Source organism: Lissotriton vulgaris, chromosome 1_2 (assembly GCF_964263255.1).
Source record: "Lissotriton vulgaris chromosome 1_2, aLisVul1.2, whole genome shotgun sequence".
NCBI classification, from domain to species: Eukaryota; Metazoa; Chordata; class Amphibia; order Caudata; family Salamandridae; genus Lissotriton; species Lissotriton vulgaris.
Window position 1 is genome coordinate 262,698,714 of NC_141686.1, and position 72,089 is coordinate 262,770,802.

Genomic DNA, 72,089 nt, shown 5'->3' on the forward strand with positions numbered 1-72,089 from the left:
CCTTAGTGTCATAGGATGAAACAGAGCTTAGATGCGGTCTAGTGTTGGGGGAACTGGATGGTCCCCCAGTGATGTCACTTCCGGTTTGGGGAGGGGTCCGAGGGGGGTATATAACCAATGGGGCGAGGGTCAAGCACCCTCTTTGTTCCTGGCCGCTGGGACGCGCTGACCCTCGCACGCCCGGACCCCAAGCTGGTGACTGCTCATGCGCTGTTTTTTATAGGTAATGAGGCTCGTTGTTGTCATGTGAAGAGTTATGGGGGTTCGTTAGTGCTCTGGGCAGTATGGATGGGTGTGCAGGGGGGTCCATTCTGCCGTGCCGTGGGTTTTCAGGTGTTGGGGCCCGTGACATTCTCCCAGACAGCTTTTCTTGCCACGTGTCTCCTGCTGCTGTGCTGGGAGTGTGTGTTGAGCGAGGCGTGGTAGGCCGCCGGGGCGGAAGGTTGTACGGTCTCCGTGCGTGGTGAGGGGGCCTGGGATTCCGGGGGGCTGTGAGTGTGTGGCGGGTGGGCAGGAGGTTCGTCTTTGCCCTGGGTCAGAGCCATTCCCCCCCCTCCTCTTAGTCTTCGTGAGGGTTAGAGCATCGGTGCGTATTGTCAGCGCTTACTTCTGCGGGGCCTCCTTCGGCCTGTACAGCGATCTCGCGGCCTTGGAGCGCTTACATCTCTGTCCTCTTCCTTGGGGTGGCCAGAGGGCTGGCAGGATGCGGGGACGGCATGGGCCTGGGGCATCCTGCTCCCGGGCTGTTAAGGAGGGGGGGGGGGAGTGGGGGCGTGTGTGGTCAGGCCCGTGGGGCCTTTCTCCCTCCAGTCGGGTGTCCGTTTTTGCTTCGGTACCTTGAGGCTGCGACGGTCTTGCCATCCTCATTTTTGGGGCCCACGCTGGACTTGATTCGATAAGTAATCCACCCACCCTCCCTCAAGTGCCTGGAGACCCTCTGGGTGAGTAGTGCGCTATACAAATTCCTGAACTTGAACTTGACTTCCGTTAGAAGTCGCAATGGCCGGTAGCCCGGCCGTTTGCTCGCCCATGCGTGTGCAAGTTTAGCTCGAATTCCAAACGCCCTCCCTCCTCGCAGCTATCCGCAGCGGTGTGATGGCGATTCCGCCGGGATCACATTTTTAGTGTTTGCTTGTCATTTGCGCGATGCCTCTCGGGCGGGTATTTGTGGGAAGACGGACGGGCATTCCTCTTGTGCATGCCAGACGGGCACGCATGCGCGTTTTGTTCAACCGTGCCGCCCCTCCCCCCATCCCACCTCGCAGCTAGTCTCAGAGGCGGGGAGGGGATTGCTCATAAAAAGAAGGCGTTTGTTTTTCTTCCCCCCCCCCCCCCCCCCCTTGATTAGCACCGGGGCCTCTGCCCTAGTAGGAGCACATAGGTGGAATTCATTACACGTGAACATTTTACAAAAGCACACGTTAATTCACTTGAAGTAATCATTTAAAGGGGGACAGCGAATGTAATGCATTCATCATGGGCCTCATTTATGAAAGCCTTGCGCCACCGGTGCGTCACTTTTTCCCATGTTAAAAGTGGCGCACCGGCGGCGCAAGGCCTTCATAAATGAGGCCCCATGGATCTTGAGATGCATCAGGGCAACGATGGTGCAGGGGGGTGGGGTGTGGGGGGATGTGACGTTTTGTTTTGTCTTTCTGCAGGACAGCTGGATGAGAAGGGCGGCCCAGCTATGAGGAGACTCAAACTAGGGGTTTGATGCATTAATGATGCATACGTGGGGTCAAGAATATTATGGTGTTAGGAGGAGTGGGGGGGGGGGGGGGGGGGAGCCCTTGGCGGAATTTCAGTTGTTTTGTCTTACTGCAGGGCTGCTGCAACAGAGGAGGTCGACACACGCTATATAGCCCACACACGATGTGGCTCAGGAATTGCGATGCAATAATGAAAACAAGTTAGCGTTTAATTTAATTTAAACTTTAACTGGAATACGATTGACAACCAATATTGTACAAGATTTTAAGGGACAGATCTTGGGCCATAATTAACTGGGCAGGGTGAGTTGGGGTGGTGCAGGCATTAATTAGCAGCAGACTACTTAGGAGACTGTGTCGTGTGTGTGGTTAAGTCTTGCAGAACTTTAGCGATAGGACAGCATACAGCTAATGGATCACGTGCCATGCACTATTTATACTTGAAGCATGTCGCGAACTAGTGAGTGAGTCTGCTGCCTCCGCTCACTCCGGTCAATGACTCCTTGACGTGTGACCCGACATTATTGATTTCCTTGGGGGCGGATTTGGACGGCACGGCCGGGACAGCACAAGGGCAGTTCTGCGAGCACTTGCCCGCGGGGCCAGCTCCCGATAACCCTATCCCCTGGCTGCTTCCTTCAGATACACGATACAACAAGTAATGGCATGCCCACAGCAGTCAGGACTTAGGCTTGTCATTGGTTGCTAGTTGCAATTGACTTTCAGTGGTCCGGGGTCTCGCAAACTACTAGCGGCGGTGGCATTCCAGCACCCTTGGGATGCTGTGGCTCCGGGAGGACGGGCGAGTGAGCCAAGCCGACAGCTCCAGCCGTATTAGGCGGCAGTGCACTAGTGACCCTCTTACAGTTCCCCAATGTGCACGTATTGTCAGTTGATGTGGGAGACATAGGTTCGAGTCGTGTAGTGACTCTCCGCATCCCGCTGAAGTACGCAAGCATGTACTCACTCTTAATTTTGCCTTTCTATAGCGCAGACTTTACTCGAGGGTGGCAGAGCGCTTCACAATAGGAGCAGAACTGATACTTGAGAGCACTATTATTGAACACATTACTAAAGTAAACGCTAAAGTACTGAAGTTAGGTGACAATTGGGAGCATGCAATACATGAGTTACCTACTGCATCACAGGAGGAAAAAGTGACAGGGGTACAAGTATCTTAGCGTTTAATGTCAAGTAGAGGTAATATACAGCGATACATGGCAGACAGTCAAAGACATGAACGAATGCTACGTAGGCGACGGTGGCATTTGTGCAAGTACCGGAAGCAAACACATTGTAAAGGTGGCAAACAGTGTGTTACAAGAGAAATGTAATATGGGCATGTTACGAAAGAGACCAAGCACAGGTTGAAGAATAATACTGCAAGGAAGAACAGACTCTCAAACAACAAGAACACACTGGGCAGACACTTCCATAGTCAAGGCGACTACAATTTTCATTGATGAAAGGTCTGCCTTCAGATATTGGAGAGGGCATGAAGTAAAGTGGAAAGCGTCTTCATAGGAAGAAGAAATTTGAGGTCAGTTTGGAAGGACCGGGAGGAGGATATGTTTCTGGGAATAATTGAAAGAGGACGAGTTAAGAAGTGTCTCTATATCACACACATCAATTGCAATGTATATAGCATAACTTATGAATTTGATCTGTTAATAACTGATGGTTAGTATCATCATTGATCAGTTTAATAGCGAATTATTGGTGTTGTCGGAAATTGTGCCTTCATCCATCATTTCTGGCACGTGGTGCTGGGGCGATGGTAATCATGCTTTCAAGGAATCAAAAGTTTAACCGGAACAGTACGGGCCTACTAGGAGGTATTTGGCTTTGCATAAGGATATTAGTGCATGAACTAATAACAACTTGAGGCCGAACTCTTGGGGAGCGAGCAGGGGTTTAACCTATCAGTAAAGCGATAAATGACTGAACTAATTTTCAAGTCTAGAGGCTCACCGCCGATTAGACTGTTTAGTTTTGTTATGTGGAGGTGAAAGGAACCTGGTTTGCAGGTCTCTGCAGCTCAAGCCTCCTGGTGTTGGATAGCACGGGCTTTGCCCGATGGGGGCAGAACGCTTCACAGGGGGGAGAGAACTGATACTCCGATAGGGGATCTCAGTACAAAAGCAAACGCGAAGTTAAGCGAAGCTAGTGGCAACATGAGCGGACAGTAGAAGAGGTTTTAACTGGGCATTACAGGAGGAGAATGGGTCATGTGTGCTATTTACATTAGCGTATATAGTACAAGGAGGTACATTAGTACACTCATGGCAGACAGCCCAACGTAAGAACAAACGTTATGTAGGCATTGGTGAAATTCGGGCAAGCACCGGAACAAAACAGACTAAGAGGTAGCAAGCTGTGTGTTACCAGATATTGGTGACAGGTGCATGCGACTAAAGAGGACCATACTCAGTTACAGAACTAATACTGCAATGATGGGCAGACTCTCAAGGCATCAGAACACTTGGGAAGACACCTCCATAGTCAAGGAGATGAGTATTCATTTAATGAAAGGTCTTCCTTCAAATAATAGAGAGGACAACTTTAATTTTAGAAGTGTGCAGGTAATGCGGACAAATTAGTGCTCGTAACTACCAACTGGCCTGGGTAACGTGTGGGGCATTGAGGGCCATGTCTCATTGCAGAAAAAGCAGATTGGTGGATCGGGGGGGAAGCATTTAATGAATATTTTCTGTCGCTAATGCAGGAACCGTGCTGGAGAACAGCCCTACCCACATGGTGGGCCACATGAATTATCAACAGGTATAAGGATCATAGCACACTGGGGGCAGTGTGCTAGGGTCTGGGATCCCCATGTTCTCCTCAGTTGTAATGACTATCCGTGGTGTGGGACGCGCTGCTTACACTCATGAAAGTAATACATTCATAGTTAACTGGAACCCGGGAAATATTAGGTAGCCCTGTGCATTATTTGGATGTTCTCTCTTACTGTTGAGTCTGGACAATGTGTTGTTTTACTCTGCAATAATTGGGGTGTTCTCTCTGGATGCAGTGGCAGAACAAGGGCTAATCATGCACTTCATGCGATAGATAATTGAAATGTGTTTTCATCTAAACAACTGGTTGATTTGGGCTTATCATGCATCCCTTGTGCAATAAGGAAATGTGTTTGTTAGTCCAGCAACGAGTGCGAAACTAAGGGGCGCTGATTCTGGTGGTCGAATGAGCAATGACTTACTCGTCGTCGCTGGTTGGGGGCGGTTTTCACGGATATGTTCTTTCTTCCAGAAATGCACAAGTTTCGCGCCAGAATGGTCAGACCATGACTAGCTGGAAGGGCCAAGGCATGCACCGGGCTCAGAATTTGAATTCTGTTCCTGGTTAACTGCTCTTGGGGGGAAAGCTGACAACAAATTTCTGACTTCTGGTAGGGGAGAGTAGAAGCAGTGTTAGTGCAGTGTTTGCGCAAATTACCAGGACATCCATACAAGTCAGCCCCAGTTGTGCTCAATTACCTTATGCAACTACTGGCTTCAGCGCTTAGGGAGCCACAAGGGTAGACGGGCAGAAGACTGGTTTGGTAATGATTAGGGGGGCCACGGGTCTTTGGGGTATGCACAACTAGAGCCTGCCCACAGTCCAGATGGTGGTGGATAATGGCCCTCGGCCCAGGGCATCCTTTTTAGCCTTATGGGGGCAGGGTTAGCTTCTCCTGACACACTGCGAGTTATATTCGCATGGGTCATTTCTGTTGGGTAATGATCCATATTTGGAGAGCTCTTTAGGGTAAGGCGGGCGCAGCAGGGACCTGGGATAACCAGATCAGGCTTGCTCCGGGGCTTGTCAAGTTCTTTATGGGTCAATGGGTGCTGCACCATGAGTAAAGGCATGGTACAGCATCTATTTCACTGGTTCAGTGACAGGGTTCCATTTCAGACAACTCCAGAATGCAGTTTGCAGGCATAATTGAGAGGTTCAGGGACTTTACTCATAGGCTTACTCCTTTTTCCCTGATGAAAATGGATCGAAGGTTCCTGTCGCTTCAGTTAGGCAAAGCATTACGAGGAGATTGTCAGCTAACAGTAGGGTTGGATATGTGGGAGTGGCCCGGCTGGCTGGCCCTTTATAGGTGGGGTTTAACCCCGTTATGTCTAAGTAAGGGTTGAGAGGAAAGAAGCCAGACAGGGGACACAATTTCACAGGCAATAGACCGGCTGAACGGATAAGGGCTTTTGGTTGCTGGTCAGCACAGCTGTCCAGAGTAGGAAAGGACGGGGGGATGGAGCACTAAGAAAGATATCTCCAGAGCACAGTTTGCAGTTAGTTGAGAAGTTCAGGGACTTACCGTTACAGTTCTTAGCCCGGAGGAGCGGCAGAACTGATAAGGGAGTTTGGTTGCTGGGCAGCACTGCTGTCCAGAGGATGGGAGGACATGTCCTTGCTTGAGCCAGGGAGGCCTGGGAATGAACAGGCTGTAGGTCACTAGATCTATGGGCGACACGGATACGGTGGATAGTGTCACCTGACATACATTGGAGTAGCTCGAAGCAAAGGGGATTTGGTTTCATAAGACATGGTTTGCTACATACCAAATGCACTGGGTGATTTGATGAAGACTGTGTTTATTTATGCGAAGTAGGGATGGCAAGCTTTCTGCTTGATATAGCGGAAGCGCTGGTAGCAGCGGGTTGTAACTAAGAGGTAGCTAGTATGTGGGGGGACTCTGGGGCGGCGGCGGCCACACCCAGAGCCATGGCAGAGTTACAGGGCGATCCAATGCAGGAAGGTACAGAGGGGTACCCTGTACAGGAGCACCGGACGGGTGTGAGAGCAAATTATCCCCAGGGAGATCCACGCTGGGATGGATCCTGGAGGAGTGACGGCGCCCCGTTGTTCCTTCGGGCGGTTGTAAACCTGAGCAACCGGGGGTTGCCTACAACGCTACGCCCTCCGGAGGGGTGGGGGCATGAGAAAGGGGTGGAATAGAGGTCCACCGAGGGGAGGGGTTAGACCTTCCCCCAAAACTGACAACGCCCCCGCGGTTAACACCACGGAGGGTTATGGCTCATCAGGTGGGCGGGTCGCGAGAGGCAGCCTGCTCTTGGATCGCCTGTAAGATAACCCAACATGTTTGCATAATGTACATGCTAATAAAGCTGCAACAACTTTCTCCAACAAATCATAGTGTGGTGTCTGTTATTTGGGGAATGTTGGAGGAGGAGTGGTCCGGGGTATGGGCCGATATTGGCACTATGACTGGCTGCCCCGGGCCACCAAAGGTGGCAAGCTACGAGGGCGGCCACCCTTAGTGCCATAGGATGGCACAGACCTTAGATGCGGTCTAGTGTTGAGGGGACCGGATGGTCCCCCAGTGATGTCACTTCCGGTTTGGGGAGGGATCCGAGGGGGGTATATAACCAAGGGGGCGAGGGTCAAGCGCCCTCTTTGTTCCTGGCAGCTGCGACGCGCTGACCCTCGCCCGCCCGGACCTCGAGCTGGTGACTGCCCGTGCGCTGTTTTCCCTCCCATCCGCTTACCCTGCTTTCGGGCAGTAAGTGGGGGGGGTTTTGCTATTAATATTACTGTCTTTTGTGTTGCAGGCGGAGTTACAGGGTGATCCAATGCAGGAAGGTACAGAGGGGTACCCTCTACAGGAGCACAGAAAGGGTGCAAGAGCAAATTATCCCCAGGGAGATCCACGCTGGGATGGATCCTGGAGGAGTGACGGGGCCCCGTTAGTCCTTCGGGTGGTTGTAAATCTGAGCAACAACGCTACGCCCCCCGGAGGGGTAGGGGCGTGAGAAAGGGGTGGAATAGAGGTCCACCGAGGGGAGGGGTTAGACCTTCCCCCAAAACTGACAACGCCCCCGCGGTTAACACCACGGAGGGTTATGGCTCATCAGGTGGGCGGGTGGCGAGAGGCGGCCTGCTCTTGGATCGCCCGTAATATAACCCAACATGTTGGCATAATGTACATGTTAATAAAGCTGCAACAAATTTCTCCAACAAATCATAGTGTGGTGTCTGTTATTTGGGGAAAGTTGGAGGAGGAGCGGTCCGGGGTATGGGCCGATATTGGTACTATGGGCATTGGTCGTGCAGGGCAGGGTGTGGGTTGCAGGATGCTCTGCAATGCATGTGACTACCACAGCCGCCTATATGGGCTACTCTGGTCATGTGGCTCTGCACTTTGTAAGGGGTAGGCTAGCAGCTCTTAAAGGAGCACTAAGGCTTCAGACTCCTGAAATGCTAGAGACTCCAGCGTACTTCAGTTCCTGTTACCCCCTGCCTGCCTGCTTTTACAAATTACAAACTGCAACTTCAACTTTCCTTCCTTGTGTGGGTGGTAGCGGTGGCATCAGCAAGACCAGGGGGAGGATTTAACTGGACATTTGCTGGGCACCTACTATACTGTATTGCACTTCACAGTGACTTTTTGGTTCTGCTTTTCGGAGGTTCTTTTGGAGGTGAAGCATAGTCCCACAGCTCACTTCTTCAAGTGTCCAAACTGTCCCTCAGACCTTTCTCCTGCAAGGCGGGGCAGAGGGGAGATGACACACAGATTCCGTGCTAAAAAAACTTGAGTAAGCCCCTAATTCACCTTTGCTCATAGAGTCCAAGGCATCCAGCAGTGACGACTCCTCCTGGAGGGAACACTTACTAAAGCAAAGCCATCCAAGCAGAGGTATCCGACTTTTGTGTGACCTATCCTGTGTATAACAACCAGATTTATTTACTCTTTCGCTCTATTCATTTCTATGTTGTTATTGCATCATGCCTAAATCTCAAACAGGGAAACACAAACACCTAAGCCTCAATTGTGCCCCCAACTTAAACCTGGGCAGTGAATTCCACACCAGTAGCAGCAGTTGCAGAGATTTGATAATTACACATTTCTTTAAAAACACTGAAGTTATACAATAGAATGATATACTGTATCCACAACCCTTTGGTAAATCAACTTTACCTTTACTTGCTCAAAAACATATAACCACCTCACTAAAGTGAATATTCAAAAAACATCAGGCAATGAGAGAGGTGATGAACACAACAAGCATATCATGCTGAGCGATTCGGTGGTGGTCCCATCCTCCTAGGACCACCCCAAGCAAAGTTATGGGAAAAAATAAAATGCCAACCAAAGGCCCAGCAAAGCATTATGGGGCAAGATTCTGGGAGTATCTTAGCAAGGGCGATATCGCCGCTTTAGCAGGACTTTTTCCCGCTAAAGCGGCGATATTTTTATCTCACTATTAGCAAGCTGTTGCTAACCGCAGTTAGCAACAGCTTATAGGCGATAGCTACAGGTTTGGGGCCTGCTTTGCATTTCAGCGAAATGAGGATGGGATCACTGTTGAATAGGCAGATTTTCCCTAGTTATGCTCAAGCACTGCTTGGCGTTAGTCGCCTCTAATTCACTCGGTAATTATCAAATAAAGACGGGGGCGCTGGGAACTGAAAAGCAAGAAATGGGTTTATTTCTCCAGAGGAAAACACGTAGATCGGACAAGCAGAATGTCTTCTCGAGGTGCTCTAACTGCATCTCTGTGGCCTGGCCTTTTATACAGATTGGTAATGTTTTATTGCAGAGTAACACATTTATGACATTTCTTTAATGCATTGTAAAACATCTTTGGAATCCCAGCTTCAGGCCCGTTCCCACACATACCCAGCAGTAAATGTCCCCCACCCCAGTCTCCACAGGTGATTGCTATTGTGTAGCTGGGCATTCCGGCAGGAGCTGAAATATGCGTAATCAGTCGGATCTCATGGAGTCGTGGCATTTATTAATTCCGGCCCCTTTGATGGGAGGTGAGATCTTACTGTACTGGGGCAATAAACTGTATCCGCAGGGGTTGGTTATGGCCTGGGATCGGATCGAATAGCCAGGTGCAGGGTAGGAGGTTATCGAAGGGGCTTGTTAGTGCACGAGGGATGAAAGGGCATGTGGGTTTGGCACGGGAAGTGACTCTGGGGCAGGGCCGCGCTAAGGATGCTTTATGACTCTAGCATGTGTGCTTGGGGGCTGCCAGCGTGCGGGGAATGATAGCGAGGTCAGGGAGGCGTGTAGGTGATCGGCAATGTACGAAATGGCCAGGGTATCTTAAAATGGCTGCCGCTTACGCGCTCGTAGAAGCCTAAGTTGGACAAGATGTCGCCGGTAATGTTCACATCGTAATCTAATTTTTAACAGTACCACCAAATCATTTCAGCATGATTTGCTCTTTGTGTTCAAGGCATCTGCTTGGTCCTTTCCCTAGGTTAAGAAGGGCCCCAAAATCATCACCTCTCTCACTGCTGGCTATTTTTCATTTTGGTGAGATGATGATATGCATATTAGCATGTAAAGCTTGAATTATTTAATGTTTAATTAAAGGCACTGCTTGCTATATTTTCGTATATATGTGTATTAGCATCCAAAGACAATAATTTCTTTTTTCTATTAAATTTATGTGAGATTTCTGTTTATAACTTTTATTAATATAGGACAATGAAGTTTATGCAAAAATTCTAGAACGAGCTACTGCACCTACATTCCATGCTACAAAGCATGTAACCAATTCTCAACAAGCATTGGCATAGCCAACAGGTCTCGCCTTTGGGACCATATAAGTGTTTAGTTACCCAGCACAATATCCTTGGTGCAACAACATCAAGTGTTGCTTGGCTAAACACTTATAAGGTCCCAAAGGCGAGACCTATTGGCTATGCCAATGCTTGTTGATAATAAGGGGCAGGCTAAGGAGTAGTGCGGCATCTCATGTCTCTGACCTCTAGTTTACTCTTGAAAAGCTGAGGAGCACATTGTATTTTTGCTGCTAAAAAGCTGTAATGGTAGGGACGTCTTAAGATTTTGGGGGCCCTGGGCCAAAAGTATTTTGGGGGCAACTGTTCAGAATAGCTTTGAAATTATGATACAGTTTCAGCTGTTACAGGCCCTTTTTGACCAGGTCACCGAGAGTGCATAAACACACTGGTCCACATTCTAAATGTTTGCATCTAATATTCAGGGAAAGTGACTTGTATTTTTAATATTGTAAGAGCAGCTTACTAATATTTCTGCAAAGAATATCTCTAACACCCTCCCATTTCTCATATCTGAGGTCCTGTTTTAATCGGCAAGAAAGTTCTTTTTATGGATGTTGCATGAAATATAAACACATTTGTCTGCATAAAGTCTGTAATATACTCTCGCAGATTAGAACCAAATGAAAACTATATATACAGTAGTCTGTTGAAGAATTATTCAAAGACATCAGAGCAAGACTATCTGCAGAAGAAAGCTGGCTCTTTCAGCCCACCTCCCTTGAAAGGCTGGGGGTCCGGGCCAGAACCCACTTTGCCTATGGCTTAATACGTCTCTGAGTAGTGGAGAACGGGCTTTGGGAGAGCAGCTGTTCCAGCTGAGCAGGCTCACGAGTGAGTTGTGTTCAAACTTTGTGGGCCCGATTCACAGAACTAACTTAAGACAAAATCCTAAACTTACTACTTTTGGTATTCACAGAAGTTAGGATTTTGTCTTAAGACAGACTTAAGACAGACTTAAGACAAACCTAAGTTAGGATTCTGTCTTAAGACAAAATCCTAACTTCTGTGAATACCAAAAGTAGTAAGTTTAGGATTTTGTCTTAAATTAGTTCTGTGAATCAGCCCCTTTGTACTTTGTAAACAATGCCTCATTCCTGCAGGCTGAGCTAGTTCGTTCTTTCAGACGGCACAGTTTTTTCAGTGCGTTCTGCATTCCCCCGCACACCTATATCAGAAGCATGTTGGATTATGTTTATTCCGTTAAGCCACATTCCTCCCCTGTGATTTTGCGCCAATGTTGCATGCTGTTTACAAGCTTTCTGTCTACCATGATATCGACAACTGCTGCAATTACTTTCCGGCTGATATGCCAATAGGTAACAAAAATGGGAGCCTTTGTAGGGACAAGTGCTGAATTAATATTTCATTTTCCGGCTCAAACTCAGTACTGTAACTGGAAAGTTTACGCCCCATCATTTTCTAATTTCACCCGCAGCCACTGGCCACTGCTCTCCTTTATGTTTACCTCAAGGCTTTGTGTAACACAGATACCAACTTTGGAAACCTATATATCAATTGTTCTAATTATAAAACGATTATGTAATTCTTGCAATGAACAATTTGTAAACTTATTGGTCCACCTGTAAAACTGCATGCTGAAGGTAGGTCTTCTTCTGGCCCTTTATCTTGAAAAGTTGCAGGGAATAGGGCACCCATTTTAACATTAACAGCTGGAAAAGAACATATTAAAGGGATCATAAATAAGTTTGATCAAGGGTATCAGGAAACCTGAACTACTTTTTATGGATGCAATCAATGGAAAAGTCAGTGTTTGCAAGCGCAACAGTAAGAAAAACAGCAGCAGAGTCTCAAAACAAATCCAAAAGACAGGTTTAAATACCTTTTGTAGAACAAATCATTAATTAAATACTACGATGTTACAAAGCATAGGCTTTCAAAGTCCCTCAAGTTAAAAAACTAACTTAAAAAAATACTATAAAGCAGAAAAAACGAGTATTTCATCGATTAGATATGAAAATATAGGGAAAGGGCTAAGGGCTGTGTTTGCTTTTTAATTCGTAATACATTTGCAAGTCTTTATTAATTCAGGAGATGCATCCAGCATACATTTCACAGGTTTCGCAATCTGTAGAAATATAATGCAGCTGACACATTTACTTTTCAAACAAGGTGAAGGCGGCAAACCTCGAGAATTTATACAGTCTAACATGCGGTACCTCTCAATGAATTGTGATGGTGTAAGACACATGTCTGAAGTCCTGCAGTCCCCCCGGGGCACAAACAGGCATCAACTTCTGTCATTACAGCTGATTACAGCAAAGAAGTGGATGTCTGCTTGTGCCTTGGGGGGACTGACATAAAAAAACAAGTGTGCTGTTCCTCACGCTGGCAGCAGGGGGGAGGGAGAGAGGAGGGGGCCTGTGCCTGCTTCCCTTACGGGAACAAGCGCAAACACCATCAGGTACATGCATTAATCTCGGCATTTGCGATTCCTTAATTGCGATTTTTAAGGAATCGCAATTAAGGAATTGCAAATGCCTATGCATTAAGAAATCGCTAAATAAATTCCGATTTCTTAGAATTCCTTAATTGCGATTAGCATTTTGCGAATCGCAATTAAGGAATCCCTTCCCATTCATTCCTATGGGCCTAGAGGCCCATAGGAATGAATGGGAAGACAATCTCAATTTGCGATTCGCAATTAGCTAATCGCAAATTGAGATTGCGATTTCAAGGGTGCAGGGGTGTCCAAAGGACACCCTGTTGCACCCCTGAAATCAAACAATGCACATATGTTGTGTACACACATGCCCTACATGAAAGTTAAAAAAAATCACAAAATTGCATTTTTCTAACATTTCGCAAAATTACCATGAGGTCCAACCTCATGGTAATTTTTTCTCTCTAATTGCGAAATCGCAATTTTTTTCAGTTTCATGCATTGCTTTTAAGGAATCGAAAATTGCGATTCCTTAAAAGCAATCGCACTTTAAAAAATCGCAAAAATAGCGATTTCTTCACTTTTTGGATAATGCATCCCAAATAGTGATTTGGGAATCGCAAACGGCCGAATTTTGTGATTCGCACCGTTTGCGATTCCTAAATCGCTTGATGCATGTGCCTGCATATGTTTGCAAGTTAATTACAAACATATGGTGTCAATGCTTTCGCCCACAAGGAAATAGCCTCACATGCACGCGTTGCCATTGAAGGCAATAGAACGCATGCACTGTTGTGGCTTAAAAAGGGGACCGATGGCTAAAGGTCTCCTCCTAAGCAGCGCATGCACGCTGCGTAAGCGAGACCTAAAAATGAGCTTTGAAAAACAACAGTCAATGAAAGAGGTGATTATTTTGGGCCCCCCCTAACCTAGAGGAGGACCAGGCAGGTGCCTTGCACACAAAGAGCATATCATGCTCAATTATTGTGATGGTCAGATCCTCCTAGGACCACCCCAAGCAAAGTTATAGGCAAAAACACAATACCAACCAAAGGCCCAGCAAAGCATTATGGGGCAAGAGTCTATAGTTAAGTGAATATTACAGTATTAGCTCTCAGCTGAGCCCCAGAGCCTGCCTCTTGAGGAACGTTTTGATATTGGATACTGTAATATTCACTGCACTCTAGAATATTGTCCCATAATGCTTTGCAGGGCCTTTGGTTGGGATTGTATTTTTTTGCCCATAAATGTGCTTGGGGTGGTCCTAGGAGGATGGGACCACCACCAATCGTTCAGCATGATCTGCTGTTTGTGTTCAAGGCATCTCTAAGTTCTCTCCTTAGGTTAGTGAGGACACCAAATTCATCACCTCTCTCACTGCTTGCTGTAGTTTCATATTCATTTTTGTGAGATGATTGTATGCATTTTAGCATGTAATATTAGCGTTATTTGTGAAGGTTCTGTTTTATAATTAGTGGTTGAATGGAGTTCACCAAGTCTTAGATCTACTCTGCAGAATCCCGTGTAGTGATACTTTGCCAACTATGCCCACCTTTACCCCAAATATGAACACGGATTCTTTTTTGACATGTGCAGTTTGTATTATTAGAAAAGAAACTGAGTTGGTAGAATGATACCTTTCGCTGTCCTCCCACACATCATTCCTGACACATTGGGGAGAGGAGTTGGCATAACGGCTAGGGCGGTTGATCTCAAATCTGTTAGGGCAGTCAACCTCGAATCTGGGGAACTGGATTCGAGTCTCGGCAATGACGCTGATCATCCTGTGATTCTGGGTAAATCACTTAATCTCACCGTGCCTAATATAAAATATGAATGTGTCCTCGTGTAATGCAATTGGTGCTATGTAAAGCGCTCTGATACCCGATTCAGGTCAAGTTTGTGCTATATAAAACTCTGTAAAAAAAAAAAATCATCCCCGCCAGGCATGCTTGGAAGTCAGGCACCTAGGGCCCGATTCACAGAATGAACTTAAGACTCAATCCTAAACTTACTACTATTTTGGTATTCACAGAATGCACTTACTACTTTTGGCATTCACAGAATGAACTTACTACTTTTGGTATTCACAGAAGTTAGGATTTTGTCTTAAGTCTGTCTTAAGTTTGTCTTAAGACAAACTTAAGAAAAAATCCTATCTTCTGTGAATACCAAAAGTAGTAAGTACATTCTGTGAATGCCAAAAGTAGTAAGTGCATTCTGTGAATACCAAAATAGTAGTAAGTTTAGGATTGAGTCTTAAGTTCATTCTGTGAATCGGGCCCTCTGTCCTTCAATTATAAGCAAAGACTTAAGTGTCCCACCTGCACAGAAAATATATCAGGATGGACGAGTCTGTCCTTCAATTATAAGCAAAGACTTAAGTGTCCCACCTGCACGGAAAATATACCTCGTCTTTGCGTAGCAGCACTACGAGGTTCACGTATAGTATAGCTGACAAAACTGTGTACATGTATGCCCTGTGAGAAGATTACAAAATAATTGCAAATGCCAACCTGCACAGTGACAGTTATGATAACGCCAGTAGCTGCTCTCACTTTGAATGCCAAAGTGCATATAGTACTTTCATAGGAAGTGATACTGAAATATTAGCAAGCAGTGAGAGAGGTGATGATTTTGCGATCCTCTCTAACCTAGGTGGAGAACCTAACAGATGCCTTGAAAACAAAAAAGCACATCTTATTGAACGATTTGGTGGTGGTTCCATCCACTTAGGACCACCCCAAGCAAAGTTATTGGCAAAAAAACATTCCCAACCAAAGGCCCTGCAAAGCATTATGGAATGAGATTAGCAGTGGGCAGTGAATATTATATAGTATCCAATATCAAAATAATTCTACAAAGAGCTGCAGTTCATCTGGTGGACACTAGATGTCCCTCATGAGGACTAAAAACGAACGGAACCAATTCATTTAAAATGAAATGTGGCCCAAAAGTGTCGAAGACCAGAACGTTTTAACTTGGTGGCGAAGTGGATAAACCTCCCACTTCACATACTTAGGTGTCTCGATTGATACTGATTATAACTGGAACTTTTTACTGAATGCAAAAGTCTTGCAATTCCAAAGGGCAATTGATGTAGTTTTCAGATTGGCTAAAAGGCTATGACATAACACAACTGTTATGTATTTTTTAAAGTAAATGTCTATCTAGTGCTACATTTGGTGCGGGTATTTGGGGGTCACCCAAATTGTAAAGCTCCGTAGATTGTACAGAATATGTTTATACGAAGACTATGCACCATCCCCCACACTCCACTTCAATGTCATTTTGCCACTATGAGGAAGAGCTACACTATTTGGAAGATGACATTAAATTACAACCCCTCTTGCTGTGGCAGCGCATTTGTTGTTATATTGAATGAACCTGGATAACTGCCCAGCTATCCCCTGGCTTAAATGTGTCCAAGGAGCTTTGAATATCTGGGCACTCTAGCATGTTATCATAATCTGCCTATCTTATCCAGCCCCCCTCAGCTCATATAAAAGATCTTTTTTAACAACACGCACAAAGGGCCCGGCAAGAAAGTAGCTGGGAAGCAAGGGGAGTCAATTCCCGGGCTTTACCACCATGCCCAGAATTTTATTTACAGTTTATTGTAGATGAGAGAAAGAAGTGTTTACTGATACGGTTCTGATTCAAAACCCTACACAGTTCCTGGAAGCCTTTCCCACCAAAGTAACCTTGTTTTCATCCGTCCCCAACGTCGCTTTGAAGTCCAAGCCCAGCAAAGCACGTTGGGGCATATTATCAAGAACGGCGTTAAAAATTATTGCTGGTTTAGAGGCAGGAAACTGCCGCTAAAGCGGCGATAATGGGCTTGATAATATGCCCTTGAGAAATCCAATAGAAACCCATGTTCACACCAGAACCTGGGCTTCTATGGGTATTTACAAAGGCATATTATCAAGCCCATTATCGCCTCTTTAGCGTCAGTTTCCTGCCGATAAAGCGGCGATAATTTTAAAGCCGTTCTTGATAATATGGCCCTTTTTTTTTACGTGACTTTCATGGCTCAGGAGGAGAAGCACAGTCTGCGACACAAGTGACACACTGCACTATGCAGATGGTGAGTGAGAGAGAAGCACTGTCATGTGTCGACGTTCTGCGATATAAGTGAGGGACTGCACTATGGAGATGGTGAGTAAGAGAGAAGCACTGCCCTGTGCCGATATTCTGCGACACCAGTGACGTACTGCACTATGCAGATGGTGAGTGTGAGAGAAGCAATGCTGTGTGTCGACGTTCTGCGACACGAGTGATGGACTGCACTATGCAGATGGTGAGTGAGAGAGAGGCACTGCCCTGTGTCGACGTTCTGCGACACAAGTGACAGACTGTACTATGGATATGGTGAGAGAAGAACTGCCCTGTGTCGACGTTCTGCTACACGAGTGACAGACTGCACTATGCAGATGGTGAGTGAGAGAGAAGCACTGCCCTGTGTCGACGTTCTGTGAACGAGTGACAGACTGCACTATGGAGATGGTGAGTGAGAGAAGCACTGCCCTGTGTCGACGTTCTGCAACACCAGTGACAGACTGCACTATGGCGATGGTGAGTGAGAGAGAAGCACTACCCTGTGTCGACGTTCTGCGACACGATGGACGGACTGCACTATGGAGATGGTGAGTGAGAGAGAAGCATTGCCGTGTTTCGACGTTCTGCGACACGAATGACAAACTTCACTATCGAGATGGTGAGTGAGAAAGAAGCACTGCCCTGTGTCGACGTTCTGCCACACGAGTGACAGACTACGCTATGCAGATGGTGAGTAAGAGAGAAGCACTGCCCTGTGTTGACATTCTGGGAATCAGTGACAGACTCCACTATAGAGATGATGAGTGAGAAAGAGTGAGAAAGAAACACTGCCCTGTGTCGACATCCTGCGACACGAGTGAAGGACTGCACTATGCAGATGGTGAGAGAGAGAGAAGCACTGCCCTGTGTCGACGTTCTGCGATACGAGTGACAGACTGCGTTATGGAGATGGTGATTGAGAGAGAAGCATTGCCCTGTGTCGATGTTCTGTGAATGAGTGACAGACTGCACTATGGAGATGGTGAGTGAGAGAGAAGCACTGCCCTGTGTCGACGTTCTGTGACACGAGTGACGGACTGCACTCTGAAGATGGTGAGAGAGAGAGAAACACTGCCCTGTGTCGACGTTCTGCGAATGAGTGACCAACTGCACTATGGAGATGGTGAGAGAGAGAGAAGCACTGCCATGTGTCGACGTTCTGTGACACGAGTGACGGACGGCACTATGCAGATGGTGAGAGAGAGAGAAGCACTGCCCTGTGTCGACGTTCTGCGATACGAGTGACAGACTGCGCTATGGAGATGGTGAGTGAGAGAGAAGCATTGCCCTGTGTCGACGTTCTGCGAACGAGTGACAGACTGCACTATGGAGATGGTGAGTGAGAGAGAAGCACTGCCCTGTGTCGACTTCTGCGACACAAGTGACAGACTGCACTATGCAGATGGCAAGTGAGAGAGAAGCACTGCCCTGTGTCGACATTCTGCGATATAAGTGACAGACTGAGCTATGGAGATGGTGAGGGAGAGTGAAGCACTGTCCTGTGTCGACGTTCTGCGAAATGAGTGACATACTGCACTATGCAGATGGTAAGTGAGAGAAAAGCAATGCTCTGTGTCGACGTTCTGCGACACAAGTGACAGACTGCACTATGCAGAAGGTAAGTGACAGAGAAGCACAGTCCTGTGTCGACGTTCTGCGACACAAGTGACAGACTGCACTATGCAGATGGTAAGTGAGAGAGAAGCACAGTCCTGTGTCGACGTTCTGTGACACAAGTGACAGACTGCACTATGCAGAAGGTAAGTGACAGAGAAGCACAGTCCTGTGTCGACGTTCTGCGACACAAGTGACAGACTGCACTATGGAGATGGTAAGTGAGAGAGAAGCACAGTCCTGTGTCGACGTTCTGCGACACAAGTGACAGACTGCACTATGCAGAAGGTAAGTGACAGAGAAGCACAGTCCTGTGTCGACGTTCTGCGACACAAGTGACAGACTGCACTATGGAGATGGTAAGTGAGAGAGAAGCACAGTCCTGTGTCGACGTTCTGCGACACAAGTGACAGACTGCACTATGCAGAAGGGAAGTGACAGAGAAGCACAGTCCTGTGTCGACGTTCTGCAACACAAGTGACAGACTGCACTATGCAGATGGTGAGTGAGAGAGATGCACAGTCCTGTGTCGACGTTCTGTGACACAAGTGACAGACTGCACTATGCAGATGGTGAGTGAGAGAGAAGCACAGTCCTGTGTCGACGTTCTGCGACACAAGTGACAGACTGCACTATGCAGAAGGGAAGTGACAGAGAAGCACAGTCCTGTGTCGACGTTCTGCAACACAAGTGACAGACTGCACTATGCAGATGGTGAGTGAGAGAGATGCACAGTCCTGTGTCGACGTTCTGTGACACAAGTGACAGACTGCACTATGCAGATGGTGAGTGAGAGAGAAGCACAGTCCTATATAGATGGTTAGTGATATGAGTGAGTAACAGTACTATGCAGACTGTGAGTGGGATAGTGAATGGGTGGTCCCGTGTAGACCGTCAGTGACAGGACTGTGGGATAGCACTGTGGAAACAGTGACCCAGAGTGAAGGACTGCCTGAATGGAGTGTCTGTGACATGAGTGAGAGAGAACTATGCAGACATGATCCACTGTCCTATGCAGGTGTGAAGTGACGCTGGCTTGAGAGAAGCCCTGCGCAGGCAGTGAGCGGTCGATTCACAGTGCCGATAGTGAAAAGTGGAGAAAGAAGATATGGAAGGTGAGTCAGAAGGTTGGGTGCATTGTACAGAATTCAGAGCAAGTCACAGGGAGGGCTCTCAAGCACTCACTACCTTCAATCCGAAGAGGCTCTTGCCTGGACCCGTAGCCTAAACACCAAGCAACAAACTGCAAATTGATAACTCCATTTCGGATGCAGAATGGAAGGCCCTAAAATGTTTGCAAAATGTCTTCCATGTCTTAACAGGATGCGCCAGGTGCCACAGGGACAGTGCCTCCTATGACATATATGCACCCAGAGAACATGCAAACCTGCAGCTGTCCTGGGGAATATAGCATGTTACTACGCATGCTATCACATCTCGTTCCTTTACAACGCAGTCGTTATAACAATCGCGTTGTTAGTATACAACACCTTTACAACGCAATTCATTAGTCCAACTTGCTGTAGGGAGCGCGCTGGACTTAGGAATTGTGTAATTTACTATTCCAACTCCAGCCTGCGCAACAGTAGGGAAGGTGTAAAATATACTATTCCTGATGTTAGAGCTCCGCCTACATCAAGTCGATCTAATGACTTGCATTGTAAAATCATCGCGTTCTAACAACGCGGTTGTTGTAACAATCGCCTTGTAATAGAACTGCGATGTGATGACTGGGTTGTAAACTCTGTCTCCTGTCCTGGGGCAGGGCATTAGTGAAATGCAGAGTGGCAGTGATTGACTGCACCTGATTGCAAGGGGCTATGGTGGGGAGGTAGATTCATGCAACCTTCTGTCCACCTTTGCAAGCATCTCCCTCGGGGGCGCACTGACTGTGAGCCACCATAGTGTGCCTCCTGATGGATTCTTTGCCTTTGCATCCGACACTATAATTTGTAGAGGGAACAGAGGCAAAGGGGCAGATTTACAATAACTGGTGCATCCCTGAATATCAGCAGGGATGCGCCAGTTATTCTCCGCCACAATGGATGCGCTGCATTTACAATGCGGTGCACCATGGGGCAAAAACGGCTCAGATGCGTGACGCATCTGTGCCGTAAAAGCGGCGCATTGCGGGAGTTGCGTCGCAAGCGTGACGCAGCTCCAGCAATGCTCTGGGGGGGGGGGGGCTCTATTCTTACAATGCTGCATCAATCCTTACGCCTACTTCAAGCAGGCGCAGGGTTTTGACGCAGCATGGGCCCAAAAGTGACTGAGTAAAATCTGGTAGATTTCACTCAGCCACTTTTAGGAGGCGTTCCTGTGCCGGAACGCCCCTCCTGCGCAGGAACGCCTCCTTCTGGCGCAGGTCTTTACAACGTGACATATCTCCCAGATGCGTCACGTTGTAAGTACCCTGCACCATGGCGCATCTTTTGCAACGCCGCTGCATCTCAAAAGTGACGCAATAGCGGCGTAAAAGGGGCAAAAGGGGATTGTAAATCTGCCCCAAAGTGTTTCCCTCATTAGATTGGGACCACGCTTCCATGCTAAAAAGAAAACACCCCTTTAAGATAGCTCCAGCATTTTGTTGTGCACCAGTACTATATGTATTATAGGAGGCACCGCACACGTCTGTGGCCTCTTCTGCAATAGTACAGTGCCCGGGGGCACAGGAAACTGAAGCAAATGCCTGCAGCGCCCCCCAGGGCACTGTATGTAATTCAGCCCCTGCTGTCACAGAGCTTAGAAATGAACTGCTGAATGAAACAATGAATAAAGAGCACATCATTATGAGTTTATTGGGTTTCCTGATTATTCTAAATCTGTAAAAATGAGAGGCCTACAAAGGCCTTGTGCTGAACTTCCAGTGCGCATGCCCTTTCCCCTGCCTCAGCCACCCACACGCATGAGCTTGTCTGCATGATAATTCTTTTTGAACATCATTATCCTCTGTATATTTATTAATTGCTTCGGTGATTGATTCTCTGCAGGTGACTTACTCAGGCAATCCATTTACATTCTTTGTCTGTTTTTGAAGCCTCATAATCGACTGTAATTACCAGAAGGAAAGGCATTCTCACTGAAGATAGTAGCACTTCAGACTTAATTACTCTGAAATTGAACTAATCAATTAAAAACAGAAGGAAATTGTAAAATTGAAAATGTAGATGTGTTAACCCCTGGAGTGCTGCCACCTGCATTTTGAAAGCTCTTGTGTTTGTTGACTGGTACAGCTGGCACTAATAGTGGTTGTGCTTTGGGGCGTTAGCAGCGCAGCCCCGCACGCCACTCTGACCTGGTGCATAATGTATGATTCCTAGATAAGGAGAAGGAAAGTTTCAGTTCTGTTAAGGACACAGGGGCCAGGATTGTGCTTTAATTTCTTCACGTGGTCTAGGAATCCTTGCCTCCAGTCCTGACATAGGAGAGGGGTTGGCCTAAACGGCTAGGGCAATCGACCTCTAATCTGCGGAGCCGGGTTCGAGTCTCGGCAAAGACGCGTGACATCCTGTGATGCTGGGCAAATTACTTAGGGCCCGATTCACAGAATGAACTTAAGACTCAATCCTAAACTTACTACTACTTTGGTATTCACAGAATGCACCTATTACTTTTGGTATTCACAGAAGTTGGGATTTTGTCTTAAGACAGACTTAAGACAGACTTAAGACAAAATCCTAACTTAAGTCTGTCTTAAGTTTGTCTTAAGACAAACTTAAGACAAAATCCTAACTTCTGTGAATACCAAAAGTAGTAAGGGGCAGATTTACAATAACTGGCACATCCCCAGGGATGCACCAGTTATTGTGTGCCAGAGTTCCGCCACCCATGGTGCGCCGCATTTATAATGCGGCGCACCATAGGGCAAAAACGGCACAGATGCGTGACGCATCTGTGCCGTAAAGGCGGCGCATTGCTGGAGTTGCATCGCAAGCACGACTCAGCTCCAGCAATGCTCTGGGGGGCCCTATCTGTCCAATGCTCCGTCAAGCCTTACGCCTGCTTCAAGCAGGCGCAGGGTTTTGACGCAGCATTGGCCTAAAAGTGCCTGCGTGAAATCTTGTAGATTTCACGCAGGCACTTTTGCAAGGCGCACCTGCCTTGGAACGCCCACCCTGAGCCGGAACGCCCACATGTGGCGCAGGGCTTTACAACGTGACGCATCTGCCTAGATGCGTCACGTTGTAAATGGGTCGCAGGGATTCGCCACGTTTACGCCGCTGTTGCATGACGCAACGGCGGCTTAAACGTGGCGCAAGTTCAACATAAATCTGCCCCGTAGTTCATTCTGTGAATAGCAAAAGTAGTAAGTGCATTCTGTGAATACCAAAAGTAGTAAGTGCATTCATTGAATACCAAAAGTAGTAAGTGCATTCTGTGAATACCAAAATAGTAGTAAGTTTTGGATTGAGTCTTAAGTTCATTCTGTGAATCGGCCCTTAATCTCCCCGCGCCTTACAAAAATGAAGGTGTCCTCATGTAATGAAACTGGTGCTCATGTAAAGCGCTCTGATACCTTCGGTGTCAAGTTTGCTCTATATAAAACTCCGTAAAAAAAAAAAACATAGAATCGCTTTCGCCCCTGACTATGTTATAGCCGTTAAGAGGCCTCATGTTATATTTCACAATCCTTGCTTGTCAATCAACAGTGCTTTGCATGCACAGGGCTCTCTTCCCAAAGGTGTGAAAGTGGTATGCATGGCGATTATCATCAGCTGCTCTGGACATCTACTGTTAATGAGCCCAGGAGGGAACTCGGACAATGTATCTCTGTACAAAAGGAAGAATTGAGGAAACAGGTAGGCTTTGGCAGAGTTCTGAATGACTGCCAGTTCCTGCAGAGAGCTGTAGTGTTCCTGTATTGTAGACCCTACTGCAGACTCAGTCAGACCTGAAAAGTACCAGACATCAGCGGTAAACTAACCCATTTTTGCTATGTCAAATTAACTTTATGAAGCGCACTATTGCTCCAGGGAGCATCTTGGTGCTATACAAAATGGAGAAAACTGGGGACCTATGCAAGGTTCACAGAGAAAAGCATAGGGAGACCGTAGCTGCAAAGACCCAGGGCCCCTATTTATGAGGCCTTGCGTCAGTTTTGCGCCGCCGGTGCGTCACTTTTTGTGACGCACCAGCGGCGTAAAATATGCGCCTTGTTGCGCCATATTTAAAAAGTAACGCATCTAGGTAGATGCCTCACTTTTTAAACCCCTGCGCCACATTATACCTGCGTCAGGTATAATGTATGCAGAGGGGGCATTCCCCCGCAAAAAGCCTCGTAATAGTGACGCAGTGAAATCTATGGGATTTCACTGCGTCCCTTTTAGGACGCTGTTGCGTCAATATCTTGCGCCTGCCTCACAGCAGGCGTAAGACTGACGCAAGCCCTTTCACATGGGGCTTTCCCCATGTGAAAGGACGCATTGCTGCAGTTGCGTCACTTTTGTGACACACTCCAGCAATGCATCACTTTTGCGCTTACAGATACGTCAGAAATACTGACGTATCTGTAACTCCTTGCGACATGATGCGTCATATATTAAATATGACGCATCATTGGTGTCGCAAGGAGTGCGCAGTGAAAAGTGACGCAGCGCTGTTTTCACGCAGCGATGCGTCACTTTTCATAAATGAGGCCCCCAGTTTTCAGCAGTTTCCTAAAGGTGGGCTCTGAATACGAGTGTTTAAGATGGTCTGGGAGCAGGTTCCAGGCTTTAGCTTCAAGTACTGCAACCGATTTGCCACCCTAGGTTTTGCATCCAAAAAGGGGCGGTATGAGAAGATTTGCAGAAGATCTAAGCAGTCGAGACGTGACATATGAAGGAAATCTGGCCGCTAGATATTTAAGACCTGATGCCATTTTCGCTCTAAAGGTAATAAGCAAGATTTCGAATAACACTCTTTTATGAATAGGTAACCAGTGTAGTGGTTTGAGGGATGCCATCGCAGAAGATCGGTGAGGTAAATTCAACAACAAGCTAGCTGCAGCATCTTGTACCGTCTGTAATTTTTTCAGAGTTATCCTACTGGTCCCTGCATACATGCTATTGCAGGAGTCCAATCGCGAGGTGATAAGGGCAATGGCTACTGATTTTATTTCCGTAAGAGGAAGTAAGTTGAATTCTTTTAGGGGTTTTTAGCATCTGGAAACACTTCCCACCTACTGCTAGCAGTTGTGGATGAAAAGAAAGTAGGGTATAACATTTTACTCCTAAATTCTTTACCACCTCCACAGTATCTGGCGGAGCGGGGATATCTTTAGACCACCATAGACAGGGGATGAAATGGTTGGCCTTGCCTAACAGCATGATCTCAGTTTTCTCAGTGTTACATTTGAGGTGATTAGATTGCAGCCAGCGGATGACTTTTGTGAGACATAGTTGTAATTGCTCTTCTGTAACGGTAGAATTTTTGTCCACGCATGAGGTCTTTTAGCATACAATTAGACAAAAGCAACCAGAGCTGCTCGGCTTGCCCTGTGCTGCTGCTCCACCCAATCGTCTGGCCAATCACCACCAGGCCTGCCCAAGCACCTCAGTCAGCAACGCCTGCAGGCACAAAGTTGATATCGGGTCACGCCGGACATTCTTCACTATAAGTTAGGATTTTTCATTACAATTCCAAAGACACCAAACATGAACTGGTCATCTGATTCCATTTGGAAATTACAGCTTATTAAATATATTGTGTGGTGGTGTTCTCGCCTGTTAGAGCGAGACACCGGAAACTCCGGCATCTTGGTTAGCGGTCTAGTTGCCCATCGCACTCTTTACTATTTAAAAGACGTGATGAAAGAGCGCAGTGCACGTGCGCAAGGAGGCAGCATAAATATGCCATATCTTAATATACATTTATGCTGTCTCACTTTAAGCGCAACACAGAGTAGCAACTTTGCTTGCTGCCCTGCATTGTGTAAAATGTAAACAAATATGCCCCTAAATCTCTTTGCACATTTTACAGCAGCCTGTCTTATACTCTGTAATACAATTTTGCGCTAGTGCCAACACAGGCACCCTTACACCATGGTACAAGACTGTCTGCATTAGTGGCAGGATTGTTTTGTGCAGGAAGTTATAAATTCCTGCACAGTGAATCCACAGAAGTCACAATGAATGCCCGAGGGGTCAGGGGCCAGGTAGACTGAAGAATCTGGCTCTTCGAATGATCCTCCACACCCAGAAGGACCAGCAGCCCCTCCTCCCCCAGCACCTTGAGACCCTCAAGGTTGAGTTGTCGCGATTTACAAACCCCTGATTGATTGACTGAAGAGTCTAAAGATTTTAAACCGGACTTGCAGGCCGAACAGTTTAATAGATCACAAAAAAGTGTCTCAACAATAATTTCACCAGTGTTTTATCGCCTATCCGATGCAGCACCGGGAACAGCCATGAACTGCGGGCAGTATACTCAAACCCCAGTATCCTTTCTACTCTCGCCGCTAGCAGCAGGGTGATACAGGGCCGGCTTTAGGGCGGTGCGACCGGTGCAGCCGCACCTGGCGCTGACTTTGGTTGGGGGTGCTGTCTTTCAAAATAACTCTGGTGATTCATGTTACTACCGGTGAGAGGTCAGAATTATGTCTAGTGGCAGTTTTTACACATCATAAAGTAGCGCAGAGGGTTAATGTGTCTGCTGCAAAGAACGTGTACCATGCAGATCACAGAACTGAGTGTGAGTGAACTATGAGTAGCGCTCTAAAAAAATGAACTGTATGTCAGAGAGGGACAATAGAGAGGTAAGGGGCACTGTTGGACAGTGGTAGTGAGGGAATTAGTGGAAAGGGAGGTAATGGATTATGTGCAGTTCAGGAAACTACTTAAAACGTGGCTGGTAACCCTGGCGTATAACTAGCTGTTTCTTTGCTTGTTTTTTTTTCTTTATCTACTCTTCCTCCTCTGTGCCCCCATAGCGCCAAGAGACCTGTTGGTGAACGAGCACTCTATAAATCACCATGTAACATAACATAACATAACAAGTGGAGAGTGTCCAAACATTTTTTGTCACACCAGGCACCACAAGCGCTAAAGCCGTCCCTGGGGTAATAGCCTGACCCCTGTTTGGCTGCCCTCTAACTCAGCCTTCTCACCTAGAGCTGACCATCGGAGCTCTTCGAGATGAACGGTCCCATCCCGCTCCATGCTATGTTCTCACCGGGTTCTCAAAGTGGCCTCTCCGTCGTAATCTCAGGTTGATCGTGAAGCTCCTTGGCGTCCGGCACCACTCGAGCTCCTCCGTCGAGGCAGCTTGGAGCCGACCCGCATCATGATGAGCGGCCCAAATGCCACGCCATCTTGACGGGTCTTGGGCATGAAGGCTGTTGGAAACTCCTCCTCCCATCATCCTATCACTCATTTATGTTATGTAAAGTCAATCGATTAATGCAATCACAGCTGATGTTTGCTTGTGTGTAACCAGAGAGATTCAGAAATAAAATTCTGTTTGCACAGTGTGGAGTAGTAACTTGTGCATATACAGTGCTATGATGTCCCAACCTATGAGAGAAAGCAATGCAAATATGCAAATCATTATTTTAACATTGTATTACACACAGAGGAAGATACATGTCACTCAAAGTGTCACACATTTTGCAGTAGAACACCATTTATCAGTATCTAAAGCCATGTAAATATCACACATAAGCAATGTGAAAACTTGGCAGCTATGCTCAGTTAGCCAGTAGGGACAGAGTACCTCAAAGTGAGGAAGGAATATTACAAATAAACATGGATTGCAGGACGGATGCTTGTATGCAGAGGGAGATATTTAATCAGGAGAAAACAGCAAGGTTTCTTGTCACTGCCCACCTAGCTGTAGCTAGAGTGCCAGGGGCTTGAATGCAATCAAGGAAAATGTGCTCTTCTTCACCCTGGTGGGAAGCAAAAGCCACAATCAGGGCAGAGTGGACCCTAAAGCCCTTGGGCCCCGGTGTCACTCCACCCACTGCCCGTTGATTGCTTCACAGCACTAGTAATGCCTCATCAGCAGTACTGAAGCATTACTTTGAAGTACCTTCTCAAGTTCTTGGTGCATGGAATATAGCTGCTATTTTAGGAGCCCTGTATAGCGCGCTATATCCAGTCTTCAGGTGTTGCATGTTTGCAATATTTTGCCAAGATCCAGATGCGCCATATTCTGCCCAGCTCTCAGCACCTCGTCTGGACTACTGCTACTACTTTTAAAGGCCGTGGTTGGAGTTTCCTGTCCAGCTTTTAAATCTGCAGCTGTAGAATATTTTGCCTCAATCTGGTGTACACCTCTGGTATATTGTGTCCATTAATTTAGGGCACAGCTGGAGTGTTGTGTCTTCTTGTTCTGCCCAGTTCTAGGGTCTTTTGTATACTTCTACAAGCCACCTCTGGCACAGTGTATCATGTGGTACAAAAGGGGGTGGTGATGGACAGAGAATCTGAATCAATCAAATACTCACACCCAGTCAAAAGATCTGGGTTTAATCCATCACCGTTCTTTAGCCCACTCTGCCACCCCAGTTCAGACATGGCTATACGCAAATCAGTCTGACCCTGTGCCTCATGGGAACAGTCCAGCCCGAACTGCCAAGCCATATCTTCCCTGGACCGGAAACAAGCTTCCGAGGACCGGTTTCTGGCATTCCAGCCGTCTTCAGCCCGGCTTGCTTAAATCCAGTGGCAAAGTGAGCAAGTGACTCACGTCTGAGCATACCCAGCCACACTTATGGCGGCCAAAAGCGGTACAAAAGGGGGTGGTGATGGACGGAGCATTTGAATCAATCAAACACTCACACCCAGTCAAAAGATCTGGGTTTAATCCATCACCGTTCTTTAGCCCACTCTGCCACCCCAGTTCAGACATGGCTATATGCAAATTAGTCTGACCCTGTGCCTCATGGGAACAGTCCAGCCCGAACTGCCAAGCCATGTCTTTCCTGGACCAGAAACAAGCTTCCGAGGACCGGTTTCTGGCATTCCAGCCGTCTTCAGCCCGGCTTGCTTGATTCCAGTGGCAAAGTGAGCAAGGGACTCACGTCTGAGCATACCCTGCCACACTTATGGCGGCCAAAAGCGGTACAAAAGGGGGTGGTGATGGACGGAGCATCTGAATCAATCAAACACTCACACCCAGTCAAAAGATCTGGGTTTAATACATCACCGTTCTTTAGCCCACTCTGCCACCCCAGTTCAGACATGGCTATATGCAAATCAGTCTGACCCTGTGCCTCATGGGAACAGTCCAGCCCGAACTGCCAAGCCATGTCTTCCCTAGACCGAAAACAAGCTTCCGAGGACCGGTTTCTGGCATTCCAGCCGTCTTCAGCCCGGCTTGCTTGAATCCAGTAGCAAAGTGAGCAAGGGACTCACGTCTGAGCATACCCTGCCACACTTATGGCGGCCATGAGCAGTACAAAAGGGGGTGGTGATGGACGGAGCATCTGAATCAATAAAACACTCACACCCAGTCAAAAGATCTGGGTTTAATCCATCACCGTTCTTTAGCCCACTCTGCCACCCCAGTTCAGACATGGCTATATGCAAATCAGTCTGACCCTGTGCCTCATGGGAACAGTCCAGCCCGAACTGCCAATCCATGTCTTCCCTGGACCGGACTGAAGACGGCTGGAATGCCAGAAACCGGTCCTCGGAAGCTTGTCTGAACTGGGGTGGCAGAGTGGGCTAAAGAACGGTGATGGATTAAACCCAGATCTTTTGACTGGGTGTGAGTGTTTGATTGATTCAGATGCTTCGTCCATCACCACCCCCTTTTGTACCACAGTGTATCATGTCCCAAGGCTAACCCCTTGCCATATGGTGCCAGAAGACACATCCTTTGGGATGCTGTGTCTGTTTCTGAAGTCCACCTCTACTATATTGCATTTAGTTCTCCGGATCTAATTTAGAGTGTTATGTACGGTCCTGGAAGCCATCCCTGTCATACTGTATCCAGTTCTGGAGGCGTCATCCATGGTTTTGTGTTAACTTCAATAGGTCAGAGCTTCACTACTCTCTCTAGAATTTGGTACCAATTCTAGCATATTTTGTCCATCTCCCAATGCCATCTCTGAAGAATGTTGTGAAAGTTATTGATGCGATGAGGTGAGTTTCTGTGTGTGGTTATGGGAATGGGCAAGCTGGTGGATGGATGGACAAATGGGTTCAGTCTAACTGGATTAATGAGTGAGTCACTCGGTTTTTAGGTGGGTGAGTGCATGGGTGGGTCAATGAGTGAGAGGATGAGTGAAAGAGTGAATACAAGATGAGCTGCTGGTTAGGTGAGTGGGTAAATAGATACATTTGTGTGTGGCTGATGTGTGAACCTGTTCATTTATAAGCAACTTTGTGTATGTGATTGTATAGAGGCATAATAGGGGGAATCAGAGGGTAAATCAGTGAATAGATGTGGGTTAGATGAGATGGAAGGGTGAGTGGGTGGGTGGCTGGGTGATTCAATTAGTTCATCTTCATCATCATACCTTTTATTTCGGCTAAAAGCCTTAAAAAGTTACAATCAGAAACATAAAATTCAGTTTCAATAGAAACATCATACATACGTCCTTTTTACATTAGGATCAAATCAGCAACGGTTAAAATGAATAATTATTAAATAAAAACAGTTCTACACTATTCCCAATACCAACTGGATTAACCGATTGTACAGATTTTCGTCATAGGTAAGGTAAGGTAAGGTAATTTTATTATGCATAGTTAATTAAAACCAGTGCAAACATTTTACAAAACAGATTAAATATCATAAAAGAAGTTGTGTCTTTAAAACGTCATTAAAAGAGCAAACAGTAAAAGCCCAATACAAATTTCCAGATGCGTTACTTTTGGGTAAGAGCAGGTGTCATTAAGTTCAAATTAGTGTCTATATGCTGTGTAATGTTTTTTGGCAGTTTCTGCTCAATTAGCGCAAGGAACTTTACATACCTGCAGTTCAGTTTTGTGTTTGCAGGGTTAGGACAAGCCAGTACTGCTTGCCTTCTAGTGCGAGTTCCTATCTGTCTAAGTTGGTCCTTTAGGAACAACTGGCGTGCTGGCCTGAACTCTTGGCAGAGGCAAGTCATATGAAGTATGTCGCCCTTCTCTGTATTGCAGAAGGTGCAGGCATCGTGGCCATTGCTCCTTAGCCATGGTGGCAAATGCTCTCTGGTAGGCAAGACCCCTAGTCTGTATTTCAGAAACTTCAGTTTTATTGTCTTTGGATAACCCTGGCTGAAGTATGGTTGAGGTGTCAGGGATTTATATGTGTTTATGGTCATCCATGCATGGTTTCTTTTAGCGAATGACTCTTTAGCCTCTAGTAGTGAAAGAGTTTTGACAGTTTTCCAGACCAGTTTTTTAAATGCTTTTCGTCATAGGGATGTATAGATAAAAGAATTTAATAAACATGCCATAAAGATGACATGATCCCCAATGTCGATATTAGGAGTATAGGACATGGAAGAGGGTAAGATGCTGAATAAACCTTCTATGCCTTTCACTACAGACTGACTATCATAAGAGGTGAATTATTTATGGCGTTCTTCCTCCGATTTCATGCACAGAGCAAATAGCGAGAAACTGCCAAGGTGTCGCCCTTAAGGAGCCTTACTGCTGCCCTACAGTGTCTTACTCCAATGGATTTTAGTGCCGCTATTAGCCATTTCTTGCGCATATTGCTATACTGAGGGCAGAAGAACATAGGGGCATATTACCAAGGGTGGCGATAGGCAATTATCGCTGGTTTAGAGGCCGTTTTCGGCCGCTAAGCCGCGATAATTCTATCGCTCTATTACTAAGCTGTCGCTAACTGATGTTAGCGACAGCTGTTAGGCGATAGCGAGCAGTTTGGGGCCCGCTTTGCATGTCAGCGATATTTATCGCTAATGACATGCAAAGTGGGCGTACCCAACGTGTAGGCGACTGAAAGCAGTCGCTAACGTCGCTATTGCCTATTAGCAAGGCAGGCTTAGCGATGGAAATATTCCCGCTATCGCCAAAAACCAACGCCTGCTCAGACCAGTTCTTAGCCATGTTATCCAATGGGAGGTGCGAGGTGGATAACATGGCTAAGAGCATTTAGTCGCTAATGCGTGAATATCGCTGTAATTCTCAGCAATATTCATGCATTTTTTCAGCTATCGCTGGATATTTTAGCATAATGGAGAAAAACGTTGCTAATAGCATGTTTTCTCCGCTAACATATCCAGCGATAGGCAGCGATAAAAAAATCGTCACTAAGCCTATTTAGCGATAATTATCACTACTTGTTGGTAATATGCCCCATAATATGTTCAACCGATTCCGCAATATTGGGGCAGTTTGTGGAAAACTTGGAATTTGAGTGTGTCTTGTCCCATTTCATAGTGTGGATTCTCAGGGGCAGTATGCCACACCTGATTTGGACATATAAACATTTGGAATGGCATGGGTACATTTGATCCATGTAAGGCTCAAGGCTAAGTCACCTTTTTCTGGTTAAGGAACTGGCCAGTTATACTGTTTTCCTGGTAAACTTTCCAAGTTTGCAGTAGAATTTCCTCCTAGAGCCGTTTTTTTGCTTCATGGGCATCACTTTTGTTAATCAGCTCCGTGGTGTTCCATAATAATTTAACCATGCCTATTCTCTGTGATATCTTTTACAGCCAGGGTGTGCTTTGGTCCCTATCAACAGATACTAGCTCTTTCACACAGTCCCTATAGATTACTAATTCCCTGGTCGACCAAAGTCTAATTGAATATAATAAATATTTAAGTAAAACCATTTGGTGTATTGGGTTAAGGTCTAAGTCAAATCTCAATGGAGTGATAGGGAAACTTGGGAGGAGTTTTAAAAGGCCCCTTAAAAACTTAGGGGCAGATTTACAAGCCCCTTGCGCCCCTTTTACACAAAAGTGACGCAACGGCGGCGCAAAAGAAGCGCCATGGTGCGGGGTACTTACAACGTGACGCATCTGGGAGATGCATCACATTGTAAAGCCCTGCGCCAGAAGGAGGCGTTCCTGCGCAGGGGGGGCGGGAGGTGTTCCGGCGCAGAAACGCCTCCTAAAAGTGGCTGAGTGAAATCTACAAGATTTCACTCAGTCACTTTTAGGCCCATGCTGCGTCAAAACCCTGCCCCTGCTTGAAGCAGCCGTAAGGATTGATGCAGCATTAACAAGATAGGGCCCCCCCCAGAGCCTTGCCAGAGCTGCGTCTCGCTTGCGACGCAACTCCAGCAATGCTCCGCTTTTACGGCACAGATGCGTGATGCATCTGTGCCGTTTTTGCCCATTGGTGTGCAGCATTGTAAATGCGGCGCATCAATGGTGGCGGAGGCGTGGCGCACAATAAGTGGTGCATCCCTGCTGATATGCAGGGATGTGCCACTTATTGTAAATCTGCCCCTTATTTTCAATCCTTGTCAACACCTCTCCTGGTGCATAACCCCATATCTCAGGTCCATAAAGTGCTGATGCTCTGTAAACAGAAATGGACATTAGTTAGGACTCTAGTCAATTTGTTATTGTATGAAGGAAGAGGGTGTAACTGGATGCAGGGGGTGACAGACTAGGGGGCAGATTTACAAGCCCTTTGCGCTGCTTTTACGCCGCCATTCCGTCAATTTTGTCGCAAAAGATGCGCCATGGTGCGGGGTATTTACAATGTGATGCATCTCCCAGATGCGTCACGTTGTAAAGCCCTGCGCCAGAAGAGGCGTAGCATCGCAGCGGGAGGCATTCCGGCGCAAGAACGCCTCCCAAAAGTGGCTCAGTGAAATCTACAAGATTTCACTCAGTCACTTTTGGGCCCATGCTGCGTCAAAACCCTGGTGTAAGGATTGACGCAGCATTGTACACATAGGTCTCCGCTGATCATTGCTGGAGCTGCGTCGCGCTTGCGACGCAACTCAAACAATGCGCCACTTTTACGGCACAGATGCGTGACGCATCTGTGCCGTTTTTGCTCCATGGTGCGCCGCTTTGTAAATGCGGTGGATCAAGGGTGGCGGAGCTGCGGCGCACAATTACCGGCGCATCCCTGGCGATATGCAGGGATGCGCCAGTGATTATAAATCTGCCCCCCTAGGAGAATAAGTGGGAGACACTGAAGAATTAAATAAGTGGCTGTTTGAGTGGTTAGGTCAGTGGGTGGATGTGTGATTGGTTGTTTGGATGAGGAAAGGGTGTATGTTCGAGTTGAAGAGACCAACGTTTCCAACGTGGGGCTCCTACAGAGGACACTCATCCGATGGAACTTCAGTCTTAAAGGAAAATTAGTTCTATTGTTTATGAATTCTATAGTGACAAACCTTCAAAGTGGCCTCTGATTGGGCCCGATTCACAGAACTAACTTAAGACAAAATCCTAAACTTACTACTTTTGGTATTAACAGAAGTTAGGATTTTGTCTTGTTTGTCTTAAGACAGACTTAAGACAGACTTAAGACAAACTTAAGACAGACTTAAGACAGACTTCAGACAAACTTAAGACAAAATCCTAACTTCAGTGAATACCAAAAGTAGTAAATTTAGGATTTTGTCTTACGTTAGTTCTGTGCAGGGGTGCGGCACTGAGAAGTCGAAGCGACTTTTTACATGTTGCAAAATAATAATACCTAATTTAAATATGATTTAGTTAGCATGACTAAGCCGCAGTTAGTTTTCAATGCCCGCTATTCATATTTCCACAATAATAGTGCATATTTATTTATATCAGCAAGCCTTTCTTTCTCTGTGCTTGTGTGTTTTTTCATTCCAGGAAAATCATTGAAAATGAAGCCTCAACTGTAGTGCCAGAAAAAATATATAATGTATTGTTTGTGTTGTCTCGAGGAAGCAATGCTCAGGGTGATCTTTTTTTTGTAACTTTCCAAGGTTTCCTCCTATGTATGCCATTCATTAGCTGAACAATCCATTGTATCCCTGTGTCACATAAAATGTCAATGTCTTCCTTTTATTTGATATATAAAGCCTAACCAATTAAATTAATTAGGGAGTAGGTGTCTCTAGAAGTATCTTGTTAGACAGAACATTATTGATTACTGTGGTTGCAACATCTCTAGAACAAACCTTGTTATGCCATGGCATAATGTGTGTGGCTTCTGTTCCTGGAAACATTACATAAGCTATTCTAATTTGGAGAGGACCCATGCCTGCATGTTTTTTTTCGGATGCAGACTCTGCATTAGTCTGTCTATCTCATTTGTACTTAGGGGCATATTAGCAAGGCAGGTGATATGAAACTATTGCCGCTTTTGCGGCCATTTTTACGGCAGCAAAGCGGCAATAATTTCATCGCCCTATTAGCAAGCTGTCGCTAACATCAGTTAGCGACAGCTTGTAGGCGATAGCGAGCAGTTTGGGGCCCGCTTTGCATGTCAGCGATATTTATCGCTAATGACATGCAAAGTGGGCGTACTCAACCTGTTAGCGACTGAAAGCAGTCGCTAACATCGCTATCGCCTATTATCAAAGCAGGCGTACTGATGAAAAAATTCACGGTAAACACGAATATCTCTGAAAACTAACCCCTGCTCAGACCACTTCTTAACCTGTATATCCAATAGGAGGTGGATATTCAGGTTAAGACCCTATTGGCATTAATGCCTAAATATCGCTGGATTCCGAGCGATATTCACGCATTTCGCCGCTATCGCCGGATATTTAATCGCATTTGAGATAACCGTTGCTAATAGCACGTTATCTCTGCGATAAAATCTGGCGATGCCCGGCGATAGAAAAATTGTCGCTAAGCTTATTTAGCGATAAATATCGCTAGTTGTTGATAATATGCCCCTTAGTTCTTTCTGGGATTTTTTTGGTACAGACTCAATGGCAGTCTGTTTACTAATTGTACTTACAGTTTCCTTAGGTTTTCTTCATAAGGTCTGCCTCTGTTAGTTTACTGTTAGACCTTAGGTTAATCCTCTTTCAAAATTATAGTTTGATTATTTAGATATAGTGATCTTCATATTAACCTATTAATTTCTGCATTCTTTATTGTAATGATTATATTTGTCAATAAGATAATGAAGTTTTAACCTGCAATTCTAATAGAAGTTTGTTTATTAACCTGTTCTAATGCTAAAAAAAGGCTCATCCAGTCCCAACTTACAGCATTGACCATCTTAATTAGTTTCATTAGAGCTGACAAAAGCAATGCAATGCCAATGGGCTGGTGCACGGTGGGTGATGGTGTTTAAACAGCTCAGGAACATGGGGGCACCTGCAACAAAAAAACATACTAGAGTGGCCCAAGGGCTATCATTAGCCAGAAAAGCTCTGACTTTGCCCATGTTGCATAGCTCGTGCAGGATAGAAGGCGCTTGGGCTGAAGCAGAACCAGCAGGTCTCTGATCACAACCAGCTGATTGCACAGGGTCCGATTCACAAAAGTAATCTGAGACAAAAGCCTAACTTTAGACCAAAACTTAAGTTTAACTTAACTTAAGTTTGAGACAAAATCCTAACTTATCAACTTTCGCTATTCACAAAAGGCATTTAGGAGTAGTAAAGTTAGGATTCCTAACTTCACTTGCTCTTCATGAATACCGAAAGTCATAATGTTAGGATTTTGTCTCAGATTACTTTTGTGAATCGGGCCCACAGTGTATCTACTTCACTCAAGTTGACCGCCTTTTTGGCTTCTTTTGTCCACAAGTAGGGCTCAAGGTGGCCACTTTGAGGTCATGAGCGCTAGGGATCTGTCATACTCGCGTAATTTTCTGTAGCAAACTTGAGAAAAATTACTGCATAATGCACTAAATTATGTGTAATTATATAAAATGCATTCCACACTCAAAAAATTACCTGAAAGTTCTGTTTGGGTACAGGTTCACCCTGACAAAGTATTTTCAAGTTGATTTCCTGATATTTGCCTTCAAAACAATGCTGCTTGTATTTAGATTTGTAGTTTTGTGCTTAGATGTTACCCTAAAGGTCCATTCCGGTAAATACATCTACCTGAAATGTTTGTTCACTGCCCACATTAAATAAACTGACTTTTGCATTCAAAGCATTGCCGGTCTCGTTTAGATTTGTAGTTTTGTGTGACAAAATTATCCAAACTGTAAGCTTGGGTAAAAATCAACCTGAAATGCAGCTAAAATTTCTTCCCAAAATTAATCATGTGGCATGATTGCATAATATCAGTAATGTTGCATGAATTTTGTTATGTGAAATTATCAAAAATACATCAAATATACCAGCATAATTACAGTTTTGTTCAGGTGTGGTTAGCACTTTCGGCTTGCAATACTGTCTGCAGTTGAATTTCTGGGGTAAGGGCCTCTTAGCACTGTGAAGTGAGGATGACTGGGGACAGGGAGGCAGGAAAGGTAGGGTAGGAGTGGCTCTAAAAACTGTAATGGCCAGCTTAATTTGTAAGCTCAAATTTCCAATTCCTTCACATTTAGGGGCATATTACCAACAACTAGCGATATTTATCGCTAAATGGGCTTTGCGAGTTTTTTTTTATCGCCAAGCATCGCCGGATATTATCTTAGAGATAACGTGCTATTAGCAACGTTTATCTCTAAAGCGATAAAATATCCAGCGATAGCAAGAAAATGCCTGAATATTGCTGAGAATACAGCGCTATTCACGCATTAACGCCAATAGGGTCTTAGCCATAATATCCACCTCCCATTGGATATAATGGCTAAGAACTGGTCTGAGCTGGCGTTAGCTTTTGGAGATATTCGCGCTTAGCGCAAATATTTCCATCGCTACGCATGCGTTGATAATAGGCGATAGCGATGTTAGCGACTGTTTTTAGTCACTAACAGGTTGGGTACGCCCACTTTGCATGTTATTAGCAACAAATATCGCTGACATGCAAAGCGGGCACCAAACCGCTCGCTATCGCCTACAAGCTGTCGCTAACGGCTGTTAGCGACAGCTTGCTAATAGGGCGATAGAATTATGGCCGCTTAGCGGTTGAAAACGGACGCTAAAGCGGCGATAATCTCTTATCGCCCTCCTTGATAATATGCCCCTAGGTGTTTTAAAATTTTCATTTTTTTTATTTGTGTATACTTTATTAATCTACAAATTTTCAAACAGTTGCCGGACTCTTGAGAAGGCGTTGAGGACTCCAAGTTAAGAACGGCTGCTCCTGGACGTTTGGACTAGATTGGCGCTACGTTCATTCCTGCCCTGTGGGGCTCCTTCTAGCTGGAGTGTGTAGGACAGGAGCTGACTCATGTCAAATCACCTGGGGCAGTGGTACACTAACTGCCCTCGGAGTGCAACCGGCATAAATGCCTGCTTTAGGTTCCCCAGGGGCTCCTTCTGTAATACTGATAGCGCCGGTGCACATGCAGCGTCAGCGCCATCTTGAGAGGGCGTTCCCTCTTTTGTAGGGGTCATTGCCAATGCAAATGAGGGAGTCTCTTTGCGTCCGCACCCACGCCATATTATGGACATGGGCATAAGAGCAAAAGAGCTCTCCGGCGCACTGTCAGTGAGACCCCTGATGGTGGCCCTCTGGAGGAGGGAAAGTGGGTCCCACAAACCCTCCAGACATCCTCTTGCAGTCATTCACTGCACCCGCCTACAAGGGGCTCCCTCTACCCTCTTGAAAGTGCAGGCCGGTTGCCACCAGCACTGTGAGACACGGAGCAGCTTCTAAACAGCAGCTCCGTATTTCATTGAATGTGCCGTCACTAGGGCAGGCGCGATTGCACGGCTGCCCTGAGCGCAGCGCATTCAGCATAATAAGGTGCGCTTTCATTGTGTGCTCCCGGTGCACCTTGTGCAAACAGGGAAAGATCACCCTGTACCTAATATGGCCCCAAGAGTCTATCATCGATGCGGTAGTTGGTGTCTGTAACTGACCAGAACACTTGGGCAGCTTTTTCTGCAAGTCAAACGGCCACACTAGTGCAAGTTCAAGTTCAAAAGACCTTTATTCGAATTTCATAAAATTCATAAAAGTACCGAACACAGCAAAGACACACATATACATGTAATACAGACAATTATATAAATAGCATTCCATGATAACAAAGTAATTCATACAGTGATTGAGCAGTAAATTTCATTTTCTCATAAAATTTTTACAGTAGTGTCATTGTGACTAGTTTCTGATTTCAGGGGCTTTCCATTGTCTTGCGTGCACGTATGGCTAATCTCAAAAAAGTGCTAGTGCGAAAGGTCAGTTCATCGGTATCCAGGGTAAGCAGCAACATATAGGATTCTTGGAGTGTGAGAGGTCTATGTTTTCTAAAATATGGGGTTAAGAACCATTTGATATATCTCACATAAAATTTACAGAAAAATAGAAAGTGCAGGTCATCTTGAGTGCTTATACCATCGCAAGGGCATGGAGTAAGATCTGTACTATGTCGGTACCCCAAAGGAAAAGACAGCAAAAATTTCACAGTTCCAGCCCTTAAACGAAACAATAAAGATCGCTCCCAGTTTGACATAGGGAGTGAAAGGTAGGGCGGCAGAATTTGCATACAGAGACCATTTTCTATGTATTTCTTGACCCTTGATTTCTGAGATTCTCTTCCTATGCGCCCATTGTGATAAAGTGCATAAAGTGCTTTTTGTACCTCGAATTTATCCTTTGGTTCAATTGCCATTGGGTCAGTGAACAGAATGCCTCTACCAATTTCATTAAGTGATTTAAGAACTTCTTTAAACCAGGGAATCTGCATGCCATATTCACAATTTAGGCAGTCCTTAATGATATTTTGTGTAAGGACGGCGGCATCATTCCTCCAGATTCTGATCCAGAAGAGAGGAGGTCTTGCTTTGATAAAATCACTTATATAGAGGAGGTTAAGTTCATTAGTTCATTAGTTTGTATAGAACCCGCCGAGAACCAGGAATAATTTCTCACTGGAACTGTCAAACATTGCACCTGCAACCTTTCACTTATCACCAGTGAGTGATAGAGGTGTGCAAAAATTTATTTAGATTTCTTTCATGTAAATACGCAAAATTAAGGCAAAATTACACCAAATCATACGTAAGTACACAAAATGCAAACCTATCACTTCACGCTGCATTTTAGCACAAAAAAATGCATCCTTGCATCAATTTAGGGAGGAAGGATGCATTTAAACAAGTCCACTACGAACAACAGCTGTTTTTCCTGTGCATTCACAGCAAGTTATTACAGCAAATTGTGGCAGTTGCAGTAACCTTGTACTGCAAACTGTGCAAAATTAACCGTAATCGAGTAATTTCTGGAATTTTGCAGAAAAATGTCATGTGAAAGTCTCTAAATTTTTCAATATGCCGGTGGAATTTAAATTTTGCCCTAACATTTATTTGCCTTCATTAAAAGCCCATTGTATTGCGACAAGTAAGTTCTTGTATTTTTGTGTCTTGTTCTTTTTTTTTTTTTTTTAGTTCAAAATAATGTTATTGAATTTTTTTTTTTTTTACAAGTATAATACAATACAGTACAGTAGTGATGCGGGGGCAGCTTCAAATAAGAAGTAGAGACCATTTTCAGTTGTCACGGGCTGAACACAACAGAGGTGTGTTGAATCGCCTTCTTGATTGCCCAGTGAAGGGATGACTCATCCCAGGTGCCAAGGTGCCGCCGTGCACTCAGTAGTATAAGTGAAAGGTGTCAAGGGCCTCCTTAAGAGATCCCTAAAAATGAGCACAAATCCATAAAGCATAAAACTCCTGGGAGATCTTGTAGCTCATGATTGTAACTGAAGATTAATGTAGAAATGAATAGCAAGGCACCATATGGCCGAGATACCCGCCACCCCCTCTCAACACAATCCCCAAGGATGGGAAACCGGAAACAGTTCTGAACTTTTGGAAGACGGGAGGGAGTGACCCTCCCGGCCGTATTTATTAAAATATGAAACAAAATTAAAACATTAAAATAACAGTTTCATATTATGTACAATTTCATTTCCACATTGCGATGTTTGGCTAACCTTAACATATTCACTAATACAAAGGTTCTCCTAGCCGAACTAACATCCTACAAAACATCTAACTTGAACTTTTGAAATTGTACATCCTAACGTTTAAGGGCCAACGGCAAGGTCGTAACCGGTGTCAAGATCCCTAACCAGAAATATCCCCCTCACTTGTGAGGGGCGACCGCACAGAGGTGTACCTCGAGTGTAACTACCAATTTCCCTTGACTTGACGGGGGCCCCAATAAACTCGACGCCACTTAAAGGTCGTCCGAGGACTCGTGTGAGGAATCTAGAAGGTAGCGTAGACCCCCCCCCAAACCCCACACAATTTACCACATCTGCCGTCGCAGATGTCCTGGCCCCGGGAAATTCTCCGGGAGGGGGCTGTAGCCCCCCCTACCCAGGAAGGGGCCTTGACCGCCTTTCCTTTCCTTTCGGCGTCCCATCCTTAGAAGGGACCGCCTTCCCCGTTGAGGGGCCAATGGCCACCTCCTTCGAGCGCTCCCATCCGTAATGGGTGACGCCCACTCATAGGGATCTACGAATTAGTGCTCACCGATCATGACCTTACCGCCCGACCAAAATAAATACGACAGTTCTAAACTAAATGAATCTAAACTAAATGACTAAATTATTCAAAGACAGTTAAGCAACAATTTTATTACAACATGCTACTGACCAACACTAGAGCCAGCTTACTTTATTTGCAAAACATACCACAAATTGACCATTTCTTTATTGCATATTCAAGGTTATCACGATAATAATCCGACCTGTAAATAAAAGAGTTACCACAACAAACTTTATTCAAAACCACTTGCTGTCTTCAGGGGCTGGTGGGTGGGTCAAAATTGGCTCTTCGTTCCGTCTCGAGCTCACGTGCAGCGAGGTGGTGCAGCTTCAGAGCACAGGAACAAGAGGATGCTTCCTTGGCTTGTTGCTCCTTTTACCCGTCTTCAGGGCGGGCGTAAACCCGCCCCGGCCTGCCCCGAGGGCGTGGCCCGGCCGTGTCAGTGTCTAGGACAGCCCACTCCAGGGCGGGAAAAAGGCGCGCCCCGGCTACGCCGCTTCGGGCATACCAGCCGAGGCTCGCCTCCCGCCCAAGATGGCTTCCCGGGGGGATCGTGGTACTCCGCCATACGTTCGGGGGGACCGAATGGTCGCCCCTTTCCATATGGCCGAGATACCCGCCACCCCCTCTCAACACAATCCCCAAGGATGGGAAACCGGAAACAGTTCTGAACTTTTGGAAGACGGGAGGGAGTGACCCTCCCGGCCGTATTTATTAAAATATGAAACAAAATTAAAACATTAAAATAACAGTTTCATATTATGTACAATTTCATTTCCACATTGCGATGTTTGGCTAACCTTAACATATTCACTAATACAAAGGTTCTCCTAGCCGAACTAACATCCTACAAAACATCTAACTTGAACTTTTGAAATTGTACATCCTAACGTTTAAGGGCCAACGGCAAGGTCGTAACCGGTGTCAAGATCCCTAACCAGAAATATCCCCCTCACTTGTGAGGGGCGACCGCACAGAGGTGTACCTCGAGTGCAACTACCAATTTCCCTTGACTTGACGGGGGCCCCAATAAACTCGACGCCACTTAAAGGTCGTCCGAGGACTCGTGTGAGGAATCTAGAAGGTAGCGTAGACCCCCCCCCAAACCCCACACAATTTACCACATCTGCCGTCGCAGATGTCCTGGCCCCGGGAAATTCTCCGGGAGGGGGCTGTAGCCCCCCCTACCCAGGAAGGGGCCTTGACCGCCTTTCCTTTCCTTTCGGCGTCCCATCCTTAGAAGGGACCGCCTTCCCCGTTGAGGGGCCAATGGCCACCTCCTTCGAGCGCTCCCATCCGTAATGGGTGACGCCCACTCATAGGGATCTACCAATTAGTGCTCACCGATCATGACCTTACCGCCACAGGCCGGATAGTTGACCGGCTATCCGGACCCCCCACAACACTCCTACCTAAAGGTCATGTCTTAAAGTCTTTAGCCAAGCTATACAGTCTCCTATGAGTAACTCGTTCCCCACCCGGGACAAATGAACACCATCCCCCAAATACATACAGTCACCCGTAATACAACCATGCGAAATAGAATGCAGTGTATTGGAACGGAATAATCTACTCACTTTGTTATTAATTTTTCTCACCGAATGGTTTAAAGCAGAAACAGAAACAGCCCCCCGCCATACTTTACGTGGGATCATATGTGACCATGCAATCGTGCACCCTGGAACTCTCCTCGCCAACCAACTTACAGTGGAAAGCATCGCCTCAAGAAGAAGTCGTCTACCAGTGGTGACCAAATCATTACCCCCAAGATGTACTATGACTATAGACGGCGGTGACCTCGTCCGCCCTAGCAAACCCTCAAAAAATGATTGAAACTGGTCAATACAGAGTCCGCCCCTTCCGTAGAAGGACACACTGTACCCGTATTCCCCAGCCACGTGATTCATGTCACCTGCCTTGAATACGTCCGCGGCTCGCCTCACGTATGAGTGGCCCACGACCCACACCTCCTTTTTCACAGCCGGTGAAGTATGACCGCTGGCCCGGTGTTGGGTCGACTGCATAGTCCGCCCCGCCTCGTAAGCTTGCGCAACTGAAACCAAACAAAAACAAGAAGCGTGAGTACATCGTTACAGCTTCACAACATGTGCAACCGCACATACCTCTTATAACAATTAGAGGACCAACGCCCCACACGTTTAATTTGTTCAACATTCAGACCCCTGGCTGTAGCCTCTGTAGCAGCCCCTATCCGAAAGGAATGGGTCCCAAACTCGCTCGGGTTCAAACCCGCAGCCGTAATTGACATCGCAATCACCCGCTGAAACTGAAACCTCGTCAGTGGGGTGGCGTCAGCGTGTCTCAACAAGGTCCCCCCCCATGATGCCACCCGCTGTGCTAAATACTCCTCTACACAACTCACCGGGCACATGGAGGACCCGGGAATCCTTCGTATCATTATGCAGTCCCCCATTGAACCCTGGTCGGTCTTGGACTTGACAAACGAGACAGTCATTGTCTCCCCCCTGACTTGGACATGCTCTCGGCACAGTCCCCCCCCTGGTATCCTGCTTGTTCCTTGCCACTAATTCGCTCACCCGCATAGCCCCATGGAATGCTAGCACAAAAGCGGCCCGGAATAATACTGCTTCATACTGGGATGAACATGTTGCAGGAAGTACAGCTAACAACAAAGCCAACCTATCCAGACCTATCGGGCGCCTATCATCTACCCTGCGACCCTCAAGGCGTTGCCACCCACGTAGCGCTTTCTGCACAACGAAAGACGCTGTCGGGTCCTGGATCCCATGAGCCCTAGCCACGAAGGAAATGGCGGCCCGATGCCTCTGGGCCGTAGCCACTGATTTGCCTGCATGGCGTAAAGACAGCAGGAATTTCACTACCAACTCCTCCTGGCCCCAAAGCTCCCCTCTAGCGCCCCCCAAAAAGGCCCAATAGGAACGGAACGCCCCTTCATATGCCTTCCTTGTCCTGGGTGCTAAACTCTCTCCCACGAGGTTCTGTAGTTCGGGGCACCGAGAGACCAGAGAGCTTCGGGAAAGGGTGCTGCCACCGGGTCCGCTGTGGGCAGAAAACCCCAGAAGGCCTGCATACGAAAACGAGAAAGCGCATCAGCCGCCTGGTTCATCACCCCCGGGACATGTCTTGCCTTAAATACTACACTCAATTGCATACATAACAACACAATTTCCTTGAGCAATCTCAGAATCCACTTGCATCGTGCTGCCTGGCTATTGATACACTCAACCACGGTCATGTTATCAGACCAGAATACCACAGAGTGATCTCTGAAACCCTCGGGCCAAGTTCTCAGGGCCACCAGAATGGGAAAAAGTTCAAGGAAAGCAATGTTACTTGTCAGACCACTCTCATGCCACCATGACGGCCATTTTTGTGCCGACCACTGAGTGCCGAATATGGCGCCAAAACCAGTGCTCCCTGCTGAATCCGTCCACAGCCCCAGCTCCTCGGAGGACACGGCCGGTTTGCTCCAAACAATTCGGCCATTGAAATCCGCCAGAAATGCCAACCAAATGCGCATGTCCTGGCGAACCTCTGCCGAGAGCCTTGTGCGATGATGACCCTCCTTCAGGCCGACCATGGCTTGAGCGATCGAGCGAGAAAAGGGGCGGGCCATCGGTATAACTCTTAGGGCAAAATTCAACTGTCCCACCAATTGCTGTAGTTGATGCAGCCTAACCTTAGATTCACTTATACACATTTGCAGGGATGCCCTGAATCTTAACACTTTGTCCCCTGGTAGACGAAAACAACCTTCTTCCGAGTCGAGCTAGATCCCCAGAAACTCGAGGCAAGTCGAGGGACCCATTGTCTTACCTGGTGCCAATGGCACCCCAAACTGATTCATCAAGACACAAAATTCGGTCAAAGCCTGTCCACATTCCGGATCCCCGGCTGCCCCCAGAAACAAAAAGTCATCGAGATAATGCATAACATGTTGAAACCCCGTCTTCTTCGTGAAGACCCATTGCAAGAAACAACTGAACTTTTCAAAATAGGCACAAGATATAGAGCACCCCATTGGCATACACCTATCCATGTAATAGTGACCCTGGAACATGAAACCAAGAAGACGCTGGTCGTCTGGGTGTACCGGGAGCAACCGGAACGCTGACTCGATATCAGATTTAGCCATCAGCGCACCGGGCCCCAGGCGATTCAAAATGGCTACGGCCTCATCGAAGGATGCGTACCGCACCGAACACACTTCCGGGTCTATCGCATCGTTCACTGAAAGACCACGTGGGGCCGATAAGTTATGTATCAGCCGAAACTCCCCCGGGTCCTTCTTGGGGACCACCCCTAACGGGGAACAAACAAAGTTAGCCACTGGTGGCACATTAAATGGACCGGCGACTCGACCTCGAGCCACCTCCTTCCCGATCTTTTCTTGTACCACGGTCGTATGCTGTAAGACCGATATCTGGTTTTTACAAAGTGGCCTACCCTGAAACTCCCCCACTGGAATGCGGAAACCATATGAAAATCCGTTACGCAACACCCCAGCGGAAGCGTGATCCGGGTATTCGCTGAGCCAGGGAATCGTCGCCATGGTATCAATCGGGGTAGGTAAAGGCGCCCCTCGGACTATGTCAGACCTGTTTGGCGCCTCCTCTACCCCCGTTATCACCCGTTTTGGCTCTGCACATGGACTCAGGATGGGATGATTGTCCACACCCCCCACATTCGTGCCTAAATTTGCATGACCCCTGGGGCCTAGTACATTTCCCTCTGTTAAAGTTCCAACAAACCCCCCTTTTATTTGCGTTGCCGGCTGGCCTCGAGTGATTGTCGTTACTCGTAACTGATCGAAAGGGCGTCCCCGCATATTGACGGGAGGATTCACCTACGTTACTTCCTATCAATAGCACCTTCAACATACCAGAATCCTCCATTTTGGACCAGGACACAGAATCATAACAATCCCAGGTTAAGTTTTTATCATGCTCTTTCGCTTTTCTGAAAACATTGTCGTAACAAAACCAATGATTGCCCTCGTGAGATACAGAGTACCCCATGATCCGTGACTGATAAATCGGCAATTCGTGCAGCAATTCGGGCCTACGTTCACCCAAGATGGATGTAAAAACCCCCCATGCCTTGCCCCAATTACCAATGTTTTCATTTACCTTAAAGGCGGCCATTTTTGCGCGCCAAACACTTGGATGCATGAGCTCTTTCTGGCTCTTAACATGTTCCATTTCATAATGGTCGGTAAGCAACGAGAAGATGTTTATATATTCCCCTGCCCATATTTTTTCTTTAATAGCCAGAGGGACATGTTGACCCAATTTTTCCCGCCGAGAGGGTGCCGATTCATCCCTCGCAATCGGCAATGGCCGCTTACCTGAACCGGAAGCTGTATCTGCGACTGAAACTGATGGCGATGGTGCCGTCGTCGCTTCCCTCGTTTCCCGCAGCTGCTTCATCAACACCTGCGCGTCGTCAGCCGTGGCGCCCTTGCTACCTTTACCCAACCACGCTGCTAATTGAGCTGCCAGCTCGGGCGGCATATCTTCCCCGGACACGGGAGTGACCACTACGGGAATCGGGTTCCCTTCCTCTGGCACAGGAGTGGGAGCTTCGAGTGGGGTACAGGGAACTGGGTTGTCTCCCCCAGGTACAGCCCTTCTGGGCCTCTTGCCTTTTCCTCCTGGAGCTGCTCCTGCCAGGGGACGTTTCGGCCCCCCTTCCCCGTCTTTCTCCGCCATTCGCTTCTTTAAGTCGGTCACCTCCTTCATGAGAACACGCAGCATCTGGTCGGTAGTCATTCGCTTTCCCGCCTTCTTAGGCATTCTCACGACAGAGTATCTGAAAAACAAACGAGAAAATTACAACGCTCAAAATTGGCTCTTCGTTCCGTCTCGAGCTCACGTGCAGCGAGGTGGTGCAGCTTCAGAGCACAGGAACAAGAGGATGCTTCCTTGGCTTGTTGCTCCTTTTATCCGTCTTCAGGGTGGGCGTAAACCCGCCCCGGCCTGCCCCGAGGGCGTGGCCCGGCCGCGTCAGTGTCTAGGACAGCCCACTCCAGGGCGGGAAAAAGGCGCGCCCCGGCTACGCCGCTTCGGGCATACCAGCCGAGGCTCGCCTCCCGCCCAAGATGGCTTCCCGGGGGGATCGTGGTACTCCGCCATACGTTCGGGGGGACCGAATGGTCGCCCCTTTCCAAACTCCCTCCTCCTGACGTCATCAATGCAGCACAGCCAAACAAGAAGAATGCAGAAGAAATCCGTCAGAAAGTCCAGCCACAAAGGATCACAAGTCAAAGGCAAACATAGTAGAAACTTGGTCCTGAACGCAATGAAAAATGAGGGAATAGCATCCCACACATGTAGATACCTCTTAAATAGGATTTAAACAGGAAGTGACTGTGAGAAGTTGGCCCGATATGCAACGTGCGCTTTTCTAGCGACCGCTATGTATCGTTCCAACGACCCTTATGGTGTTTGGTTGTAAGTCAACCTATAGACCAGCTATCCTAGTAGCGTGGATACGAGCAGTCTAAGGCTAAAGACTCGAGAGGGCGCGTTAAGCCAGCTGTTTACCACACATGTACCCCTTGAACACCCAGTGAAAGGACACCACACAAGTGTTATGAAAATAAACAGTATATTTATTAAGAATCACAACAGCCCTGTACTCTTTATGAGGACAGGGTACTAAGCACAAACCAAATCTCTTTAGCAAATACTTCAAGTGCACAATTAAAACAAGTGTCCGAGGACACGGAAAGATTAAGGTCTCGGGCGGACCCGATAAGGCAAGTCGGAAGCGAGGGACTCAGGACCCTAGAGTAAGGAGGCTATGCAGGCACCGAAATGCCGAGTTACCTAGCCACGAGGGCTGCGGCTGCACAAGTCTTACAGGCGTCGGGGTCTTCGCTGACGAGCCAGGAGCCGGAAGAAAAGGAGTTGCTGGCCGGCGACCAGTGCTGAATAGTTCGTAGAGATCCAAGCCTGGATCGGAGATTGATGAAACCTGCAAGCAGAGGGGACCAAGTTCGTACTACTAGCCAGTAGTCAGAGGGTACCAGGAAGGCACCGGTTGGCCGTCACCTCGACCAGGTGAGTGGGCGACGCTAGGCTCTGCAGTCTCACGGACCAGGAGGCGTTGTCGGCGACCACGGCGGAGGTGCGAGCTGTCCCACGAAGGATGATGCTGTCGGCGTCGCTGGGCCCAGGATGGGGCAACAAGCCTTGGCAGTTCTCAGGGCCACGTGGTGGGCCTAAGATGGCGTCTTGAGTGGACCAGGAGGGTCCGGGGTGCTTCTCGCAAAGATGGAAGCAAGGGCCAGTCTGGAGCAACCAGACCAGCAGTGATGATTCTCGGATGTCGTCACAGAAGGGCACCAGCCGGCGGCTAGTGACCAGACAACGTGCTGAGCAGCGAGCAGAAGGGCCCCACGCAGATCGTGGAGATGCTGGGAGACTGCACTTCGGTGCTGGAGCGGCTCAGGGTCGGGGCTTCTCGGACCCCAGAGCACTCACCAGAGAGTTACCTCGATGGTCGTGCTGGCGTTAAGAGCGTGCAGGTTCTGATGATGGCCGGTCCCTCGAGGTCTCGTCGCACCCACAGATCACAGCTGAGCTGATGACGTGGGTAGAGGTCAGAGGTGCCAGGGAAGCCGGTTCTCGTCGAGCTGGGCCGTCGGATTCCTTGAGGAAGGACTTACAGCAAACCGCAGAGTTCTTAGTTGGTGCCCGCTGATGCAGGGTGACTACTCCTTAGTCACAAGGGAGAAATCTTGAGAAGAGTCTTGAATGTCCTTTTGTAGAAAGTAGTTCTTGAATCAAAGATGATCTAATTTGGAAGGGTCCCCGCTCCGGTCTTTATTCTAAAGAAAGGGGTGGGTACATGACTAGGTCCTGCCCTAAGGGTGGGACCAGGAAGGGGGGTAGTTACGCCCCTCTCCCCTGCCGGACTTTCCCCAGGCCAGGGCCGTCGCCCCTGGAACTGGTTCTAACCGGCAGATGCGTAGTGAGCACCGGGGTGCCACTCCGCAGTCACCTTCTCGCCAAAGCCCTACCTACCCAGAATACACAAACCCTGTCTGGGACGGTGCGAACACCGCCCTCGACAGGAAACCCTTTGTCCAAGTGCTCCTCGCTGGAAGGACTCCCAGCAGCAGGAGGTCAGACTCGTGTCTGTGGTGGCAGCGTCCATTTTGTGGAGCTGAGGCTTCAGTTAACTTTAACCGGGGTTCACAGTTACATACATGTCGTGTCCCTCTAGAAGGGTGGGATGCTAACCTCATCGCCAGAATTGGTGAGAGGGCAGCACCCCGATTCGTATGACACCTTACTCGACATGCCTGGATAACGCGACACCGGAGTTACCGTTATGGTACGCGTTATCATGGAACAGCCATTGGGTCTTGATTCCGCAAGCTGCAACCGGGCTCGGCTCGGGCCTGAACCTAGCTCACACGAGCCCACGCACTCTGCCTTCAGGATCGTTAAGGCCTGCCATAGGAGTGACTGATAGGAACTCGGGTGTCCATTGTATGGTTAGATATAGAGCTACTATACCTAAAGCGAAGGGTGGTTACACGCCTTCGCCCCAGCTGTCGTGCAGCCAGTTGTGTCAAATTTAGGAGGCCAGCCAGGGGTGGCATAATACATGCTGCAGCCCCTGGCGGCCCTGGGTACACCTATGCCCTGAGTTACAGGGTCTGATAAGGTGGCCCAGTACCAATTGGAAATGTACCTAGGGTACATGGAATCCATTTTAAAGAGAGAGCAGTAGGCCTGGGGTCCTGATTGGCAGGGTCCCAGGTCGACTATGTCCAAAACCAGCTAAAACACAGGGCAAAAAGTTGGGGGCAACCATAGTCAGGATGTACCTTCCTACACAACCCCCCCCCAAACGAAAGGAGATAAGGCTATCCTTGTCCAGGTAAGCCTCTATTACCTAAGTGGCCATATAAGGAAGGACCAGCTCTGGCTTGGTTCCCCCTGTGTCATGGTCCACTAGGCAACCCCTCACCCTAAGGGTATCCGAGGGTCTCCACCATAGGGAATCTCTGTCTCCGGTGTGTCTTGGGAAAGAAGAAGGCTGATGCTGGGATGGAGTACTGAAGTGAGGCTCCTCTACCTTTGGGCTCAACTTCCTCCAATCACCACTCATCATGTGTGCCTTCCTTTCTTCAGCTGAGATGCACTGAGCTCTCAGGGTCAGCCTCTGGCTACCTAAAGCTGGAGGCTGAGTCCCTCTGTTTGGCTTACTGGAGGGACAGGTCAGGTCTGGGGTTTTTAGGCCCCATGTTTGGCTGTGCCCAACAGTGTCCAGCTGTGGGAGTTCCCTAACTATTTTTAAGGGGGATCCCTCAGGAGTCTGTTTCACTTTCACTTGGCTAGGTTTACCAGCTTCAGTGATCCTAATCTTCTGATTAAGGGGTTCTTTTGGACAGGGGGCCCTTTGGGGTCCACCACTGGCCTCCCTGATCTCTTCAGCCCTGGGCTGACTGAGACAGGGTAGAGAGGTGCAGGTTACCTGCTCCAGACTGGGTCCCACCTGGGAAGGGTCCACGGCCATCAGGGGCTCTGCCAGGCTAGGCCTGACTACCTCTGGGGCAGTTCCTTCAACAGGGGTAGAGTCAGTTCCCTGAGGAGGCTGGCTCTCACCTAGTGTCTGGGAGGGGGAAGACTCTTCTTCCTCCTCAATGCTCTCTGTTTGAGTGGAGTGATCCATTGTTTCAGGCTTCACAATCTCACTATCCGTTTGAGTAGAGGCTGAGACCATTTCAACCTTGCCAGCCTTTTCAGGAGGGCACTCAGCCTGTGTTTGGGCGGTGACTGTCACAGCCCTCCTATCCTGTTCTGGAAAGTCTGTCTGAGCCTGGGCAGTGGCTACCACTGCCCTTCCAACCTTTTCAGGGAGGAATGGTGCTTGGACTGGGGCTGTAGCTATTACTGCCCCACTAACCTGTCTGGATAGGCCTATCATTCGGGAGTGAGTTTCTTGCTCCACCTCAGCCCATGCTGAGAGTTCCAGGTCATTCCCCAGTAAGCAATCTACAGGTAGGTTATCTGTCACTGCCACTCTCATGGGCCCTGTGACATTACCCCAACTGAGCTTGACCACTGCCATGGGATGCCTTCTCTTCACTCCATGAATGTCTGTCACCTGATAAGTAAAACCAGGGGTCAGTTGAGCAGAGGGGACCAGATGGTCACTCACCATGGTGAGGCTGGCCCCTGTGTCTCTGAATGCCTCAATTTTCTGACCATTCACTAAAACTTCTTGTCTATACTTTCCCAAAATGTGGGGTCCAGTAGAGAAGTTGGCAAACCCCATGCCAGTCTCACAGACAAGAGTGTGGTCAGGGAACCTGGCTAGGCCATAGTCCTCCTGATTGCCCAAAGTAATGCCCACCACATTCTTGGGGGCACTCCCACCACCTGGGGGATTACCACTAGTGGTAACAGGAGGTCTGGGAGTGTTACTTGGGGGTATGTTTTCCTTATTGCTATTTTTAGGGCACTTGGCATCACTTTTGTAATGGCCCACCTGTTTACAGGTATGGCAATAAGGTTTCTTCTGTTCTGAAGGAGTGTTCTGGGACCCACCACCCTTGTTGGAGTTTTGGGGCCCTTGGGGAGTCTTCTCTGTGGATTTATCCCCACCCTTCTCTTGAGGCTTGGTCGATTCCTTTTTCTGGTCACCACCCTGGTTTTTAGGCCTAACCCTGGTTCTGACCCATTTGTCTGCCCTCTTACCCAATTCCTGGGGAGAGGTCAACTCAGAGTCTACCAGGTGCTGATGTAATAGCTGGTTCTGACAATTATTTAAGATTTGCTCCCTCATAATTAGATTATACAATCCTTTAAAATCAGTAACCTTACTACCCAGTAGCCAGCCTTCAAAAGCCTTAGTGGCACAATCAACAAAGTCAGTCCAATCTTGAGACTGAGTTTTCGGGGTATCCCTGAACAGCACCCTGTACTGCTCAGTGGTTAGGCCAAACCCTTCAACCAGTGTATTCTTCAAGACTTGGTAATCGTTCGCATCCTCCACCCTTGTGGTGAGGAGCTTGTCTCTTCCTTTACCTTCAAAGGAGAGCCACAAGATAGCTGCCCACTGACTCTGGGGAACACCTTGCACCGTGCAGGCCCTCTCCAAAGCAGTAATCCATTTGTGGATGTCGTCCCCATGTTTAAAGGGGGGCACTATCTTACCAAGGTGTTTCGTATCGAAACTCTTTTCCCTAATACTAGGTACATTGCTGCCACCAGTGGGGACTGCCCCACTTAACTGTTGCTCTCTAGCAAAGGCAAGCCTTTCTTTGGCCAGGGCAAGTTCTTCCCTTTCGATCCTCAGATTAGCTGCCCTTTCCTTAGCTTCGTACACTCTCCTCTGAGGGGACGTCATCCCTCTCTGAGAAGAGTTGTGAGAGCCATTGGTTCGAAGGGATCCGCCAGAGTCTCTTGACAGAGATCGGGCTCGTCCATTCCCAATGTTAAGCTGACCTGATAGTGGCCCCAGGGGTCCCCCAGTACCGCTATCATGTTTGCTTAAGTTGGACCTGCTTAGTCTGACGACTTCTACCTGTCCCTTATCTGCCTCATCCCCAGAGAGATCCTCATCCTCATCCTCCTCCACATCTTCGTTCTCAGTTGCGAGGTGGATGAGGTCAGGATCGTCTCGGGTTCCCTCGAGGGGAGGCATGTCTCCTTCTGGATTAGAAGAGCTACGAAGTTTCTCAGCTCTCCTGGCATCATAAGTCTCCAAGAGACCAATCAGAAAGGACGTTGTGGGGTTAGACCCCTGCTGAATCTTCCTGGAGTGACACAGTCGTCTTAACTCCTTGAAGCTCAGCACAGTATATCCTGAAGGGATGACCTGTGGAGGGTCAACTGACACAAGGGGAGACCCAGAGTTTCCTCCTTTGTCCGACATACTGGTTCTAGTGTGGTGTAAGTGATGCACCTACCTACACTACGTGTTTACCTACTGTACCCTTGCTAAGAGTTGTAGCCAAGGTGTGCTAAGCCTTGAGGAGCTACAACAGCTGGTTCAGTAGAACTCAGAGTATTCTAAGCTTTTAGTTATATGTACTAACAGTACTTGTGCGATCTTTCAACAAGATATTCTTAGGATACGTGTGGTAAAACAACAGCAAGCTCAAATCCCAACCGCTGCTCACCAATGTGAGAAGTTGGCCCGATATGCAACGTGCGCTATTCTAGCGACCGCTATGTATCGTTCCAACGACCCTTATGGTGTTTGGTTGTAAGTCAACCTATAGACCAGCTATCCTAGTAGCGTGGATACGAGCAGTCTAAGGCTAAAGACTCGAGAGGGCGCGTTAAGCCAGCTGTTTACCACACATGTACCCCTTGAACACCCAGTGAAAGGACACCACACAAGTGTTATGAAAATAAACAGTATATTTATTAAGAATCACAACAGCCCTGTACTCTTTATGAGGACAGGGTACTAAGCACAAACCAAATCTCTTTAGCAAATACTTCAAGTGCACAATTAAAACAAGTGTCCGAGGACACGGAAAGATTAAGGTCTCGGGCGGACCCGATAAGGCAAGTCGGAAGCGAGGGACTCAGGACCCTAGAGTAAGGAGGCTATGCAGGCACCGAAATGCCGAGTTACCTAGCCACGAGGGCTGCGGCTGCACAAGTCTTACAGGCGTCGGGGTCTTCGCTGACGAGCCAGGAGCCGGAAGAAAAGGAGTTGCTGGCCGGCGACCAGTGCTGAATAGTTCGTAGAGATCCAAGCCTGGATCGGAGATTGATGAAACCTGCAAGCAGAGGGGACCAAGTTCGTACTACTAGCCAGTAGTCAGAGGGTACCAGGAAGGCACCGGTTGGCCGTCACCTCGACCAGGTGAGTGGGCGACGCTAGGCTCTGCAGTCTCACGGACCAGGAGGCGTTGTCGGCGACCACGGCGGAGGTGCGAGCTGTCCCACGAAGGATGATGCTGTCGGCGTCGCTGGGCCCAGGATGGGGCAACAAGCCTTGGCAGTTCTCAGGGCCACGTGGTGGGCCTAAGATGGCGTCTTGAGTGGACCAGGAGGGTCCGGGGTGCTTCTCGCAAAGATGGAAGCAAGGGCCAGTCTGGAGCAACCAGACCAGCAGTGATGATTCTCGGATGTCGTCACAGAAGGGCACCAGCCGGCGGCTAGTGACCAGACAACGTGCTGAGCAGCGAGCAGAAGGGCCCCACGCAGATCGTGGAGATGCTGGGAGACTGCACTTCGGTGCTGGAGCGGCTCAGGGTCGGGGCTTCTCGGACCCCAGAGCACTCACCAGAGAGTTACCTCGATGGTCGTGCTGGCGTTAAGAGCGTGCAGGTTCTGATGATGGCCGGTCCCTCGAGGTCTCGTCGCACCCACAGATCACAGCTGAGCTGATGACGTGGGTAGAGGTCAGAGGTGCCAGGGAAGCCGGTTCTCGTCGAGCTGGGCCGTCGGATTCCTTGAGGAAGGACTTACAGCAAACCGCAGAGTTCTTAGTTGGTGCCCGCTGATGCAGGGTGACTACTCCTTAGTCACAAGGGAGAAATCTTGAGAAGAGTCTTGAATGTCCTTTTGTAGAAAGTAGTTCTTGAATCAAAGATGATCTAATTTGGAAGGGTCCCCGCTCCGGTCTTTATTCTAAAGAAAGGGGTGGGTACATGACTAGGTCCTGCCCTAAGGGTGGGACCAGGAAGGGGGGTAGTTACGCCCCTCTCCCCTGCCGGACTTTCCCCAGGCCAGGGCCGTCGCCCCTGGAACTGGTTCTAACCGGCAGATGCGTAGTGAGCACCGGGGTGCCACTCCGCAGTCACCTTCTCGCCAAAGCCCTACCTACCCAGAATACACAAACCCTGTCTGGGACGGTGCGAACACCGCCCTCGACAGGAAACCCTTTGTCCAAGTGCTCCTCGCTGGAAGGACTCCCAGCAGCAGGAGGTCAGACTCGTGTCTGTGGTGGCAGCGTCCATTTTGTGGAGCTGAGGCTTCAGTTAACTTTAACCGGGGTTCACAGTTACATACATGTCGTGTCCCTCTAGAAGGGTGGGATGCTAACCTCATCGCCAGAATTGGTGAGAGGGCAGCACCCCGATTCGTATGACACCTTACTCGACATGCCTGGATAACGCGACACCGGAGTTACCGTTATGGTACGCGTTATCATGGAACAGCCATTGGGTCTTGATTCCGCAAGCTGCAACCGGGCTCGGCTCGGGCCTGAACCTAGCTCACACGAGCCCACGCACTCTGCCTTCAGGATCGTTAAGGCCTGCCATAGGAGTGACTGATAGGAACTCGGGTGTCCATTGTATGGTTAGATATAGAGCTACTATACCTAAAGCGAAGGGTGGTTACACGCCTTCGCCCCAGCTGTCGTGCAGCCAGTTGTGTCAAATTTAGGAGGCCAGCCAGGGGTGGCATAATACATGCTGCAGCCCCTGGCGGCCCTGGGTACACCTATGCCCTGAGTTACAGGGTCTGATAAGGTGGCCCAGTACCAATTGGAAATGTACCTAGGGTACATGGAATCCATTTTAAAGAGAGAGCAGTAGGCCTGGGGTCCTGATTGGCAGGGTCCCAGGTCGACTATGTCCAAAACCAGCTAAAACACAGGGCAAAAAGTTGGGGGCAACCATAGTCAGGATGTACCTTCCTACACAACCCCCCCCCAAACGAAAGGAGATAAGGCTATCCTTGTCCAGGTAAGCCTCTATTACCTAAGTGGCCATATAAGGAAGGACCAGCTCTGGCTTGGTTCCCCCTGTGTCATGGTCCACTAGGCAACCCCTCACCCTAAGGGTATCCGAGGGTCTCCACCATAGGGAATCTCTGTCTCCGGTGTGTCTTGGGAAAGAAGAAGGCTGATGCTGGGATGGAGTACTGAAGTGAGGCTCCTCTACCTTTGGGCTCAACTTCCTCCAATCACCACTCATCATGTGTGCCTTCCTTTCTTCAGCTGAGATGCACTGAGCTCTCAGGGTCAGCCTCTGGCTACCTAAAGCTGGAGGCTGAGTCCCTCTGTTTGGCTTACTGGAGGGACAGGTCAGGTCTGGGGTTTTTAGGCCCCATGTTTGGCTGTGCCCAACAGTGTCCAGCTGTGGGAGTTCCCTAACTATTTTTAAGGGGGATCCCTCAGGAGTCTGTTTCACTTTCACTTGGCTAGGTTTACCAGCTTCAGTGATCCTAATCTTCTGATTAAGGGGTTCTTTTGGACAGGGGGCCCTTTGGGGTCCACCACTGGCCTCCCTGATCTCTTCAGCCCTGGGCTGACTGAGACAGGGTAGAGAGGTGCAGGTTACCTGCTCCAGACTGGGTCCCACCTGGGAAGGGTCCACGGCCATCAGGGGCTCTGCCAGGCTAGGCCTGACTACCTCTGGGGCAGTTCCTTCAACAGGGGTAGAGTCAGTTCCCTGAGGAGGCTGGCTCTCACCTAGTGTCTGGGAGGGGGAAGACTCTTCTTCCTCCTCAATGCTCTCTGTTTGAGTGGAGTGATCCATTGTTTCAGGCTTCACAATCTCACTATCCGTTTGAGTAGAGGCTGAGACCATTTCAACCTTGCCAGCCTTTTCAGGAGGGCACTCAGCCTGTGTTTGGGCGGTGACTGTCACAGCCCTCCTATCCTGTTCTGGAAAGTCTGTCTGAGCCTGGGCAGTGGCTACCACTGCCCTTCCAACCTTTTCAGGGAGGAATGGTGCTTGGACTGGGGCTGTAGCTATTACTGCCCCACTAACCTGTCTGGATAGGCCTATCATTCGGGAGTGAGTTTCTTGCTCCACCTCAGCCCATGCTGAGAGTTCCAGGTCATTCCCCAGTAAGCAATCTACAGGTAGGTTATCTGTCACTGCCACTCTCATGGGCCCTGTGACATTACCCCAACTGAGCTTGACCACTGCCATGGGATGCCTTCTCTTCACTCCATGAATGTCTGTCACCTGATAAGTAAAACCAGGGGTCAGTTGAGCAGAGGGGACCAGATGGTCACTCACCATGGTGAGGCTGGCCCCTGTGTCTCTGAATGCCTCAATTTTCTGACCATTCACTAAAACTTCTTGTCTATACTTTCCCAAAATGTGGGGTCCAGTAGAGAAGTTGGCAAACCCCATGCCAGTCTCACAGACAAGAGTGTGGTCAGGGAACCTGGCTAGGCCATAGTCCTCCTGATTGCCCAAAGTAATGCCCACCACATTCTTGGGGGCACTCCCACCACCTGGGGGATTACCACTAGTGGTAACAGGAGGTCTGGGAGTGTTACTTGGGGGTATGTTTTCCTTATTGCTATTTTTAGGGCACTTGGCATCACTTTTGTAATGGCCCACCTGTTTACAGGTATGGCAATAAGGTTTCTTCTGTTCTGAAGGAGTGTTCTGGGACCCACCACCCTTGTTGGAGTTTTGGGGCCCTTGGGGAGTCTTCTCTGTGGATTTATCCCCACCCTTCTCTTGAGGCTTGGTCGATTCCTTTTTCTGGTCACCACCCTGGTTTTTAGGCCTAACCCTGGTTCTGACCCATTTGTCTGCCCTCTTACCCAATTCCTGGGGAGAGGTCAACTCAGAGTCTACCAGGTGCTGATGTAATAGCTGGTTCTGACAATTATTTAAGATTTGCTCCCTCATAATTAGATTATACAATCCTTTAAAATCAGTAACCTTACTACCCAGTAGCCAGCCTTCAAAAGCCTTAGTGGCACAATCAACAAAGTCAGTCCAATCTTGAGACTGAGTTTTCGGGGTATCCCTGAACAGCACCCTGTACTGCTCAGTGGTTAGGCCAAACCCTTCAACCAGTGTATTCTTCAAGACTTGGTAATCGTTCGCATCCTCCACCCTTGTGGTGAGGAGCTTGTCTCTTCCTTTACCTTCAAAGGAGAGCCACAAGATAGCTGCCCACTGACTCTGGGGAACACCTTGCACCGTGCAGGCCCTCTCCAAAGCAGTAATCCATTTGTGGATGTCGTCCCCATGTTTAAAGGGGGGCACTATCTTACCAAGGTGTTTCGTATCGAAACTCTTTTCCCTAATACTAGGTACATTGCTGCCACCAGTGGGGACTGCCCCACTTAACTGTTGCTCTCTAGCAAAGGCAAGCCTTTCTTTGGCCAGGGCAAGTTCTTCCCTTTCGATCCTCAGATTAGCTGCCCTTTCCTTAGCTTCGTACACTCTCCTCTGAGGGGACGTCATCCCTCTCTGAGAAGAGTTGTGAGACCCATTGGTTCGAAGGGATCCGCCAGAGTCTCTTGACAGAGATCGGGCTCGTCCATTCCCAATGTTAAGCTGACCTGATAGTGGCCCCAGGGGTCCCCCAGTACCGCTATCATGTTTGCTTAAGTTGGACCTGCTTAGTCTGACGACTTCTACCTGTCCCTTATCTGCCTCATCCCCAGAGAGATCCTCATCCTCATCCTCCTCCACATCTTCGTTCTCAGTTGCGAGGTGGATGAGGTCAGGATCGTCTCGGGTTCCCTCGAGGGGAGGCATGTCTCCTTCTGGATTAGAAGAGCTACGAAGTTTCTCAGCTCTCCTGGCATCATAAGTCTCCAAGAGACCAATCAGAAAGGACGTTGTGGGGTTAGACCCCTGCTGAATCTTCCTGGAGTGACACAGTCGTCTTAACTCCTTGAAGCTCAGCACAGTATATCCTGAAGGGATGACCTGTGGAGGGTCAACTGACACAAGGGGAGACCCAGAGTTTCCTCCTTTGTCCGACATACTGGTTCTAGTGTGGTGTAAGTGATGCACCTACCTACACTACGTGTTTACCTACTGTACCCTTGCTAAGAGTTGTAGCCAAGGTGTGCTAAGCCTTGAGGAGCTACAACAGCTGGTTCAGTAGAACTCAGAGTATTCTAAGCTTTTAGTTATATGTACTAACAGTACTTGTGCGATCTTTCAACAAGATATTCTTAGGATACGTGTGGTAAAACAACAGCAAGCTCAAATCCCAACCGCTGCTCACCAATGTGAGAAGTTGGCCCGATATGCAACGTGCGCTATTCTAGCGACCGCTATGTATCGTTCCAACGACCCTTATGGTGTTTGGTTGTAAGTCAACCTATAGACCAGCTATCCTAGTAGCGTGGATACGAGCAGTCTAAGGCTAAAGACTCGAGAGGGCGCGTTAAGCCAGCTGTTTACCACACATGTACCCCTTGAACACCCAGTGAAAGGACACCACACAAGTGTTATGAAAATAAACAGTATATTTATTAAGAATCACAACAGCCCTGTACTCTTTATGAGGACAGGGTACTAAGCACAAACCAAATCTCTTTAGCAAATACTTCAAGTGCACAATTAAAACAAGTGTCCGAGGACACGGAAAGATTAAGGTCTCGGGCGGACCCGATAAGGCAAGTCGGAAGCGAGGGACTCAGGACCCTAGAGTAAGGAGGCTATGCAGGCACCGAAATGCCAAGTTACCTAGCCACGAGGGCTGCGGCTGCACAAGTCTTACAGGCGTCGGGGTCTTCGCTGACGAGCCAGGAGCCGGAAGAAAAGGAGTTGCTGGCCGGCGACCAGTGCTGAATAGTTCGTAGAGATCCAAGCCTGGATCGGAGATTGATGAAACCTGCAAGCAGAGGGGACCAAGTTCGTACTACTAGCCAGTAGTCAGAGGGTACCAGGAAGGCACCGGTTGGCCGTCACCTCGACCAGGTGAGTGGGCGACGCTAGGCTCTGCAGTCTCACGGACCAGGAGGCGTTGTCGGCGACCACGGCGGAGGTGCGAGCTGTCCCACGAAGGATGATGCTGTCGGCGTCGCTGGGCCCAGGATGGGGCAACAAGCCTTGGCAGTTCTCAGGGCCACGTGGTGGGCCTAAGATGGCGTCTTGAGTGGACCAGGAGGGTCCGGGGTGCTTCTCGCAAAGATGGAAGCAAGGGCCAGTCTGGAGCAACCAGACCAGCAGTGATGATTCTCGGATGTCGTCACAGAAGGGCACCAGCCGGCGGCTAGTGACCAGACAACGTGCTGAGCAGCGAGCAGAAGGGCCCCACGCAGATCGTGGAGATGCTGGGAGACTGCACTTCGGTGCTGGAGCGGCTCAGGGTCGGGGCTTCTCGGACCCCAGAGCACTCACCAGAGAGTTACCTCGATGGTCGTGCTGGCGTTAAGAGCGTGCAGGTTCTGATGATGGCCGGTCCCTCGAGGTCTCGTCGCACCCACAGATCACAGCTGAGCTGATGACGTGGGTAGAGGTCAGAGGTGCCAGGGAAGCCGGTTCTCGTCGAGCTGGGCCGTCGGATTCCTTGAGGAAGGACTTACAGCAAACCGCAGAGTTCTTAGTTGGTGCCCGCTGATGCAGGGTGACTACTCCTTAGTCACAAGGGAGAAATCTTGAGAAGAGTCTTGAATGTCCTTTTGTAGAAAGTAGTTCTTGAATCAAAGATGATCTAATTTGGAAGGGTCCCCGCTCCGGTCTTTATTCTAAAGAAAGGGGTGGGTACATGACTAGGTCCTGCCCTAAGGGTGGGACCAGGAAGGGGGGTAGTTACGCCCCTCTCCCCTGCCGGACTTTCCCCAGGCCAGGGCCGTCGCCCCTGGAACTGGTTCTAACCGGCAGATGCGTAGTGAGCACCGGGGTGCCACTCCGCAGTCACCTTCTCGCCAAAGCCCTACCTACCCAGAATACACAAACCCTGTCTGGGACGGTGCGAACACCGCCCTCGACAGGAAACCCTTTGTCCAAGTGCTCCTCGCTGGAAGGACTCCCAGCAGCAGGAGGTCAGACTCGTGTCTGTGGTGGCAGCGTCCATTTTGTGGAGCTGAGGCTTCAGTTAACTTTAACCGGGGTTCACAGTTACATACATGTCGTGTCCCTCTAGAAGGGTGGGATGCTAACCTCATCGCCAGAATTGGTGAGAGGGCAGCACCCCGATTCGTATGACACCTTACTCGACATGCCTGGATAACGCGACACCGGAGTTACCGTTATGGTACGCGTTATCATGGAACAGCCATTGGGTCTTGATTCCGCAAGCTGCAACCGGGCTCGGCTCGGGCCTGAACCTAGCTCACACGAGCCCACGCACTCTGCCTTCAGGATCGTTAAGGCCTGCCATAGGAGTGACTGATAGGAACTCGGGTGTCCATTGTATGGTTAGATATAGAGCTACTATACCTAAAGCGAAGGGTGGTTACACGCCTTCGCCCCAGCTGTCGTGCAGCCAGTTGTGTCAAATTTAGGAGGCCAGCCAGGGGTGGCATAATACATGCTGCAGCCCCTGGCGGCCCTGGGTACACCTATGCCCTGAGTTACAGGGTCTGATAAGGTGGCCCAGTACCAATTGGAAATGTACCTAGGGTACATGGAATCCATTTTAAAGAGAGAGCAGTAGGCCTGGGGTCCTGATTGGCAGGGTCCCAGGTCGACTATGTCCAAAACCAGCTAAAACACAGGGCAAAAAGTTGGGGGCAACCATAGTCAGGATGTACCTTCCTACACAACCCCCCCCCAAACGAAAGGAGATAAGGCTATCCTTGTCCAGGTAAGCCTCTATTACCTAAGTGGCCATATAAGGAAGGACCAGCTCTGGCTTGGTTCCCCCTGTGTCATGGTCCACTAGGCAACCCCTCACCCTAAGGGTATCCGAGGGTCTCCACCATAGGGAATCTCTGTCTCCGGTGTGTCTTGGGAAAGAAGAAGGCTGATGCTGGGATGGAGTACTGAAGTGAGGCTCCTCTACCTTTGGGCTCAACTTCCTCCAATCACCACTCATCATGTGTGCCTTCCTTTCTTCAGCTGAGATGCACTGAGCTCTCAGGGTCAGCCTCTGGCTACCTAAAGCTGGAGGCTGAGTCCCTCTGTTTGGCTTACTGGAGGGACAGGTCAGGTCTGGGGTTTTTAGGCCCCATGTTTGGCTGTGCCCAACAGTGTCCAGCTGTGGGAGTTCCCTAACTATTTTTAAGGGGGATCCCTCAGGAGTCTGTTTCACTTTCACTTGGCTAGGTTTACCAGCTTCAGTGATCCTAATCTTCTGATTAAGGGGTTCTTTTGGACAGGGGGCCCTTTGGGGTCCACCACTGGCCTCCCTGATCTCTTCAGCCCTGGGCTGACTGAGACAGGGTAGAGAGGTGCAGGTTACCTGCTCCAGACTGGGTCCCACCTGGGAAGGGTCCACGGCCATCAGGGGCTCTGCCAGGCTAGGCCTGACTACCTCTGGGGCAGTTCCTTCAACAGGGGTAGAGTCAGTTCCCTGAGGAGGCTGGCTCTCACCTAGTGTCTGGGAGGGGGAAGACTCTTCTTCCTCCTCAATGCTCTCTGTTTGAGTGGAGTGATCCATTGTTTCAGGCTTCACAATCTCACTATCCGTTTGAGTAGAGGCTGAGACCATTTCAACCTTGCCAGCCTTTTCAGGAGGGCACTCAGCCTGTGTTTGGGCGGTGACTGTCACAGCCCTCCTATCCTGTTCTGGAAAGTCTGTCTGAGCCTGGGCAGTGGCTACCACTGCCCTTCCAACCTTTTCAGGGAGGAATGGTGCTTGGACTGGGGCTGTAGCTATTACTGCCCCACTAACCTGTCTGGATAGGCCTATCATTCGGGAGTGAGTTTCTTGCTCCACCTCAGCCCATGCTGAGAGTTCCAGGTCATTCCCCAGTAAGCAATCTACAGGTAGGTTATCTGTCACTGCCACTCTCATGGGCCCTGTGACATTACCCCAACTGAGCTTGACCACTGCCATGGGATGCCTTCTCTTCACTCCATGAATGTCTGTCACCTGATAAGTAAAACCAGGGGTCAGTTGAGCAGAGGGGACCAGATGGTCACTCACCATGGTGAGGCTGGCCCCTGTGTCTCTGAATGCCTCAATTTTCTGACCATTCACTAAAACTTCTTGTCTATACTTTCCCAAAATGTGGGGTCCAGTAGAGAAGTTGGCAAACCCCATGCCAGTCTCACAGACAAGAGTGTGGTCAGGGAACCTGGCTAGGCCATAGTCCTCCTGATTGCCCAAAGTAATGCCCACCACATTCTTGGGGGCACTCCCACCACCTGGGGGATTACCACTAGTGGTAACAGGAGGTCTGGGAGTGTTACTTGGGGGTATGTTTTCCTTATTGCTATTTTTAGGGCACTTGGCATCACTTTTGTAATGGCCCACCTGTTTACAGGTATGGCAATAAGGTTTCTTCTGTTCTGAAGGAGTGTTCTGGGACCCACCACCCTTGTTGGAGTTTTGGGGCCCTTGGGGAGTCTTCTCTGTGGATTTATCCCCACCCTTCTCTTGAGGCTTGGTCGATTCCTTTTTCTGGTCACCACCCTGGTTTTTAGGCCTAACCCTGGTTCTGACCCATTTGTCTGCCCTCTTACCCAATTCCTGGGGAGAGGTCAACTCAGAGTCTACCAGGTGCTGATGTAATAGCTGGTTCTGACAATTATTTAAGATTTGCTCCCTCATAATTAGATTATACAATCCTTTAAAATCAGTAACCTTACTACCCAGTAGCCAGCCTTCAAAAGCCTTAGTGGCACAATCAACAAAGTCAGTCCAATCTTGAGACTGAGTTTTCGGGGTATCCCTGAACAGCACCCTGTACTGCTCAGTGGTTAGGCCAAACCCTTCAACCAGTGTATTCTTCAAGACTTGGTAATCGTTCGCATCCTCCACCCTTGTGGTGAGGAGCTTGTCTCTTCCTTTACCTTCAAAGGAGAGCCACAAGATAGCTGCCCACTGACTCTGGGGAACACCTTGCACCGTGCAGGCCCTCTCCAAAGCAGTAATCCATTTGTGGATGTCGTCCCCATGTTTAAAGGGGGGCACTATCTTACCAAGGTGTTTCGTATCGAAACTCTTTTCCCTAATACTAGGTACATTGCTGCCACCAGTGGGGACTGCCCCACTTAACTGTTGCTCTCTAGCAAAGGCAAGCCTTTCTTTGGCCAGGGCAAGTTCTTCCCTTTCGATCCTCAGATTAGCTGCCCTTTCCTTAGCTTCGTACACTCTCCTCTGAGGGGACGTCATCCCTCTCTGAGAAGAGTTGTGAGAGCCATTGGTTCGAAGGGATCCGCCAGAGTCTCTTGACAGAGATCGGGCTCGTCCATTCCCAATGTTAAGCTGACCTGATAGTGGCCCCAGGGGTCCCCCAGTACCGCTATCATGTTTGCTTAAGTTGGACCTGCTTAGTCTGACGACTTCTACCTGTCCCTTATCTGCCTCATCCCCAGAGAGATCCTCATCCTCATCCTCCTCCACATCTTCGTTCTCAGTTGCGAGGTGGATGAGGTCAGGATCGTCTCGGGTTCCCTCGAGGGGAGGCATGTCTCCTTCTGGATTAGAAGAGCTACGAAGTTTCTCAGCTCTCCTGGCATCATAAGTCTCCAAGAGACCAATCAGAAAGGACGTTGTGGGGTTAGACCCCTGCTGAATCTTCCTGGAGTGACACAGTCGTCTTAACTCCTTGAAGCTCAGCACAGTATATCCTGAAGGGATGACCTGTGGAGGGTCAACTGACACAAGGGGAGACCCAGAGTTTCCTCCTTTGTCCGACATACTGGTTCTAGTGTGGTGTAAGTGATGCACCTACCTACACTACGTGTTTACCTACTGTACCCTTGCTAAGAGTTGTAGCCAAGGTGTGCTAAGCCTTGAGGAGCTACAACAGCTGGTTCAGTAGAACTCAGAGTATTCTAAGCTTTTAGTTATATGTACTAACAGTACTTGTGCGATCTTTCAACAAGATATTCTTAGGATACGTGTGGTAAAACAACAGCAAGCTCAAATCCCAACCGCTGCTCACCAATGTGAGAAGTTGGCCCGATATGCAACGTGCGCTATTCTAGCGACCGCTATGTATCGTTCCAACGACCCTTATGGTGTTTGGTTGTAAGTCAACCTATAGACCAGCTATCCTAGTAGCGTGGATACGAGCAGTCTAAGGCTAAAGACTCGAGAGGGCGCGTTAAGCCAGCTGTTTACCACACATGTACCCCTTGAACACCCAGTGAAAGGACACCACACAAGTGTTATGAAAATAAACAGTATATTTATTAAGAATCACAACAGCCCTGTACTCTTTATGAGGACAGGGTACTAAGCACAAACCAAATCTCTTTAGCAAATACTTCAAGTGCACAATTAAAACAAGTGTCCGAGGACACGGAAAGATTAAGGTCTCGGGCGGACCCGATAAGGCAAGTCGGAAGCGAGGGACTCAGGACCCTAGAGTAAGGAGGCTATGCAGGCACCGAAATGCCGAGTTACCTAGCCACGAGGGCTGCGGCTGCACAAGTCTTACAGGCGTCGGGGTCTTCGCTGACGAGCCAGGAGCCGGAAGAAAAGGAGTTGCTGGCCGGCGACCAGTGCTGAATAGTTCGTAGAGATCCAAGCCTGGATCGGAGATTGATGAAACCTGCAAGCAGAGGGGACCAAGTTCGTACTACTAGCCAGTAGTCAGAGGGTACCAGGAAGGCACCGGTTGGCCGTCACCTCGACCAGGTGAGTGGGCGACGCTAGGCTCTGCAGTCTCACGGACCAGGAGGCGTTGTCGGCGACCACGGCGGAGGTGCGAGCTGTCCCACGAAGGATGATGCTGTCGGCGTCGCTGGGCCCAGGATGGGGCAACAAGCCTTGGCAGTTCTCAGGGCCACGTGGTGGGCCTAAGATGGCGTCTTGAGTGGACCAGGAGGGTCCGGGGTGCTTCTCGCAAAGATGGAAGCAAGGGCCAGTCTGGAGCAACCAGACCAGCAGTGATGATTCTCGGATGTCGTCACAGAAGGGCACCAGCCGGCGGCTAGTGACCAGACAACGTGCTGAGCAGCGAGCAGAAGGGCCCCACGCAGATCGTGGAGATGCTGGGAGACTGCACTTCGGTGCTGGAGCGGCTCAGGGTCGGGGCTTCTCGGACCCCAGAGCACTCACCAGAGAGTTACCTCGATGGTCGTGCTGGCGTTAAGAGCGTGCAGGTTCTGATGATGGCCGGTCCCTCGAGGTCTCGTCGCACCCACAGATCACAGCTGAGCTGATGACGTGGGTAGAGGTCAGAGGTGCCAGGGAAGCCGGTTCTCGTCGAGCTGGGCCGTCGGATTCCTTGAGGAAGGACTTACAGCAAACCGCAGAGTTCTTAGTTGGTGCCCGCTGATGCAGGGTGACTACTCCTTAGTCACAAGGGAGAAATCTTGAGAAGAGTCTTGAATGTCCTTTCGTAGAAAGTAGTTCTTGAATCAAAGATGATCTAATTTGGAAGGGTCCCCGCTCCGGTCTTTATTCTAAAGAAAGGGGTGGGTACATGACTAGGTCCTGCCCTAAGGGTGGGACCAGGAAGGGGGGTAGTTACGCCCCTCTCCCCTGCCGGACTTTCCCCAGGCCAGGGCCGTCGCCCCTGGAACTGGTTCTAACCGGCAGATGCGTAGTGAGCACCGGGGTGCCACTCCGCAGTCACCTTCTCGCCAAAGCCCTACCTACCCAGAATACACAAACCCTGTCTGGGACGGTGCGAACACCGCCCTCGACAGGAAACCCTTTGTCCAAGTGCTCCTCGCTGGAAGGACTCCCAGCAGCAGGAGGTCAGACTCGTGTCTGTGGTGGCAGCGTCCATTTTGTGGAGCTGAGGCTTCAGTTAACTTTAACCGGGGTTCACAGTTACGTACATGTCGTGTCCCTCTAGAAGGGTGGGATGCTAACCTCATCGCCAGAATTGGTGAGAGGGCAGCACCCCGATTCGTATGACACCTTACTCGACATGCCTGGATAACGCGACACCGGAGTTACCGTTATGGTACGCGTTATCATGGAACAGCCATTGGGTCTTGATTCTGCAAGCTGCAACCGGGCTCGGCTCGGGCCTGAACCTAGCTCACACGAGCCCACGCACTCTGCCTTCAGGATCGTTAAGGCCTGCCATAGGAGTGACTGATAGGAACTCGGGTGTCCATTGTATGGTTAGATATAGAGCTACTATACCTAAAGCGAAGGGTGGTTACACGCCTTCGCCCCAGCTGTCGTGCAGCCAGTTGTGTCAAATTTAGGAGGCCAGCCAGGGGTGGCATAATACATGCTGCAGCCCCTGGCGGCCCTGGGTACACCTATGCCCTGAGTTACAGGGTCTGATAAGGTGGCCCAGTACCAATTGGAAATGTACCTAGGGTACATGGAATCCATTTTAAAGAGAGAGCAGTAGGCCTGGGGTCCTGATTGGCAGGGTCCCAGGTCGACTATGTCCAAAACCAGCTAAAACACAGGGCAAAAAGTTGGGGGCAACCATAGTCAGGATGTACCTTCCTACAGTGACATCACAGGAAAAAATCTCATTCCTCCTTCCTGAAACTCATGCATTGTTTAGGCAGTGGAAGAGGAAGCCCACTATGACATATGTTGACATCCCTTCCAAACAACTTACAGAGCACCCTTCTGGGTTCTGGTGAGCCCAGAAGCACAAAAGTGGTGCAGTGGGAGCACCAAAGTATCCTCTGCACATGGCGGCGTGCAGCCACGTCAGGCGGCCACGCGAGGAGTCCGCCACCTGCACGCCTGCAACTTCTGGGAAGCTCTTCCCACTCTTTCCATTCTTGGCACAAGCTCCTTTAATTTTTAACACTTGATATAGTTCCATGTTTACTGATGTAATCTCCTACTCACAATGTTTCACTCTCACAACAAAAGAGGAGCTCATAACTATCACTGGGGCTGGCTTTGAGCAATTCTGATACACTCAACTTCTTTCTCTAGTGAGTGAACACCCCTGGAGTGCAGACCCCTGGACCTAGAACCCCAAGCTTCAAAGACTTCAGCACAGATTGTGATAGTTCTCAGTCCAAGCATTATTGACACATATCACTGGTTTGTGACTTCAGTCAGGCAGGATAGCTCTTTTGAAAGTGTACTCATTGCATTTTTTGTTTTCATCTGAATTTAAGCAGTAAAATATTGCTCCATGTTCAATGAGGTTGATCTCCTTTCATTTAAACAGTTAATCCTGATATATTTTCATGGGATGCTGACCTTCTAATCGGTAACTGAGCTGGCATGCTGCCAACCTGGCATATCATATGACAAACACTGTGGCACGCTGCACAAAATGGCAGCCGGCATGAGAGGCTGAAGAAAAGGTGCTGGTGGCAGAGAGAGGGTGCCAGAGGTAGATGGTGCACCACCTTTGAAAACCATTGCCCAGAAGGCAGACATCATGCTGAGCCCCTTCTGGACAGTGACATAACAAAAACTGTCCTTGCCTCTCTCTTGCTTTCTGCTTCTCTTTTGTTTTTAAAGCCTCTCCTTTCATTCAAACTTTCATTTCCCCATGCCTCTTTCCTTCTCCCTGACTTTCTTTGCACTTTTCTTCATCCTTGTGTATTTGCCTCCTGCATTTTTTTGTACTTGTCTTTCTCTTTCTTTCGCTCTAAATGTCTTTCTTGAGATTATCTTCTCGTCTACATGGTCTCTTTTTTCAGCCACTCTACGTCCTATTCCTGCGCCTCCTTGGGCACCCCACCTCCTGTACTTGCCTCTAATAATACATCTCCTCGCCCTCTTCATTAACTCTCTGCCTTCTCCCTCACCCCTTCCTTCTATTGCACCTCACTCCTCCCTCTCCACAATCCAGGTCCCAGCAGGAGCAGTTTCCACGCATTATGCATCCGTAAACCCTTGTGCGGAAACCAACTGCACTCACTTTGACTTATTACCATGGAAACTGAGCCTTGGCAGAAAAACACACAGGGGACAATTTTGAAGAAATTACAAAAATTGACATCCATTATTTTTATACTCTCCATTCTCTCATCTACATCAGATCATGACATTGCTTGGAGAAAGGCTGGTTGTGAGTGATTGTCTCTGAGATGATACACTCTGGTATAATCTGAAGTGATTGCATTTAAGGGGAGGGTCCCCTGGCTGCTGTCCCCACGTGTCCCCTCCCCTGCGCAACCCAAAGCGACTATCTGGTGTCTGGGTTTGAATTTTGGCCCCAGCCAAAGGCTGGGGCCAAAAGGCGGAGCAGCTGGGTGGGGGGATGCTGAGGAAGGCGAGGCCACTCGGGAGGAAGTTAGAAGCCCCCATATTTATTAAGGAGAAGAAGTTTCAGGCTGTAGACAGGGACGACTATAGATTATTGATGTATAACGTAAACAATAGGGGCGCTAAGATACTTCCCTGTCTAACTACTCTTGTTATACAAATATAACGGGTACAGTGGCCCCTCTGGTCTTTTCTCACTGTGGTAGAGAGGTCCCTATGCAGGCCACACAGAAAGTTAACACTATTCCAGTCGATTCCTATGTTAGTTAATAATGCCCATAGTTTGGATCTGTTTGTTCAGTCAAAAGCAGAGGACAGATCCATAAAGGCCAGAAGTAGTGTCTCCTTCTTAGCTGTAATATTCCCCGCTATCAAATGTAAATTTAGACACTGATCTGTCGTACCCTTGACTTTCCTGAACCCATAATGTAAATTTGACAAAACATTGTGCTCATCTAACCAGTTCATAGGTTTTTTAAGGATCACTCTCCCCATCACTTTTTTTTTTTTTTGGAAAACCTTTATTTAAAATCCAAAGCACACAGCTATTCAGCCTTACATCCCTGAGGCTAGGCAGCATTGTAGAGAACGGATAAAAGGTGCGCACAAAACAGGTCAAAGAACATATCAGGTTTAATTTTATAATGTGAGAACAATAAATCTATAAAATACTAACGAAAAAGAAACACTAAGAAAAAGGAAATAGGCAAGGAATAGTGCAAAAGCGACAACACACAGTCCCGGGAGGTAGGCAGGGCCAAGCGGCTTCACAGAGCAACTATACTGTATAAAGCAAATGAACGCGGGGGGAAGAGAATCAGGATATCAGCCAAATGATAAAATGGTTGGAAGGGAGGGCTAGGGAGAAAGACGAACCTCTATCGGGTCAACATCGGGAGGTAAACAAATGTTGCCCCTATATTCATTCCAGGCCCCCCAGACCACTCTCCACCTCCTGGGTTTACCCCTGGCCACGTACACTGTCTTCTCACGAAGCATGCACCAATCCATATTGGTCTACCATAGTTCCACGGAGGGGGGAGATGGGGCCCCCCACTTCTGGGCGATGTCCCGCTTAGCCACCATGTTCCCCAGCGTGACCCATTAAGTTTGGGCATTATTGTAGTCTGTGGGACCCCACACATTCAACAAACAGTGCCGGGCCTCCGCTGGCAAGTCTACCCCCGTTACTTCACGCATCACCGCATGCACTCGTTTCCAGTAAGAGGCTATAGCATGGCACTCCCAGATGGTGTGCAAGAATGTGGCCAGTTCTCCACAACCACGCCTACAAAGCCCGTCCACTGAGAGTCCCATATGAATTAACCTGGGGCCAGTCACATAGACTCTGTGGAGAATCTTCAATTGAACCAGACGTAATCTGGCCGAAATTGCCACCTCTTTAGGGGAAGACACCGCACACTGCCAGTCCTCATCATCCAGTTCAACTCCATCACGCACCCACTGGTCTCTCACACCCAACAAAAGATCCGTGCGGACGTTGATCAACTTTTTGTAGATCAGGGAAATGGCACTGTCTGGCATATGGCCGTCCAGTACCCTATCTTCCAGCGGGGATGATTCGGGGACCTTCTCTCCTGCCGGCAATGCTGCTGCAAGGGCATGTCGCAATTGAGCATATCTAAAATAATCAGTGGCTCCCAATTGAAATTCAGTTTGCAAAGCGTCAAAAGACTTTATCTCACCCCTGGCCATCATATCGTCGACTTTGGAGATTCCAATGAGGTCCCACCGGTCAAACCCCTTCGTATGCCACATTCTACCCAACAGGTCAGAGTCATAGAGTGGAGTAGCCATAGTAAGCCTACCCTGCCACCCCTGTGCTTTCGTAATGGCCCTCCAAATGTGCACAGCGGTCCTGGTGGGACCAGTCATTCTTCCATCCAGAGATCTTGAGTATAGTGCTCTGTAGTACTTCCCATCGTCCAGGAGCCACCGATCCATGGCATACCCCGGGCTGTCAGCCGGTCCATAAAAGCCATGGTTAAGAGCGGCAAGTTGAGAGGCCCAGTAGTACCTCCGGATATCAGGCAAAGCGATACCGCCATCGTACCAAGGGATCGTCAACTTGGCAACAGCAATACGCGGCCTACCCTCCCACAGGAGGGCCCGCTGCAAACCTTCAACCTCCTTAAAGTATTTGGAAGGGACGGGGTCCTGTGTGTTCTGGAGCGCATACAAGAATCTGGGCAGGGACATCTTCTTAAACAACGCCGCACGTCCAAGCAGGGACAGCGGCAGCCTTCTCCAGCCCTCCACGTCGCGCCGAAGGCGCGCAAGAGGGGGAAGCAAATTATTTGAGTATCGTGTCCGGGCATCAGTTGATATATAAACGCCCAGGTACTTGAAACCCTGCCTCGCGATCTGTATAGTACAGCCCCAGGGAAGACGTGGGGTCTCTCCACTAAGTACGTAAAGGTAAGATTTCGACCAGTTAATGACTAGGCCCGAATATCTTCCAAAAGTACCCAACACGTCAAAGGCCACAATCAAGGACTTACAAGGGGAGGTGAGATAGAGCAGGATATCATCCGCGTATAACGACACGTGGTCCTCAAAGCCAGGCGACCACTTAATCCCACAAATGTCTGGGTGGGTACGTATCCAAGCAGCAAGCGGCTCGAGCGCGAGAGCAAAAAGGAGCGGCGACAGAGGACAGCCCTGTCTGGTGCCCCTGCGCAAAGCAAAGGAAGCTGATACACGGCCGTTGACCGTAACATTGGCCAGCGGGAGGCATATAAAAGTCTAACCCAACTGAGAAATTCAGGGCCAAACCCAAACTTAGTCAACACCGCCCACAGGTAATTCCATTCGAGGGAATCAAACGCCATCGTTGCGTCCAACGATGCCAAGACGGTCGGCTCACAGAGTTTGCCAACTCGTGCCATGACCACATGGAGCCTCCTAAGGTTGAGGGCGGTGTTGCGGTGGGGTATAAATCCCGATTGGTCCGGGTGAACCAGATCAGCGATCACACCCACCAACCGGTTGGCCAATAGCTTAGCCAGAATTTTAGGTTCGGCGTTCAGCAGGGAAATCGGGCGGTACGACCTACAAAGTTCTCTGGGCTTCCCGTCCTTGTGAATAACCACAATAGTAGCCAGTCGTTGATCCAGAGGGAGCTCACCGGCCTTGCGCGCCTCTAGGAACATATGTCGCAGGGGTACAGCAATGGTATCAGCCTTAATGTTGTATAGCTCCACCGGAAGACCGTTGGGGCCGGGAGCCTTACCAGATCGTAAGGAGCGTATCGCAAGCGCCACTTCGTCCGCCGTAATGCCCCTGTCCATGTCGTCATGCTCGGTATCCGACAGGCAAGGAAGCTCAATCCCGTCAAGGAGA